Consider the following 72,089-nt stretch of genomic DNA (forward strand, 5'->3'; position numbering starts at 1 on the left):
CAGTGTCCCAGCTCTGATTCAATAATGCTCCCAACAAACCACTGAGTCAGTCTGTTACAACGAAGACAAACTAAGAATCCACACAAGACCTGTTGTCTTCCTTCTCTCACCCCAACCAATCACAGCAGATGGCCCCGCCCCTCCCTGAGCCTGTTGGAGGTTTCTTCCTGTTAAAAGGGAGTTTTTCCTTCCCACTGTCGTCAAAGTGCTGCTCATAGGGGGTCATATGATTGTTGGGTTTGTCTCTGTATTATTATAGGATATACTGTACAATATAAAGCACCTTGAGGCGACTGTTGTTGTGATTTGTTGCTGTATGAATAAAACTAAGTTGCAAGTTCTCCAAAGAACAAGTGCAAATTGTTAACAATAAAAACTATTGACAGTGTTATTTTAGAGCATCGATCCTTTACTATTGGCCAAGTGCTACACATCGTCACTTTTGTTAAATGTAGTCATATAAATAGTCCTCCAACATCCATACTGTTTCCACACAAACTGGATTTATACACCCACTCCCACAGTGACAATCTAAAGGCAAAATGTCACGTAGCTCCACCTATGAGGATGAAAACATGCTTAACAATATTGTGTACTCACACGCACCTCTACCCAGAGTCGAGTTTGAGAGACAAAACGTTAGCAGTCCCATACACACTAATGCATCCACTAATACCATTATAGATCCAGCCTTTGAATGAAGTGCTGTGTGCCTGTGACAGCCTGCACTGTGGGCCAGACGTCTGGTCCTCCGTGTTTCCAGTCTTCACATGACGTAACCTGTTTGACCACATGTGTCACCCTTCAGCACGCCATTTCCAGACCCTGAGTTTCAATACAGTGCCAACTCATCAGCCTATCAGAGCACTCCCCACGTTTCAGCACAAAGGAAGCAAACAATCAGGAGTTTCTTCTGTTTATTGTGACTCAAAGTCTGTTGGTGTTTCAGAACACTGGCAGACAATTTGGACAGAGGAGATCTTTCTGATGCACCGCTGATTTTTATATGGATGTTCACGAGTGTCTTCAACCTTTGAGGTGAAGTCTATAATCATCCACAGGACAGATGTTATACACTAAAAAGAGGAGAGCTCACTATATTGTGACCAAAACATCACTTTTAATGTTAAAACCCTGTTCATTCTTACAGCGGCCCCATCACTGCAGCCACAGCACCGTCTGTCAATATGTCACTCTGTCCTCACTCATGAACAACACCCACAGATACTTAAACGCCTCCAACTTGGGCGCCAGCTCGTCCTTGACCTGCAGTGGGTGCTCCACTGTTTTCAGCTTTGAACCACAGCCTCAGACTTGGAGGTGCTGATTCTCATTCCCAAAGTTTCCCACACAGCTGCAGAATTACTCAAAACAGCATCGATAACAACACCCACCAGGAATAGATCCGACAGTGATGGCAAAACGGACCAAGCTCAAAAAGTCTTGCTCCATCACCAAGCTCCTCGTACAGCTGAGTTTTTGCTTCAGCTACTGCAAGAGTTACACTCATCCTGTCGATAGCTGCCAGAAGATAACCGAGCCTAACAGGACGCTTCCAACCTGCTGCTCCCTGAACCTCCAATGTCTATCTTCTGGTTCAGGGTTTGACACCACATTAAAGTCCTCAAGTTGGACTTCGGAGTTGCTAGATGAGTTACCCACCTCAACCAGCAACTCTAAAAATTACTCTAAACAACTGTCAGTCACATGTGCACAAATGACTCTTGGCACTTGTTCCCAACATGACGGCACAGGGAAGCAACCGTCCTGTCCACCAGGGAAAACACCTAAATGCTGGCATCAAATCAGGGAGATACAAACGTACCCATTCCTTGTCTGCCACCTCTCACTCTTTACATGTAGTCAGTATTTTTCAACATCACGCACTAGTTTGGGATTCTCATGCTCCAAGAGCCAGTTTATAGCTGGGAATGAAGCACCAGGGTTAGGGATGGGTATCGAAACCCAGTTCTTGTTGAGAACCGGTTCCCACTGTTTCAATTCCTTTGAATCGTTTGCCATTTTTGCAAACGATTCCCTTATCGATTCCAGTCGCCTCGAATGACATCACCACGTTGCGGAGCGTCATTTACCTGGCAGGAAACACGGCGGCTCAAACGCTCAAAAGTTTGGTCATACTTTACGAGAACGGATGACAACAGGGAACTTGCAATACTTCCAAAGTAGATATTTCATTTAAGGGAGGAAACACTACGAATATGCAAAAACATTTGCTCACAAAACACGCGATAACCTCAAATGAATGTCGTGTTTTTAATTCCGCTCCGGACTCGTGAATCTCAACCCAGCAGCAGCGGTAACGTTTGCACGTCCTCTCCCGTTAATGCGGCAGGTAAATAATCAACTAACAGTGCATATTATGTTAGCGCGATCTGCCTTGTTACAAAACCTGCCATTACTGTGCATTTAGGTGACCATGATGAGAGAGACAGAGTCTGGCTGGCTCAGATGCTGGCAGTTCTCGCTGCAGTCTACCGGTAGCGTCTCCTTTCAGGCCAGGATGAACGTCACCGAGCAGTGACTAAGTTTGTGGTCAAAGCCTTGCACCCATTTGTCACAGCAGATGCCCCCGATTTTTGGTAAATGAACGTGTTTAATTGTAGGCAGGGACATTACTGGATATTCTTGTGTAATTGCTACAGAATAATTTATGTTATACTTTGTTATTGCTACAGAAGAATATTTATTTTATTATTTTACATTTACAATTTTTTTCCTGGGGACCCTGTGACACCCCATTGAAGAGCCGTAGGCTGTGGATCTCTTAAGATCTCACTGTTGGGTTTGTAAGGCCATGTTACTCCTAAATTTCTATCTTGTTCAAAGAGAAGATATAAAACAAAGTTCTAAGCTAATCGACCTTAGTGTTCTCCTTTTTAAAAAATAAAAATCGATAAAGAATCGAATCGTTAAACAGAATCAAAAATGGAATCGGAATCATGAAAATCTTATCAATACCCATCCCTAACCAGGGCCATGACTGACATGAAGCACCAGGGCCTTTGACTGCCACCCCACAGAGCACCGGACCCCTACAGCACCTCAAGTGGGTGATGGACCAATGCTGCTTCTTTGGACTAGCAGTAAGCTACAAGCTATATGTAGCTTGATAGATTATACAAGACAATATGTATGAACATCTCTAGATATTAGACATGAGAAACTTACCTGATAGAATAGGGACAGGTGAAGTGTCCATCGCTCTGGTCAGCCTGCATCTCCAACAATCGCCGAATGACCTTTATCAACCCTTGAGTGTGTCTGTTGGATATCAGAGTCAGAATAACTGAAAAAACTAACAGTCTGAGCGTTTTCATTGCTTCAAATGTTTTCAAATTTCCTGCTGAGGTCTATCTTTCATGTTGTGCCTTTGTGCAGCGGCTGTAACGCTGCATGGATGCCAGGTCACAGAGCCTCTATCAGACTCTGTGACAAACAGCTGAGTTGAGCTTTCTGATGCGTCCAATAACTGCGTGTTGCATACCTTGCAGAAGGCAGGAGGTTGAGGACACCATTGAGGATGTACTCCAGGTCTGCATGGCCCTGGTCCACCAATAACACCAAGGTGTCACAGCACGCTGAACACACCACAGCACAGTCACTGCAGCACTGCTGCCACAAAGCTTCCAGTGCTGGGCCCTGAACGACAACAGTGATGCAGTCAGTGTTTCAGAAGTTTAACACAACTATCTGTGCCATTTCCACACATGCACTGAAGCCCTGAATGAAAACGGACAGAGGTGCAGGTGAGAATGCAATCTGTCCCACTCAGTCCAGCCACTCGGGCTCAGCACTGGTTCAATCCCAACTCACAAGGTTTGATTCAATTTGGACTCAGACAGTCAGAAATATTCTAACTATGATCGTTTATCAGAGCAGATCCATATTTTATATCTGTGTATAAAAACAAAGCTGACACTGTGAGATCAGAGGTGTCAGCCTCACAGCAGATGTGTCAAAGTAACTGAGGATCAAACACAGGACCACATGAAGCAGATGTTCCTGGCCTTTATACTTCCTGTAACTAAAGAAATGATCATATGTGACTCTTACAGGAACTCACCTGAGCACAGGACCAGCTGATTTGCCCATTTGACCCTTTTTCCTTTACGACAGCTGCAACAAGACTTCTCACCGTCTACAACACAAGAAAATCACACTTCTGTACCATTATTCACAATAACAAAGAGAGGAAGAGAAACCAACACTACAGTTTGAATGAATGAATGAATGAATGAATGAGCCTACAGGGAGTCTGTGTGTGTTCAGTGAAACCTGCCTCCACTCTATATAAACCTATTATACACATGAGTGTGAGTGACTCAGAAACTCTTGTGGTTCCAACAAACATACAAAGTAACTCTGTGTCTGTGATCTTGTTACACTGTAAACTCACCTCATGTCTCTTTAAAATCCTCCAGCAGCTGCACACATGTATCAGTGCACCTTACAGTCATGTTACTCTATCAAATAGTTACGTTACTCTGTCTTATCAGGATACTTTTTTATGAGTATTGCTGAATTCCTGTTAATGGTAGAGATCTTCTGCCTGTGTGAGCTGCTAGTTTACCTCTATCATTAACAAATCACTGGTACCTGTGGAATCTCTGCAGACAAGGGAAGGATCATTTGTATCATTTGGATGGGAGGAGTCACAGAGCAGAGCCCGCCTCTTACCTGGGCTTGTATGACAGGGCTGGGGAACTCGAGCCGCGTCTTTAAACTCTCCATCATGTCACTGGATCATACCTGTGAACATCCAGAATCTCCATTAGAACAAGAGAAGGAGGTTTGATCAAAGTAAAGACAGCTCTCCTGTTCAACTACAGATGATCACATATCAGGGGAAATCAGACTTTAGCTCAGGGACGTGACACCGAACCCCTGACTGATCCAACACTTTATTCTTCCTCTCAAACAAACATCCCCAAATGTTTGTCCCAAACAAAGGAAACCAAGATTACCATTCAGCATCCCCCCACTGACTAAACAACACTTTAGGTTCATATCAAGTTTCTGGATGAAACTTTGTATGAACTTACATGACGTGAACATTGGTCCAAATACATTTTGCTAAACTATCTTAGTACTGTGGCAGTGTGTTGTCATGTATATCTATTAATAAGTGTTCAAACAGAGATGCTAACAGTGCCTGATTACGTTATCTTATATAACAAATATGTAGCTTTCAAAGAGAACACATGGTGATAGATGATGAAGTCTCCCAGCAGCCCTCCTATTGCAGTGTTACTGGGATACGGCTCAGAGACACCTGATCCAGTTCTAACAATAAACTTTAGAGAAAAACACAAAAACTAAATCGGGAGTCTCATGAATCCAAGCTGGGAGCTGGTCCACAGGAGATGGGCCACTGAGAGATGAAGGCACTGCCTCCTATTCTACCTAGCAACAACAAATAAGGCTGCAGTCTGAGGAGGGAGTGCTCTACCAGTATAACTTTGTACTACAAGCTTTTTAAGAGACGACAGAGGCTGATTATTTGAGACCTCGTCTGTCAGAAGAAGGATTTTAAATCTTGGATTTAACAGGGAGTCAGTGAAAAGGAGCTAATATGTGACAAATATGCTCTCTTTCTACTTCCTGTTGGTACTCGTGCTGCAGCGTTTCAGGTTAACTGGAGGCTTTGAGGCTTTTCATGGCACTTGTCTGATAACACTGACTCACAATCATGCAGCTAGAATCACTCTCAGCTTAGTTCACAGACCTACATGGTTGTTTGTGCACACTGAATGATATATTCTGCTCAAAGATGGCTCCTCACAGCTTCACTGGAGGCCACGATGATGCTGTTTCTAAGAGTTTTAGGGCTGAGCACAACAGCCTCTGTCTGGATTTAGAAGCAGGAAATTAGACCAAATCACAACAACAGTCACTTGAAGGCACAGACCACGAAGTACAGAGAAAATCCCACTAACCGGTCAACCTCAATGAGCAAGCCCTTGGCCACAGCGGGAAGGAAAATCTCCCTTTTAGCCGAACCAGACTGGAGGACGGGCAGACGTCTGACTGACTGGTGGAGAGGGAGGGACATGGTGGATACTCATCTCTCACAGACGGTGAGAGGACAAAGACAAAAGTGTCACCTCATATCAGGCGGCACCTCCAGGGCTGAAAACTGAAACCTGTGCAGAAGTGCCAAAAACTGCAATTCCCCTAACGGCCTCTGGAGCCTGCATCCAAAAGTGAGACAACCCCAACAGCCCCCTATATGAGCACTGTTACAGTTTACAGCTGTAGCTTTTTAGCAGGCCTCACCTCTGCCAATCCAAGTGACCCACCTGTGTCACACACACACTGTGAAGCTAAGCAGTGTGTCACAGTGAAAGCTCCTGCTGCTTCCATGGTTTTATATACACATGCTGTGTGGATCTGTGTCTGAAGGAGCAGAATACATTGGGACGCACACTCATTGTGTCCCAAGTGTCACTTTCAAACTATAAAATACAAAATCAGCAGCGTTTGCTCTGTTGGTCTCTAAAGAGGACATCAGGCTAAATACATCTACTGTTATTAAATTAGTGTGACACACCATGATGAGCTGCACTCAGACTGATACAGCCACATAGTATGTGACAGCTCAAATAATTAATCAAGAGTAATCCCCCAGATATATAACAAAGCTCAATCTGGAAATGGCAAAGCCGACCAGCCAAGACAGAGCAGCATGTTTATGAAGTGTCCCACAAGAAACTGGACACGTCAGAGAAACCAGGAGAAGAACTGTGGTGTTACATGATGAGTGGGTGAATACAGCTGTTAAGGGTCACTGAGTGAAGGATGCAACAGGAGTTAGACCTGCTCTGGTGTCTGTTTTGGAGATGGTGACAATGACTTCAAATTAAAACATAAAACCCAGCTGGATGAGTTGTAGTCCAAAATGTTCAGTTTGTCTTTGAGGGTTACTGGAATGGACGAGGAGGGCCAGCTCAGGGTGAACCTGAGACCAGGTGACAGACCTGGATCCTCGGGACCAGGTGAGACGTAGGCAGATGAGTTGCTATGGAGACACTAAGAGGAGAAACCGGAAGAAGGAGGATGCGCTACTATCTGTGGCGTTTCCATCAGAGCCGCTGCGCAGATCGACCCTGCAGGGCTTCCGTCGTGATGTTCATGGCAGGAACTCTGCATTGTTTCTTGAAACTACACCGTTAGCTGGGTGACATTAACGGCGAGATGTGTGAAAACTGCAGTTTTCCAAGTGACAATACTTTTATTAATGAAGTGAGTGAAAATAAGGTTGATTTGTCAAAGCGGTTTCCTGCGGTGCGCAGCTCGTCCTGGTGTTTCCTACATTTCCCACAAAGCTTCCGTACACACGAGGCCATCCACAAATATCTGGTGATTGTAATACGGAGAAAACTAAACTGTAAAGTCGTCCGGACACAACTTAGCACCGAACAGGACCTGCTAATAGCAGCTTAGCATCACCACAAGCTAATGCTAACGTTATACAGCTGACGGCAGGTTCACTGTGATAGATACGCGGCTGTAACTGTAACTGCAGCAGGCTAAGAAAGACTGAGCTCAGTTAAAGTTATACATGCTGTTCAAAAAACTTTACCTCCTCCATCCAGCAAACCCGCACGGAAATACGGCGAGCAGCGAGGGCCAAAAAGGACAGGAAACCGCCTGTCTGACGCGATTACGTCACAGACATGCACAGCACGCGCAGGCTGAGGTCGTGTTTTCAGCACATTTAATGGAGCACTGCAAATATTATTATTATTGTTGTTGTCGTTGTTTCTTGTTAATATTATTTTATAACAAAATGTTGACACACTGTGTGAAATGTAAATAAAATTGAATGGTTTGTAAATCTCATGAACCCATACTTTATTCATAACGCAACATAGAAAACAGATGAGCTCATTGTGAATTTGGTGGCAGCAACATCCCAAAAAGCTTGCAGCATGGCCATGTTTCCAACATCACCTCTGCTTTCAACAACCGTCCATAAACACCTGGGAACTGAGGAGACCAGGTGCTGGACTTTTGGGAGAGCATCATTTTTGTCTGATATAAGGGACAGAGCTGCTCAACAGTCCTGCAGCTTTTCATCTCGTGATGTCACAAATACCTGCACCACAGACAGGCTGGTTCAGGACTTGCGCTCTTCCACTACAAAGCCCTGCTGTAGTGTGCAGCTTAGCATCATCCTCCTTAAATATGTAAAAGACATCATCTCCATGGGAGCACATGTTGCTCTAAAACCTGTGTATATAATTCAGTCTAGATGGTTCTTTTCCAAATGTGCAAGGTGCCAATTCCAGAGGCACTGATGCCAACCATCAGAGATGCAGCCTTTTTAAACACTGATAACAAACTTCAGCTCAGTCATGTAAAGCGTCTCATTACAGACGATTTGCAGCCGGCGAGCCTTCAAAGTCTTGGGTCTGAGATGAGTCCGTAAGAAACCGTGTCGGCCGGTTTGGAAGCACGAAGCGAGGCTCCACACGCTCCACCAGACCGCCGACAGGTCTTGCACGCCACAGCCGCTCTATCATGTGACACATACTGCTCCTATGTGCTGAGGTCATGTGTTGGGTTACGCCATGTCGCAAGTTTTCTGAGGTGCTTTTGTGATATTTAGTAGATTGGGTTACATCTTTTTTTTTTTTAAATTTTTTTTATTTCTTATATCCGATCCAGTAATTTAGGTCAGTATCGGACCGATACCGATACGCAACATCGGATCGGTCCATCTCTAGTTCAGATGGCTTTTAATGAGCCTCATAAAATAAACACAGTTTAAAACATGTAGAAACTAAATCAAGCGTAGCCTGAACTTACAGTCACACTGAACACAAGTGTCCCTGCTCTCAGATACAAAACCTGCCTTTAAAAGTTCAGAGTAATGAAATCAGCAGCACTGATTCTATAATTTGTAGTCTCACACACTTGTGCAGAGCATTTTGTTGTTTTGGTTCACATCGGTTGATTTTCTGCTGTAAACAACTAATGAGAGCATTTTATAAAAGCTTTGAGTGTCCATCAGGATCCTGTAGAAACAGCTTCCATGTCAAACATTAATATTCTGAATTCTGTTTAGAAAGAAAAAGATTTTTAGAAAATCATCTAAAGAATTCAACATCTGTTTTGTTTTCTACTATTTATCTAAAAAGTCACTCGAGCACAGATTTCTTTAGTCACGTCTTTCTGTGTCTTCCATACAAACGTTAAACATGCAAACACTCAACACAGCAACACTGAAAGCATTTGAGTGTAAATTTCATTCAAATCAAACTTTATACACAATTACAATAATGGAAAAAAGTCTAAATATTAAAACACTACAACCGCCGAAGAAACAAATAAAACCGATCACAATCAACATCAAAATATGATCATAGAAAAATAGAAGAAGAAGATGACAGCTCCAGCACCGCCCACGACCCTGAAAAGGATATGTGGAAGCGAACGGATGGATGGAAAAATAGAAGAGACATATCTTACAATTCATATACGTTCATGTGATCTCTACGTTCAAAAAACCCAATAACCTTCAATCCTTCTTTTAAATAACGTTTAAATTTCTGCTGGCAGCAAAGAAATTAATCATAAATTACCCACAATAATCTGCAGCTTCATCAATGTGATGCTGAGTTTCTGACTGAAATTGAGTCTGAACATGTCTGACTCTGTTAACAATAAACACTGTATTTTAATTTTTAAGAATTATAGTGCATATTTTCTTTCTTTGTGGAAGCTGTTGCATTTCAAAGATGACTCAGGATAGAAAAAGCGTTTTTCCCCCACACATACTTAAAAAATATAAACAATAAAAAAACACTTTTTGCATGTATTTCTTTTTATATTTTTGGCTATAAATAAGAGATGCAGTGGATATAGATGGGAAGTTGAACAATAAGTATGTGGGCATGAAATGAAAATATGACTATGGATATAGCAGTTATGCGGTACTTCACAATTATGAAGCCATGAAATGTAAATGTCAAAGTCCCTCTGTCTTCTCCTGCTCTATATGATTCGTTAATGACACATGAAAATATGTTAAATTTAGAGCAACCAACTCTAGCACTGTAAGGAGTAAAACTGAGTCATTATTTTAACTAACAGATTGAAACTATGAGTTTCATATGCATGGTTAAGTGCTTTCTGAAGAAACACAGCTAAGTAAAATTTTGTCTGCTTCCCGACTACACTCTGTAGGGGAGGGAAGCTGCATTATGGGGGAGATCAACAGTCATTGCTTGCTCTGTATCACTTCATAATCTCAAGAGACCAATGCCTGCTACGCAAGTCCCACATTTAAGCAATTCATTCAAACCCTTTAATGTTTCCATGAAATCCCTGTAGAAAAGATTTCCTGTCCACATATCCAGTCTAAAACACATCCTACTAAACATGGATCACTTTTCGTTTCACTACCAATATGCAAGGTCAAAAAAGATGTTGAGTTAGAAATACACCCATTTTATATTTAGTGCTAAGAAAACGAGCTAATTGGGTAATTGGAAAGTCTCCCTCTGTAAAATAAGCTAATGCTAATTACATTACGATTTTTATGTTGTTTACTTTGAGCAGAGCTGAAAATACTAAAAAGATACACTCTTGCTAAAAGCATAAACAACCAAAGCAACCGAAAAATACAGAAATGTAATCAAAGTATAGCTTCAGCTTTGGCATCTTACAAAATTTCCTATAAAACAAAATGAGGTTTAATAAGAGGCTGATAAAGATCACATTAGGAAAATACATCATTTAGTTAAGTTGGAAACGTGCAGAGTCTAGTCTAGTCCTATGTATATCTAGAACCATACATATAGTATATGATTTGCAAAATGCTTTATTTATTCCAAGCCACAAACTATATCGGTGAAACAATATACCGAAATTGTTTCTGAATGAAAGAGCAGATGGAATGCATGACAGGAATATAATGTGGTAAATTAGTCTGTCGCTTGCTATGTTCCACATCTGTCAGATATTTTAATCCACTTTTGTTCTTTAGCAGAGTGGCTGTTCTGTTGCTGTAGCCGTGTGCAGCTGGTAAATTAATTTAAGGGAAACAAAAGTGCATGTATAAGTAATTTACATCTAAAAAACATAATTTTGAAGGGAAAAGTACCGTTTGTTCAAACAGTTGTTAGACTAAAGAAATTAAACTGCACTGTGTGTGTGCTGGTGAGTGTGTGTATCACTGGGAATTTGAACCCATGATAAACAGTAGTGTTAGCCCTGCATCAGACTGGCCAGGCTGTAGCCCGCCTCTCGCACTGAGATAGCTGGGATGGGCTCCAGACCCCCTGCAACAATGATAAGGATAAGCAGAAGAGGATGGACAGATAGATGAATAAATGTTAGCTGTAATTCCTTCTCAGGCTTTTTTACCCTTTTCCACAAATTATTTTAGCCTCTCAGTGTTTAATACATTGACTGGAAAGGCATTTGATACATTCCTATATCGACACAAAGACTATGAAAGTGATAAACTGCAGTGGATGGAGATTGCATGTAGGTGCACCCAACAAATAAATGCAGTAAATATATGCAAAATATCAAATAAAAGAACATTTTGATATTTTGGATATGAAGCAATTGATTATAAAACGAGGCTATAATACATGTAATATTCTACTGAGTCAATTTTTAAACCAGCTAGCAAACTGGATGCGAATGAATTGTGTTTGAACTTACACAACATATTTAAATGGATTTCGTCAACACAGTCCTGCGTCTCTAGATTCTAGATGGGCTGGAAAAATACACACAAATGGTGAAGCTAAGCAAAGTGATGATAAGGGTGAAACTGTGTACTAAACAGCTGGATAAACTAACATACTTGAAGCTGCTGCAGACTTCGCAGTTATATGAAAAAAATGGAAACAAATGATTGTGAGTTCACTGATATTGTCAATTCTGTGCAAAAAGCAATATATTCAAATGTGCTTTTTCCACTTTAATTGAGAAAACAATTATTTAAAAAGAAACATGGCTTAGAACACCTTCCAGTGGTAAAAATAACTAAATATATAAACTTGTGATTGCATTTTCTTTTCTTTTCCTTTCTTTTTGTTTTCCAGCTCTATAATTTGTTCCCTCCAGTGTACTGTACTTTTACTCACTAATGATGCATATCTTAGGCATGAAAAAATAATTATCATGCAGAGCTAAAGTCTATAGAAGGCTTCTGGTGTTTCTTAGTTTCGAGACCATTTTTTGGTTCTTCTTTTATAAGTGCTTTGAACCGGCAAGCCGCCTCTAGTATTCCAACATCACAGTGAGCGCAGTCAGTGTGATGTGGAGAAAAACAGAAAGGAGCAAAAGACTTTTTCTTTTTCCTCAAATCAAATTTTAAATCTGGTGACATTTTGTCAAAAGATAGTCGATGTAATGCGTTAACAGTCTTAACGGCACCCAGCTTGTCTGAAACTCATCAGCGAGAGTCAGTTGTGCATATCTCACCTCCAGAGTGGAGACTGTGCACAGCAAGAGAGAGGAAGCTGTCTCGCCATCATAAGCACATTTTGTCAGCAGGACATGTAAACTGTCATGGAGACGCAGTGTGCAGTATGGGCAAAAGAGAAGCCGGGTGTTCACTCTGCAATCTGTTCAGTGTCTGTCAGTTCATTTCACACAGATCAATGCCACACACGAACTTTCTCCTTCTGCCACAGAGTACATTTTGACTAGTGAAGAAAACTTTTTTTCTCCTCTGCACTGGATACACTTCATTTATTCCATTACAAGCCACATTTATTTACTTTGGAAGCACAGAAAAAGCAGCCTATCAGTTGTTTTTGTGCAGCTCCATCACGGCTGCCCTGACACCTCTTGTATTCTCGGAAAAAAATAAAAGGAAAAAAAAAATACTGTACATATTTCCAAAGACTGCTCTAGAAAGTTACAAAAGAAACTCCAAAATGGATTTACAATGTAACAGCCTACATTTTTTTTCATGTTTGCTTTGTCTTCATCTCACAAAGACCGTGAAGCTTTGGAACATGAATAATGGCTACAGAGATGTACAAATATTCCATATGAAAAACAAATCCTCCGTGAGCTGGGTCATTATGTACAGAGCGACATGAGTATGAGATGTAAGGTAAATGAGGATAAAATCTTTGTATATTCTACATATCTGTATATATATTGTATATATTGTATATATATATATATATATATATATATAACTATTCACTATTACATTGACAAAGGGCAGTATATTCTTCAGTGCTGTCTGAAGATTCATCTCAGCTCAAAACACTGCAAGTTGCCTGTTTCATCATTGTAATTTAGCTGTTTGCAAGCTTTTATACACAGATGGGAACATTTAACTGAATTGAATTTAACACTGCATATATGTACAGTGCTGTGTATTTGTCCTCTTCTTGATCTCTTAGTTTTTTGCATATTTGTTACACTTCAATGTAAAATAGTAATTGACCCCTAAACCTAATAGCTACTTGCGTCACCCTTTGTAGCAAGAACTATATACAAGCTTTTGCAATAACTGGCAATGAGTCTTTCACATCACCACTTTGCTTTGTAGAATTGCTTTAATTCAGGCTCATTGGAGAGCTGAATTAAACAGCCTGTCTAAGGTGATGCTAAAGCAGCTCAATCTGATTTAAGCACAGACCTTAACAGGTCACTGCAAAATATTCATTTGTTTTTTGGTTTTTTTTTTTAACCACGCAGGTGGATTTGCTGGAGTCTTTCGGCTCCTTGTCCATAACCCAAGTGTCCTTGAGCTTAAGGTCATGAACTGACAGATGGGCATTCTTTTTTTAGATTTTTCTAGTAGAGTTCATGGTTGCATCCATTTCAGCCATCAAGCCATCCATTTCAAGTTGTCCAGCTGCTGAAACAGCAAAGCAGCCCCAGACCATCATACTACTGCAACCATGTTTGACTGATGGTATGATCTTTCTAAGAAATGCTATGCTTGTTTTTGCCAGATGTAACAGGACTCAAACTCTTGCCTTGTCAGTCCATAGAATATTATCCTAAAAGTCTTGGGGATCATTGATATTGTTTTTGACAAATGTGAGATGAGCCTTTGTGTACTTTTAGGTCAGCAGTGGTCTTTGGAAATCTCCCATTGTTGCACTCCTGGAGTAATTTTAGTAGCCACTCCTGGGAATGTTCACCAATTTTCAGTTTTCTCCATTTTCTCAATGGCTCTCCATTGTGGTTCACTAGAATTTTAAAACCTTAGAAATGGTTTTGTAACCCTATCCGTAGATGTCAGTGACTTTGTTTTTCATCTGTTCTTGAGCTTCTTCAGAAGCCTGTATAACGTATTTCTGCATGTTCATTTTTTAGGGATTTCTTGATTTAGTGTGTCTGGCAATAATCAGGTCTGCGTGTGGCTAATAAAATAGAACCCAGCTTTCCAAAAAATGTGATTAATCACAGTTAATTCAGGTGGGTTTGGAAAGCATTTTCTCCCTAATAAATGAAATCTCCATTTAAAAAAAAACGCAAGTAAGAAATCAGGTATGAGCCAAATACACGACTTACAACACTGTCTGTTCCCATAGATTTTATAGGTAAATATGTACAGTTCGAATGAACAGAGATATATTCCCTTATTTTAGAGGAAATGAAGGTGGGGGCAATTGGAGACTCGAGCTCTATATTTAAAAAAAAATCACACTGCAGAGGATGAATATTTGGTTTCAAACCCGAAATAGCTCCTAAAATAAACCTGGGTACTTCAGCTGCACTGACATAATCACATTTCTTTTTCATAAGCTTTTGTTGCAGACTATACGGTCAAACTTTGTGGAGAAAAACACAAAAATAGATGGAATGATCAACAGAAGATCCACGGCAGATTTTCTTTAGTATATGATTTCATTGCAGTCAAGTTAACCAACAGGAAAAATGGTCCAAACTTTGCATATTCCTTTGAAACACTGCAAACTTTAATTTCACAGGAGGATAACTTTGATTTCCTGAATGTAAAGGAGACCCGGGCTGGGAGTGCAGCCAAGTCATCAGGTGTGACACTATAGCTCACTTCAGTGAGACCTCGGTTGAATATCAAAGTGCTAATGTATTGTGTGTATTATTAGCATAATGCCTAGTTCAGGGGATAACAAAGCACTGCGCACAGAGCGGGCTGAGGAAAATAAATGAGCACTGCCGTTTGCAATGTGCTTGAAAGGACTTGCAATGTGGCTGCAGGCTTTGGAATTTTTGCTTATTTTTTCACACTCATGCGCGCAAACACACGGCCTAACACATCTGTATCCACAGAAAGGTCAGCAGGAATACTTATATTTCTCACCTCTCTCTCAGCATAATAATTTTGGGCTGAGTTTGACACCTTTTGCTGAGGGTGAAGAGCTTGTTGATAATGCGTCGTGCTTTGCTCAGGAGCTGCTGGGTGCTGCGCTTGGAGAATGGTCGGCTCCGTTTTCCAGAAATATTGAATGGCTGATGCGTTCAGAGCATAGAATGTAGGAAGCCTTCGAACAAAGTTCTGGAACTCATCTGAAAGACAGAGGATAGGCAAGATAGTTTAGTCTGTTGTGGAAAAGAAGTGGATGGTTCCTGTCTAACTTTGCCTAACTGACTTGAATGCTTTCTCACTATATTTGGCTAATGAGAAAATCAGTTTGCAGAGTCCATGTAGACTGAAGAGCTGCGAGGCAAACTGGAAGTGATATTGTTTGAAGCATAGGCTAATAGAAAAAGGCAGAGCTAAATACGGTGATGGGGTAAGATTCATTAATTCATTACCAGCTGTCAGCTACATAGAAAAGGATCCTGGTGTTATTTGTCTCTCAGAAACGGTTCATAACTTCCCTTCAACTCATTCATGTCACCTAAAAGGTAAACCTGTTTCTCCATCACCTGTTCAGCTCTGATGATTCAGTAAGGACATCTCCTGGTTTCATCTGCATGTTTCCATCATGACCAGCAGCTTTTACAACTGTGGCTCCAGCAAACATCAGCTGATACTAGAAATTAATATTAAATAAATTCTAACAGCTGATCAAGCTTAAACGTGCTGCTGTTGTTTAGCGCGACATCCGCTGGTTTCCTCTTTCTGGCGCAAAGTGGGCGATAAACAAACAAGAGAGAAAAGCCGATCAGCTGATCATTGATCAGTTTCATGATTGAAGTAGGAACAGGAGAGAGAGGGGAGAGAATGAGAGAAGAAGAGGCAGCTGTGCAGCGTAAAGACGCGGAATAACTCCAGCTTTGTGTCTTTTTTTCATTATAGCTAAAGTCCGGGACAAACTGCGTCTCTTCTCAGCTCAATACCAAACGTGTAATATTTTCTCTGAATGAGGGACCATTCCATATTTTAAGGAGCCGTTGGCAACTCTACTAACTAACCTTATGAATAAAATAAAGTTCACTATCAGTAACATCAAAGAACCCACCCAGCTGTATAGAAACTCCATCATGCTAGCTAGCACCAGTAGAGTTATTGTAACTGACTGTAAAAAGTCAGCACAACGAAAATAAACTCCACCTAAACTTGGTTTATATCTGACCCAGATAGACTGCAGGTCATAACTTCTTACCTGAAGTTCAGTTCACCTGACGCTCGGACTGGCGGCTGCCTCGGGTCTCTCCTCCTGCCTCCCCTTCTCTCATCCACCTGCTGGCCTCTGTGGAAGCTCCGCCATAGCGACCACCAAACAACTGAGTTATTTTTATTTATTTTTTTATTTTTATTTTATTTATTTATTTTTATTATTTTTATTTTTACACATCAGCCAGCATCTGGCCAATCCACCACCTCTCATTGTTCATTACAAAGAAAATAAATAAGTCATCAGCCCACCGGGCAAATGCCCGGTATGCTCGATGGCCAGTCCAGCTATGTTAACCTGTTAATCTTTCGCCGAAAAACTGTTTTCTGCAGTGCCTCTTTCTTGCTTGGCTCTCCTACCTTTGCTAACATGACGCTCATAGCGCAGAAGCCGATGCTGCATTCACTTACACTCGGATATCTGAGCTTCACTGTGAAAACATAATCGTACATTTGATATTTCATTGAATTTTATTGTTTTAGCTTCGGGGTGGCACCTGGGGTGGCCAGTCTGGCTGGACACGCCACAGACAGCAGGAGCCTCTTTACACTCAGCTTCACACAGACGAGCTGAGGAAGGATCAAGCAAACTTCTTCTTCTGTCATTTTTAACAGCAGCTTGCATCCAAAGATGTTGAACTACTGCCATTTCCTGGCTTTTACTCTTACTTCTCTTCCAGATCCTCAGATCCTCTTGATGACATCAGTATTTCTCAAAAATGAAAAACCGCTCCTTTCACCTCATCATGACTTAACTGATTAACCACTTTTTCAAACGTAAGTTTCATTTCACCACCAGTTCCTACCCTCAACACTCTCCTTTGACTTCTATACTTCCTGCAACTAATAACCACATGTTCAACCGTCTCCATAGCATCACACCATCACATAACCCAGTCGGATGTTTCCCCATGTCAGGGACCAAGCAGTAAGGCATAAAGGACACAGGTGTTTAATTTAAAAAGGGGGTTTTATTGACCCAAAAATATGAAAATATATTTAACAAAGCCAAAAAACTTCAACAGGCAGACTAATCAAAGAGGTCAACTCAAGAAAGTAGTGATGGGTCCAGCAACACTGACGCACCGACGCTCACAGACTGAAACCTGTATCGGTGTGTTACGACCCGGCTCAAGGCCGCAACATAAAAGAAGATGAATACCAGATTGTGGGTGAGAAAAGGCTATCTTAAAATGGACAACCAGGTCGGCTAAAAAATGGCTGGTGCCACTAAGGCAAACACAACAAAAGAGATGGACAAAATGGTAAACGGAGAACTAAACTATACTGGGAAAAACTAAACTACTGACCCTGAACAGAAACACAAACCTGAACACGACTAACAGCCAGCAGAAAACAGATGACGGTTGGGCAGCAGGGAAACACACGGATGAGACATAGTGGATACACAGACAGACCGGCCCAAACTACAAAGACAGAGGACGCGACTTAAATACACACAGGGAAACACAGGGAGATTACACACAGGTGGGGAACACAGCTGGGAATAATCAACAAGACGAGACAGAGGTAAAACTGAACACACTCACATGAGACGCAGACCTTCACAATAAAACAGGAAACGGGAACAAATCCTTAAACATGAAATAAAACAAAACACTGACAACATTAAATCGTAACATTTCCCCCCACCCAAAAATCAAACATTTAACCCCAAATGAAAATGTTTGATTCATGACCTAGAGAGCCATGAACGCTGTAGTCCTGGAGGACCAGTGCACAAGGCACTGGCCGCTATTCTGCAGGCAGACGGAATGCTGAAGCGGTCCTCCGGACCCTCCAGCAGAGACGGACGAAGGCTGGACGGGCCCCTCGGTCCCTCGGACCGCTTCAGCGAAGACGAATGATGGCTGGACAGGCCCCTTGGACCCACCAGCGGAGACGGAAGGCTGAAGCGGTCCCTCGGACCCTCCAGCGAAGACGGACGAAGGCTGAACAGGCCCCTCGGACCCTCCAGCGAAGACGAATGTTGGCTGGACAGGCCCCTTGGACCCCTCCAGCGGAAACGGAAGGCTGAAGCGGTCCCTCCAGCGGAGACGAATGTTGGCTGGACAGGCCCCTCGGACCCTCCAGCGAAGACGAATGTTGGCTGGACAGGCCCCTTGGACCCCTCCAGCGGAGACGAAGACGAATGTTGGCTGGACAGGCCCCTTGGACCCTCCAGCGGAGACGAAGACGAATGTTGGCTGGACAGGCCCCCTTGGACCCCTCCAGCGGAGACGAATGAATGAATCCCGGACGAGCCCCCATTTCTGTTACGACCCGGCTCAAGGCCGCAACATAAAAGAAGATGAATACCAGATTGTGGGTGAGAAAAGGCTTTATCTTAAAATGGACAACCAGGTCGGCTAAAAAATGGCTGGTGCCACTAAGGCAAACACAACAAAAGAGATGGACAAAATGGTAAACAGAGAACTAAACTATACTGGGAAAAACTAAACTACTGACCCTGAACAGAAACACAAACCTGAACACGACTAACAGCCAGCAGAAAACAGATGACGGTTGGGCAGCAGGGAAACACACGGATGAGACATAGTGGATACACAGACAGACCAGCCCAAACTACAAAGACAGAGGACGCGACTTAAATACACACAGGGAAACACAGGGAGATTACACACAGGTGGGGAACACAGCTGGGAATAATCAACAAGACGAGACAGAGGTAAAACTGAACACACTCACATGAGACGCAGACCTTCACAATAAAACAGGAAACGGGAACAAATCCTTAAACATGAAATAAAACAAAACACTGACAACATTAAATCGTAACAGGTGCGTGCGTCGCTTTAAGAAAAAGTCACGTGATCGATACAGCTGCTGCGCCCAAAAACCCCGCAGAATTACTATCGCAAAGAAAAAAAACCATATTTCTCTACAACAAAACGAGCCCGAAAGAAAAGGAAAAGTTTGTGCTGTGTGGGATCATTTCGATCTTTTAACTGCAAATAGTTTGTCTGTCTTTGTTTCAGTGTGATCTATCAGAATAGGAAAAACAGCAATGTGACTTGCAGTGTAAAATATTTATTTCACTTTATGCAGGTTAAATCTGTTCTGCTGAGCGTTCTCAGACAAACAAAAGCACCTCCTCAGTGTTTCGGCATTACAGAGCCAAACATGAAAATGAGGAGACAAACACACTGAGAATGAACACAGGTAGGCCTATATTGACGCCGAACAGCTTTATCATCATTTTTTTTTTATTAATAATTGTTTTATTATTTTGAAATCAAGCATCTAGGAAGACTGTTCTGGACCAGGCAGTCTTGATTTTTATTATAAAGGACTGCCAACCCCTTAGTATTGTGGAGAGTGTTGGAGAGGATCCTTTAACGTACTGACGGAATAGGAAGACATCTTATCTGAATCTTATCGGTATGCTCGATGGCCAGTCCAGCTATGGTCGTGCCATCAGTTAACCCTTCACGTGCCAGCTGTGACACGCGTGCCCAGGGTTGCCGACCCCTGCTCTAAAGCATCTGATTTGGATTCCTGAGATCAAATATATTTTCCTTTGGCTTTGTTTTCTTCCCATTTGTGGCTTTAATGTAGTGTTACATCCTGTTTGTTTGCTTCCATCTGTACACATGTCCAGATTCACTGTTATGTTTCTATTCTTACATTGCTGTGTGATCACTGTTCCCTCTGCTGACTGATGTGACCTTTTGTATCTCACACTGATACTTGTCATATTTGTATCTGCGCCTAAAAGATAAAAAGTTTTCCATGTTAAAACATAGCTCCACCTCCTGCAGTTCTCCCTCTGAACCACTAGATGTCTCTGTTATCTAAATGAAGACGTGCAGCACAGCAACCACAGCAGCGCTCAGATCACACGTGTCCTGTTATTATGTATAAAAGCATGAAACAGGTGAGACAGGTGGGATCAATATTAATGTTGTGGAAATATATGAAAAAGCAACAGAAGAGTGAAAACATTTGGTGTTTCTAGAAAGATCTTTCAGCTCATAGCTGCTCACAGACTGTATTTACAAGTGACAAACTGCAACTCTACAGTACATCTACAGTATATATCAAATCTATTCTGTATTCAAATCTATTAAGTGATGTTTGAAAGTCTTTCCAGGTGAGTTTGATCCAGGAGGGTCTGAAGCCAGAGTCAGACAGAGACTGTGCAGAGACTGTAGAAGGACAGAGCAGCAGCAGAGCAGTCCAGATACACTGATGATCCTCTGTCAGATCCAGAGGGACACACAGGGATGATGCTGGACTCTACATTGTGTCTGACAGTGGAGCTGTTCTCAGAGCAGTTTACTCTGCAGCACTGACAGTCATCTGCACTTCATTCCTCTGTCAGTCACTGCTGGATGAAGCTCTCCTCTCCACCTCCCAGTAACATGGCCCAGTCAGAGCGTCTCTACACACAAGCTGCTGCTGCTTCAACCTCTCTGGATCATCAGGACACAGCTGCTCCTCTCTCAGCACACACACCGTCCTGTTTACCATCATCACCTCCACCTGCAGAGAGAAGAAGGAAGAGCAGAGGAGATAAACGAGTGTTTCCAGAGACTCTTCATCAGCTGTCAGTCAGTGATGCAGCACATCCAGTATAAAGAGCAGCAGGGACTTCAGTGCTGGGACTGTACTAGGACTCATTGTTGCTTCACTTTCTCTAATCTTTGGATTTTTATTGAAGTTGATGAAGATGTTTTTCCCTCCTAGTTTGAGTTTGGACTTTCATTCATTAGAAGAACCTTGGTGTGTCCACTCTGAGCTCTGTAGGAACCCCAACAACAAGCCCAACAATCCAGATGGACGGTTCCAGCTGTTAACTGGAGGAATTCCATCCAAACATCTGCTCTCACTAAAGTCTTCCTCACCTACAGACTGTGTTCTTCACTGCTTTAAACTTGGAAATGAATGCAGTCATTGGTCTGCCTGCTGCTTTGTTCAGAGAGCTGATTGGCTGTTGACAGTGTTTGATCAGAGCGTGTCAGCAGTTACTATGGTGACCATAAAGGCAGAAACAGGAAGTGTTTGTGTCCAATCCTGAAGCCTGTCACCATTCTCCTCTCACAGCTTCACTGAGAAGCTGCAGCTTTACAGGAAACACTGGATCTTTGTTTCATACTGACTGTGTTTAGTACAATACTGCTGACAGCACCACCCACTCACTCCATCACTCTACTTACACCAGAGTCTCCAGTCTGTAGTCTGGACTCTGCTGAAGATCAGACAGCTGTTTCACATCTGGATCCTGCAGCTTGTTTCCCCACAGCTCCAGCTGTCTCAGATGGGAGGGGTTGGACTTCAGTGCTGCTGCCAGATAATCACAGCTGATCTCTGACAAACCACAGCTCATCAATCTGTATAAAGAATGAAAGATGTAAGTTTATTAGACAAAGTGTGAGCTTGAAATCATTCAGTGTTTCATCATCTGTTCAGAGCTGAAGAAGGTTCAGAATGTAGAAGTTTAGAAAATGGAAACTCCAAACAGCTGAAGCCAACAGGAAGCAGCTTCAAACAAACACAACAAGAGAAAAAACTTCTTTCACCTTTCCCTAAACAGGAAAGTAAATTAAAATTTCTTTTTTGTATATAGTTAAGTTTGATATTACAATACTTTGAATCTTTTTTTTTGTTTATTTTTAATGCTACGCACGTGTTTATCCTTTGTGTCGTTGAATGTTAGAGGTCTCAGGGATAATGTTAAAAGGAAAGCAATGTTTATGTTTATCAAAGGGCTAAAAGCGAATTACGCCTTACTACAAGAAACTCATTCAAGTGACGCTGATGCCACCTTCTGGTCAAATCAATGGGGTGAAAAAATCCTCTTCAGCCATGGATCTTACCACTCTGCTGGAGTAGCTCTTTGTTTCTACCGATGTCCAGGGAAGGTCGTGACTTTTCAGGCTGATGTTTCAGGGCACTGGCTTGCAGTTGTATTGAATATTGATGGTTCATCTGTGATTCTAGTAAATGTTTATGGGTACTCCTCTCCTACTCTAAAGAAGGTCATGCTGGAAAAAATAACAGATGTTCTTTCCGAGTATAAACTTCTATACCACACAGACCATGTATTACTAGGTGGTGACTTTAATCTTGTTCCAAACGAATGGCAGGATAGAAACCCTCCTAGATATGGTATTAATCAGTGGAATCCAACTTTATCAAATTTCATTAATTCAAACAATTTAAGTGACATATGGAGAGAGAAAAACCCTGGAGTCACTCAATTCTCTTGGATTAAACCAAATGGTAATAATATGTTGTTACGGGTTCGGATTTGAGGATGAGAGTAAAACAATGATAGTCCAGAAGAGGTCGTTCAAACAATTGATTTTAATGAATGCACGCAGCGTGGAGAGGTGTAAACTGCAAAACAGTTGTACATCTCTGCCCAAAATACACTCTAGATTGCTTTTATAACATCAGGGTATTGTAACGCCCCTTCTTGCGTTTACAAGCATATAATTTGCATGTACAGAACATTCATGTATTTTAAGAATTAAATGCAGACACAGAAGTTCCTCCTTGTGGCATACTCTTAAGAATATGGTGATGATCTAAGGCCTTTGAGGTCACCATGGACTGGACATCCTTCCGTCACCTGTAACTAGGCAAACTCAAATACCACAAGAAGCTGAATACATTCAGGCCTTTGCTCAGCTACTATTTTGCTGTACCATTATACTCAGCCTATGAGTTATGATACATATATATTTAACTCACTCATTTTAAAGTAGTTACAACTGCACCTGTAATAAACATGTTAATATTTGATTATGATAACCCCTATAATATAAATTATAACATAATGCCAGCAGCTTCAATAAACACTTTGATGAAATGATAATTAATGCAATGATAATTCCACAATTCCCTCTTTTGACATTCCAATCAGGAATGTCACCACACTTCGTGTTACATCACTCCCTGCTCGGCTCTATGGGTTCTAAGTTCATCCTATAGATGCCCTCAACCCAGCCAGGGTTCACAACCCATTACCTTTACCAACAGTCCTCTTACACAAGGAATGATACAACAACCAGCGATGACCAACATTCCCAAAAATACAGCCAATGAACATATCACTGACATAGCCACACCTTTCCATTGTCCAAACACAGATGTCATCCAGGACGCCAGCGGATTTTCGATACCTGAGTGCTCATGCATTGTTTTAAACAAAATCTTCAGACCCACCAGAGCTCAGGTTACTGAGCCATCTTGGGCAGTATTAATATCGATAAAAGTGCCGCACATGTCTCCGAACATGGCGCATACGCCTCCCCTCTCACGTCAAGGGTCATTTGATTTTACACTCCCATCAGCAAACTCGGACCCAATTGTTCTTCCAACCCCATCATGGCGTCCCTGGTGAGGTTAGAGAGTCTCAGCAGGTTGTAGTGAACCTAATGCGGTCAAAATTTTGATTAGGCGTTACCCAAAGAAATATACTCTCAAATCCTGCAGCTATCAGATTTACCAGCTTGTACTCGTCTGGAACTCCCCTAGGCACTCCTATGGAGTCTACCCAGGTCGGTGAGTTTAGGCGAGGCTCATAAACATGTGTACCCTAGGTCCCTCTTTTGGCCAAAATCTGTCTCTTATGTCTGGCAGCTAATGTTCGCGAGTTATGTTATGGAATAGTCTTTACCTGGTTTCTAATCAGCATGAGTGAAGCTCCCAGTCGCTCTGTAGACAAACGTGGCCTGGCTAAAGCACAGGCAACATATTCAGATACATGTTGTTCTCTAGCATTTTGAGCCACCCAATCAAGCCAGAGGTTACTGTCCTTGAAACCAGTGACACGCTTGATTAAATCCTTAAGCTCCAGTCTAGAGTAATCTGTGGTCAGAAATACTCTCCCTTTTGGTTCCTGTTGCTTTTGAGCTACTGCTCTCAAAGTTAGCATCTGATCAGTCAGAATGGTGATAGAACTTTCTGCGAGCGGCTTAGACTTTGGATCAACTAAATTTACCTAAGCATATCATGGGGTGATTGCAGACCTGTACATCATACGCTCTCCAACTACTATTAACTCCTGTACACTTAATGACGTTACACAAATCAAACGTGAATGAGCTGGTAGACCCTTTAACATAATTCACCTCTATGCCATTATTACTGCTGAGACACTCATCACCTTTACCTGACCCCTCGCGCTTTTGTCTTTCTACCGATCCCGTTTTAGCAACTACAGTCTCAGGAAGTGCTGGACTGGACTGGCCTCCGTGTTCAGACAAGGGGTCTGGAGTACCCTGCAAAATATAAACAGTCAATGTATGTGGAGAGTGTTTTCACAGTTTAAACATAGGTTACTCACATTTCTAACCTGATTATTTCCCAATAAAAGTGAAATCAAACATTGCATTTGATTTCACTTATGTATTATCATGTCCTGGGCTCTATCCATTATATTAACTTTATTCAATCTCAATACTCTTTATGTGTGTGAGCAACGCTTTTAGTTTTATTAAACACAGAGTAAAATACACACCATCCCCATGTCAGCCTGACTCTCCGCTAAAAAACACACTTCAAAGTTTCTATCAGAATTTACGCCTCTTTTGGTTTCAAGCATATACATAACATGCAAAAGTTACTGTTAATGCCCGTTAGACAAGTTTCCATTATCTACAACATTTTGTTTCCCCCGGTTCACCTTCACACATTTCCTGTTCACTTATTGCATATTTATCTTTAAGACCTTTTACCTCAGTAGTTGCTAAGCAGAAACAAAGCAACCTGTGGTCCACCTTTACCCTGTAAAATAAACCCCTGTCATGTTTGTGTCTGTAAGCATGTTTTGCATTCATTCCTGCAAGTTAGAAGCTGTAAAGTTGAAAGCTACATCAAGTCCAGGCCTCTGGCCTGGCCTATATATAAATCATGTGTGTTTGTAAGCGTGCATGCAATTCACCTGCTATGTTCTCATCTTCCCTCAACATGTATCACCTGGACACTCTCACCAGTGAAGCTTAAAACCCTTTTGGACGGCACATTAACTCTAAACAAGCACAGATATGCATTGTGTATAAAATGAACTCAACCTGTAAATAGAGACATCACTGTTATGTCAAACATAAAATAATACTGTACAACACGTTATTAATACAGTCATCCTAAGGCAGATTATATGATAGCATTAAAAGAATCTCCAAATCCCAAATCCCAACAAGTCCTGCTTTTAAATCTTCCCTGACTTTCCCTTCAAGTTCTGCTTTCTTAGTACAATAATTAGGTCCTCCTAATCCCATTAAATCTGCCATATTGATTCCTTCATGTGTAAGTGTCAGATTTCGAGCATCTAAAACTTTACTCAGTCTCTGTTGTGCTAATGACGTCATAGTGAACGCCTGCAAGTTCACATAAGCCACCACACTATGTGTAGTCAGAACTTTTAGTGAGTGTTCTCTCCCTACATGTACTGTTTCCTATATTATTTTGGCAACCCCTGCTGCATGCTGTGCACATTTAGGGTGCCTTGCTTCTGTTGGACTCAACCTCATGCTATCCTACATAAGTACCTGTCTTAAGAGAGACCTCTGCACAGCTCAGACGCCAGTTGCAAGAGCTCTCTAACATTAGAATCATCAACTGTGACTTATATAGTGTTATTTCGGTACTTTATACTTCACACAGTTTTGAACGTTGTTTATATGGGGAGTTCCTCTTTTTTGTGTCTATATTTATTAATATGCCTTGTGCACTAAAGCTTCCTGTTTTTCAGTCTGGCTGAGCACTTGTTTGTGAGTAAAAACTGGCCTCTACAAGCCTTCATAGCAGATACACATTACAAATGCTTCATATATACAGAGAAAAACCCAATAATCCACATTTCACTATTTTGTTCTTCGGTTCAGATTTGGATTCTGTATTGTTCTTTATTTATTATTATTTGTATTCAGATTGTTTATGGCTAGTCTTGGTTTCTTATTGTCTATTTGGGAGCTGACATAGTCTCTGTAAATAAACTTCTTTTGGTGGAGTAGCATCAGGAGAGAAGCTCCAGAGAGGCATCTTCCATGTTAAACACTAAAATATAACATAAGAGATCTTCTCAACGTGTTGTATATTTTTAATATTTCCTTATTATTTTGTCATAAAATAAATCAACCAAATAACTTAAGCTGTGTGACAGCACCTTGCGTTTACGCCGGGCTGTGAGCTGCCCTGAAGCTACACCCCCTTTTACCCCATTTAATTTCTCAATCTTAGTTTAAACTATTCCTGACCTTCTCCCTCTCTCGTCTGATCATCTCAAGTACGTCCTGTACCAAATTTGCTTCCTCTTTTCAAGTCCCACATTTAATTACAAGCTCTAAACTCAGAGCTGAAGTTCCCCTTTTCTAAGTCTGTATGTTCTACAAGAGAGCAAATCGGTAAACAAGTTTATCACAAAGGTTGTTAGGTAAAGGTCACATAGACATTTGCTTAGTAACCCTAAAACAGCACATTTCATATAGCTAATCGCATATATTAACACCCCCCTTTTTTTTAACACATCTCATGTGTTACAAACTCAAAATCCTTCACTCAGGTTTGGGAATTAAAGCAAAAGTTTACTCCTATCGCATTATGTATAAATGCTCCAGAACTTCAAACCTGTGTGTTAACCAGAACATCACCTGTTATACTCACCTTCTCCACTTATGATCCAACCTGTGTTATAAAACAAAAGTTAAAACAGAACAATTATCAGTCATGTGTTCAACCTGAGTCCAGTCTTTTATCAGGGTCCAGTCGGTCCAACCTATGGTCTGCCTGGTCCGTCCATTCACCTTTCCATTCCCACACATTCACTCACACGCATTAACATCTGGTAGTGGTAAACGTCCGCACAAATAATCACATTTTCCACTCTCTGCAAACTCAGTTTATTTATATAATCATTTATTTTCTTTTTAGTTGTTTCTAGGAAAATAGTTCTTTCTGCTTTTAGACTGGATTGGCTCACTGCAATCCTTTTAGACAGGGACCCACAATCTGTCCCATTGTAATTCGGAAAAGGTCACCTTACTTTTTGTTCTCCTGAGACTATTGTCGGCGCCGTTATGCATTGTTTTCTTTTTCAGGCCTGCTTAGAACAAAAATGAGAAAAAAAAAGAGAGCTGAGTATTAGCTCATCAAAGTACCAAACAAAATCACCTGACAGGTTTTTTCTTTATAAGTGCACTGTTACAAAACCCCTCAAACATGTCCATGATTATTAAAACTCCCTCTTTAAAATAAAACAACAACCTCAAAAATCTTCAACAATCTTAAATTTCACCCATAGAACACACCCAAAACGTAAAAAAACTACACCGTTTCGTACACAATATCCCCCTTTAAACATTTTGCCAAACTCACCTTCAACCTTAACATATAAGCACGTTCTCACAATATGTCAACACTAATTTATAAACCTCTTAATCAAATTTGCACCTCCTAACAATCTACCCCTCCTTTAAGGCCTCAATCACACACACAGCAACCTCCTCTGTCATCAGTCACATAAGCTCCTTAACTAATTCTCATATTCAATCACATCTCAACAACTTAACTTGGCAAACGAAATACATGATTACACTTCATCACATTATTTAATTATTGTCAATTTCTTCCTATACTAATCCCTTGTTTTGATCAATCAGTGCAAGAGCACTCCTAAGTCACCCTTTTAAACTAGTTTAATCAGTTTATTCAACATTCACACCATTCTATCACTCATACAAGTAGCAAGCCGATCTTCATTGCGTATGTTTGTGTGTGCTATTTTGCATATATGGCTTCACAGTCTCACAGACACTTTCCCATTCTCCAGTTAAAGAGTCAGTTTTCTCCGTCCCCGAATCACTAACCCAAATTTTACTTCCCCACCTTAAATCACAGCCCTCCTGGTCTTCCACCACCAGTTAGGGCTTGCTGTCAGGTTCCTGGACACTGTAAACAATTCAACCAGAAACTTGCCTTAACATATCCATTCATGTTAACCTGTAATTTCTTCAGACTCCTGGATCTGGAGAATTGGTCTGGGTCTGCTTTACTCCTGAAAATAACAAACTAAAACATTTTCATTATTATGACGGACGCCTAAACGACCCATTTCTCATTTTCTATTCAAAAATACCAATTATGTCATGTATGTAAGCGTGTTCTTCCTTGCGTTATTTGGTCATGTAAATGCAGTGTAAGCTGTTTTCTTCATTGCATGCCAGGTGATCATCTTAATTAAGTGTAAGCAGTTTCTTCATTGCATGAGTGTAAGCTGCTTCTTCATTGCATCCTTATGTATTCATTGCATTTACATGTTGTAATATTTAAAGAAATTAGGTCACTGCTGAACTGTATATAACCACCATCCTTAACATTCTATCATTTCATCAAAGTGTTTATTGAAGCTGCTGGCATTATGTTATAATTTATATTATAGGGGTTATCATAATCAAATATTAACATGTTTATTACAGGTGCAGTTATAACTACTTTAAAATGAGTGAGTTAAATATATATGTATCATAACTCATATGCTGAGTATATTGGTACAGCAAAATAGTAGCTGAGCAAAGGCCTGAATGTATTCAGCTTCTTGTGGGATTTGAGTTTGCCTAGTTACAGGTGACGGAAGGATGTCCAGTCCAGGGTGACCTCAAAGGCCTTAGATCATCACCATATTCTTAAGAGTATGCCACAAGGAGGAACTTCTGTGTTTGCATTTAATTCTTTAAATACATGAATGTTCTGTACATGCAAATTATGTGCTTGTAAACGCAAGAAGGGGCGTTACAATACCCTGATGTTATAAAAGCAATCTAGAGTGTATTTTGGGTAGAGATGTACAACTGTTTTGCAGTTTGCACCTCTCCACGCGGCGTGCATTCATTAAAATCAATTGTTTGAACGACCTCTTCTGGACTATCATTGTTTTACTCTCATCCTCAAATCCGAACCCGTAACATTTGGTGCATTGGCCCGGGGTTGAGGGGGAAAGTTGGAGAATGAGACTGAGAGGGTCCAAGGTGCTCAAACAGGCAGACACGAGTCAGTGGTCGAAGTGAGTGGACATAAGCCGGCTTATTTAAAGGTAAGGCACTACCTGTTGAATTATTTCCAAACAGTGCTGAATTGGATCTGAAAACAAATTGAAAGTCTACTCACTGAAAATTACTGGTAAAGGTCTGTTTTTAATTTTGGTGAAGTTTTCATGAAGTTTACCGGTTGAAGTAATGATAAGGAAGTATAAGTGACAGTACTGAGTAATGAGAATAAAGGAATGAAAAGAGAATTAAAGCAGTTGGACTGCTAAGTGAACTCTTAGAATGATAGGGAATTTGGTCATTGTGTGGGTTCAAGTCCCATTGGTTATGCAACCCTTAAGAACTTTCTCGGAGGTGACGCTCCCTGCTGGATAGAGAAATTTATCCTTCACCTAGCGATGACTAGGGATAGTTTCGGGCAACATCCGAGGAGAACTGGGGAATCTCCAAAACTGTTGAGGGTTGTCCTTAATCTTAATCCTGTTTGGGTTTAGATTGTTGTTTCAAATTACTCTAAATTATCTTAGGACGGGAGCGGGGCTCCTAGGACTGCATCAAGTTCAGGGGTGGGAACCCCCTCCCTTTTCCAGACGTGGGAAAGGGTCCTCCGGCGTGAGGGTATCCCAGGTGGCCACTGCCAATGACTTGGGACCATTGGTTTAAAAATAGCCCCTGGTAGTTTACCAGGTTGTCGTCCGGGACGGCATTGTGCAGTTTTTGGTCAGTAGAAACCCGGTTTCGGGCGTGAAACCTTAACTTAAAACTTTGAGAAAGCCTTGGCTGTGAGATGCCACAAATAGAGCTTCAGGGAAAGTTTGGGTTGGTTAACGCTTTTAAATTCAGGTAGGACACTAGCAATCGGGCCACCGTCGGGGACGGGATAATGGCTAAATTGGTAGCAAAAAACTCAGGGAGTTTTCCGCAGGGCGGTTATTATTAAATTTGTCGAAATTTGGTAGGTGTTTTAAAGGCCTAAAAATCTGTGCAGTTGTAAATATAAAGACGTCTGTAATATAAAATATGAGATCTATGAGTAAGATCAGTCTCTGGGTCAGTAATGCACAGCCGGATGTGCACTGATGGTGTGTGTAAATGCAAATGAGCAGTGGGGACGCGCAGAGAGGGTGGTTTCAGTTTCGACAGTATTGAGCGTTTTGCCAATTTTCCTGTATATAAGAGGTTGGTTTTGCTTATTATGAGAGTATGAATACAGTCTGAATATATTAGTGTGGATGTATAGTAAATGACTGAATTTTGATAGATGTATATTTCGTGAGCCATAAATGTTGGTGGGCTTTATTTTTCAGTTATGTGTGTGTGGGGAGAAGCGGTGAGGACGATGAGAGGTTTCAGTTTTCTTTTTCTTTTTCTTTTGACCTGCTCTTTCTGAACATGGAAGGCATGTCCAAAATACTCGTATGAAAGCGTATCTCGAGTGATTTTAACCGTGTGAATGCTGTCAGTGTTTGATTTGAGTGACTCTGCATGATTTGTCTGAGTGAGTGGAAAGTGGATGTTTGAGAGAGAAAAGGCAGTGTGTGTGAGACGGGTCATGGCGTCTGAAAGAGGTTAGAATATTTAAAAGTGTGTATGAAATATATTTCTTTTTTGATGTAAAGTAGGATGTTTTACGTCTCTGTGTTATAATTTCTATGTTTGTATATAGGCTCTGTCTGCCACAGGCACTGCAGCAGGCTGGTTATTTTGAGAGTGTGTCTGTGTCTATGTAAATGAGATGCCTGTGACTTATTTAGAGTGATATTTCCTGTTTACTAATGAGTGGCTAATGACTGACTGCAGAGCCTGGGTGAAGGACGACGTATATTGGTGTTTTAAGGGAAGAATTGCTTTTATTTGTAGTTTGTTGGCATTACGGTTGTTAAATACGATGACTACTTTATGATACATGTCTGTCTCATTTTGCATGTGTGCGATTGGCTTTCAAATGTAGTTTTGTAATGTAACCTGTACACTCCATGGAGGAAACAGACCATGGAGTTTTGGAAGAAGATAGCAGAGATATGACTGGCTTTACGTTTAGTCTTGTGTTGACTCCAATAACGGATGGTCAGACAGGGCTGGTTGAAACAGAGGTGCGTGTTTGCTGTGAAATAGGGGCCACTGACCATGACTCAAAACACAAAGGCTGTGAGATTAAAAATTACTGTGAGTAACGGTTTGACTTTTGACTAGGGAAATAATATGCTTGCTTTTGGGACTATGAAGATATTTGACTTTGAGTGATGTTATGAGAGGTTGACTTTATTTTTCTGTTTAAAAACACATAAGTATATGCACTTAGTACACCCACTCAAGAAATGATTGTGTGACTGATGCTACAAAACTGACCTAAAGAATGGTGATGTGTGTGAGTGAAAGAGCGCTATTTCAATGTGTGTGAGTGAAATGAAGGCATATGGTTTTTAGATAGAATTACTGATTATTTGTAGACTGAAATTAAAAGGAAGTCTCTGCAGAAGCTGTAGAAACAGGAAACCGTGTGTGTGTGTCTGGGACAGGAAATGCATGCCCATAAAAGGGAAGCTCACGGTGACAAGTGTGCACCCAGAGTAGAGAGAGAGATTTAACTCTGGGCAGATGAAGCAAAAGGGAGGTTTTAAGATAAAATGAATATGATACTAATTATATGCTTTAGTGTGCCAATACAGGTGGACTCTCTCAACTTTGCAACCTTGAGTTCAGCAGCAGAAGAGTAGATTAAAAGAATTGGGAGAAAATAAGCCAGTCTTTGGCTCGAAATTGTGCAGCTTGAGCTCTCACTTTGTCCTTGACCCCGAGAAGAAACGCAAAGGACAGCCAATTTCCTGATGAAGACCGATAGAACATCGTGGACGTGAAGAAGTAACGGAAGCTAAAAGACAGTGCAGGCGAAAGCAGTAACACTGACAACGACTGATGAGTCCAGCAGCATGGGAGACAGCACGTGATGCAACATGCATGCTGGTGAAGAACAGCGTGATAAGTCTGCTTGAAGGCACTGACTGTCATATTTGCCAAGCTTGGAGCAATCTTGGAAGAAAAGACTGAAAAGATGAATGGAGAAGAAAACAGAGCAAATGAAAATAAGACTGAAGGAAGAGGAAATACTGAAAGATCAAAACAGAGAAGAAACACACTGTGTTTGCTGGAGCCCTGAAGCCCGAACAGGACACTGTGAATGGAAAAGGACCAGTGAGAGATGAAGCTGGACGAGTTTGACTGCGAGAAGATAGGAGATGATTGGATTGAAATGGAACCCTGAACTTGTGATAGTTTAGGGATGTCCACCACGTCACAACAAAGAGGTAAACAATACAAAAGGTAAAGATAATCAAAATAACTGACAACTATATTAATGAATAGAAAACACACATATACAAATTGTTACATGTGAGATTATTTTTGAAACGAATCAGAAGTGAGATAGTTTGAATCTAGAGCTCAGTGAAAAGATGCATAAATTAAATATGAATACATGAAAATGCAATGAATACATAAGGATGCAATGAAGAAGCAGCTTACACTCATGCAATGAAGAAACTGCTTACACTTAATTAAGATGATCACCTGGCATGCAATTAAGAAACAGCTTACACTTAGTGTATATTGACATGAATACAGGAGAATGTAATGAAGAACGCAATGAAGGCATGCAATGAAGAAAACAGCTTACACTGCATTTACATGACCACATAACGCAAGGAAGAACACGCTTACATACATGACATAATTGGTATTTTTGAATAGAAAATGAGAAATGGGTCGTTTAGGCGTCCGTGATAATAATGAAAATGTTTTAGTTTGTTATTTTCAGGAGTAAAGCAGACCCAGACCAATTCTCCAGATCCAGGAGTCTGAAGAAATTACAGGTTAACATGAATGGATATGTTAAGGCAAGTTTCTCGTTGAATTGTTTACAGTGTCCAGAAACCTGACAGCAAGCCCTGACTGGTGGTGGAAGACCAGCAGGGCTGTGATTTAAGGTGGGGAAGTAAAATTTGGGTTAGTGATTCGGGGACGGAGAAAACTGACTCTTTAACTGGAGAATGGGAAAGTGTCTGTGAGACTGTGAAGCCATATATGCAAAATAGCACACACAAACATACGCAATGAAGATCGACTTGCTAATTGTATGAGTGATAGAATGGTGTGAATGTTGGATAAAGTAGTTTAAAAGGGTGACTTAGGAGTGCTCTTGCACTGATTGATCAAAACAAGGGATTAGTATAGGAAGAAATTGACAATAATTAAATAATGTGATGAAGTGTAATCATGTATTTCGTTTGCCAAGTTAAGTTGTTGAGATGTGACTCAGTATGCAAATTAGTTAGGGAGCTTATGTGACTGAGGATAGAGGAGAAGTAGACTGTTACGAGCTGAAAATTTGGTTAAGAGGTTTATAAATTAGTGTTGACATATTGTGAGAACGTGCTTATATGTTAGGTTGAATGTGAGTTTGGTAAAGTACTTAAAGGGGGATATTGTGTACGAAACGGTGTAGCTTTTTACATTTTGGGTGTGTTCTATGGGTGAAATATAAGAGTGTTGAAGATTTTGAGGTTGTTGTTTTATTTTTAAAGAGGGAGTTTTAATAATCATGGACATGTTTAAGGGGTTTTGTAACAGTGCACTTATAAAGAAAAAACCTGTCAGGTGATTTTGTTTGGTACTTTGATGAGCTAATACTCAGCTCTCTTTTTTTCTCATTTTTGTTCTAAGCAGGCCTGCAAAAGAAAACAATGGATAACGGCGCCGACAATAGTCTCAGGAAAACAAAAAATAAGGTGACCTTTTTCTGATTACAATGGGCGAAGGAAAGAGGCCACGTGTGGGGATCTGATCAGATTGTGAGTCCCTGTCTAAAAGGATTGCAGCGAGCCAATCCAGTCCAAAAGTATAAAGAAATATTTTCCTAGAAACGACTAAAAAGAAAATAAATGATTATATAAATTAACTGAGTTTACTGAAAGTGGAAATCTGATTATTTGTGCGGACGTTTACCACTACCAGATGTTAATGCGTGTGAGTGAATGTGTGGGAATGGAAAGGTGAATGGACGGACCACGCAGACCATAGGTTGGACCGACTGGACCCTGATAAAAGACTGGACTCAGGTTGAACACATGACTGATAATTGTTCTGTTTTAACTTTTGTTTTATAACACAGGTTGGATCATAAGTGGAGAAGGTGAGTATAACAGGTGATGTTCTGGTTAACACACAGGTTTGAAGTTCTGGAGCATTTATACATAATGCGATAGGAGTAAACTTTTGCTTTAATTCCCAAACCTGAGTGAAGGATTTTGAGTTTGTAACACATGAGATGTGTCACAAAAAGGGGGGTGTTAATATATGCGATTAGCTACATGAAATGTGCTGTTTTAGGGGTAATAAGCAAATGTCTATGTGACCTTTACCTAACAACCTTTGTGATAAACTTGTTTACCGATTTGCTCTCTTGTAGAACATACAGACTTAGAAAAGGGGAACTTCAGCTCTGAGTTTAGAGCTTGTAATTAAATGTGGGACTTGAAAAGAGGAAGCAAATTTGGTACAGGACGTACTTGAGATGATCAGACGAGAGAAGGAGAAGGTCAGGAATAGTTTAAACTAAGATTGAGAAATTAAATGGGGTAAAAGGGGGTGTAGCTTCAGGGCAGCTCACAGCCTGGCGTAAACGCAAGGTGCTGTCACACAGCTTAAGTTATTTGGTTGATTTATTTTATGACAAAATAATAAGGAAATATTAAAAATATACAACACGTTGAGAAGATCTCTTATGTTATATTTTAGTGTTTAACATGGAAGATGCCTCTCTGGAGCTTCTCTCCTGATGCTACTCCACCAAAAGAAGTTTATTTACAGAGACTATGTCAGCTCCCAAATAGACAACAACAAACCAAGACTAGCAAAAAACAATATGAATATAAATAATAACAAATAAAGAACAATACAGAATCCAAATCTGAACCGAAGAACAAAATAGTGAAATGTAGATTATTGGGTTTTTCTCTGTATATATGAAGCATTTGTAATGTGTGTCTGCTATGAAGGCTTGTAGAGGCCAGTTTTTACTCACAAACAAGTGCTCAGCCAGACTGAAAAACAGGAAGCTTTAGTGCACAAGGCATATTAATAAATATAGACACAAAAAGAGGAACTCCCCATATAAACAACGTTCAAAAATGTGTGAAGTATAAAGTACCGAAATAACACTATATAAGTCACAGTTGATGATTCTAATGTTAGAGAGCTCTTGCAACTGGCGTATGAGCTGTGCAGAGGTCTCTCTTAAAACAGGTATTTATGTAGGATAGCATGAGGTTGAGTCCAACAGAAGCAAGGCACCCTAAATGTGCACAGCATGCAGCAGGGGTTGCCAAAATAATATAGGAAACAGTACATGTAGGGAGAGAACACTCACTAAAAGTTCTGACTACACATAGTGTGGTGGCTTAGGTGAACTTGCAGGCGTTCACTATGACGTCATTAGCACAACAGCGACTGAGTAAAGTTTTAGATGCTCGAAATCTGACACTTACACATGAAGGAATCAATATGGCAGATTCAATGGGAACAGGAGGACCTAATTATTGTACTAAGAAAGCAGAACTTGAAGGGAAAGTCAGGGAAGATTTAAAAGCAGGACCTGTTGGGATTTGGGATTTGGAGATTCTTTTAATGCTATCATATAATCTGCCTTAGGATGACTGTATTGTATGTTCTCTATTGTGGCTCCTAAGCTTTGGAATAACCTTCCTCTTCACATTAGGCAATCGACATCAGTGCTGGTTTTTAAATCCAGATTGAAAACGCATTTTTATTCACTGGCTTTTGACTCAGTGGTTGACTGACTTGTATTTACTTATATTTTATTGTTTTTGCTATGTTTATTATGTTTATTATTTTTATCGTATTTATTATTCTTATGGTATCTATTATGTTTCTATTGTTCAGCACTTTGGTCAGCCTTGTGTGTTTTTAAAGTGCTATATAAATAAACGATGATGATGATGATGATGATGATGATTAATAACGTGTTGTACAGTATTATTTTATGTTTGACATAACAGTGATGTCTCTATTTACAGGTTGAGTTCATTTTATACACAAGGCATAACTGTGCTTGTTTAGAGTTGATGTTCCGTCCAAAAGGGTTTTAAGCTTCACTGGTGAGAGTGTCCAGGTGATACATGTTGAGGGAAGATGAGAACATAGCAGGTTAATTGCATGCACGCTTACAAACACACATGATTTATATATAGGCCAGGCCAAAGGCCTGGACTTGATGCAGCTTTCAACTTTACAGCTTCTAACTTGCAGGAATGAATGCAAAACATGCTTACAGACACAAACATGACAGGGGTTTATTTTACAGGGTAAAGGTGGACCACAGGTTGCTTTGTTTCTGCTTAGCAACTACTGAGGTAAAAGGTCTTAAAGATAAAATATGCAATAAGGGAACAGGAAGCGTGTGAGGGTGAGCCGGGTGAAACAAAATGTTGTAGATAATGGAAACTTGTTTAACGGGCATTAACAGTAACTTTTGCATGTTATGTATATGCTTGAGGCCAAAAGAGGCGTAAATCCAGATAGAAAACTTTGAAGTGTGCTTTTTAGCGGAGAGTCAGGCTGACATGGGGATGGTGTGTATCTTACTGGGGTTGTGTTTAATAAAACTACAAGCGTTGCTCACACACATAAAGGGTATTGAGATTGAATAAAGTTAATATAATGGATAGAGCCCAGAACATGATAATATATAAGTGAAATCAAATGCAATGTGTGATTTCACTTTTATTGGGAAAATAATTAGCCAAGAAATGTGTATTGAACTCCCCACATATATTGACACTGCGCAACTATGAGTGGGCCATGGAATCAAGAAACTGTTATATATCTGTTTTAAACTAGCCAACATAGACTCACCACAAAATGATGTGGGATGTTGCCCTGCAGTGGGGGCAGAAAATCATTTGCAAACCAGGGATGTTATGTTGATTATCATATCCTTACTTATGTACACACACACACACAGAAGGGGAAATTTCAAAACAAAACAAAAAACAACTTGGCTTATCCTGTCAAGCACAGGAGCAAAATAAAAATCTCTTTGGGCTCTATTAAAAATTTCTTTAGTAAAAGTGTAAAAGGCCAAACCCAAGAGGTTGGGCAAACAGGAAAGTCCCTCCAGTATCAGGAGTTAATAGTCAGGAAACATTTTACACACTAATGCCTTCTTTCTTAAAAACTACTGACTCATAAATGCCGATAGACATACAAGTCCACATACATCCAAATGTACATTTAGACATTAAACGTCGAGACGCATGTACACACACATTGGCACACAGGCACAGAGTCTAACTGAAGAGCTTAACAAAGCAGACGTGGCATTAGGGTTTGTGATTTTGCCTGATATGATATTGTGAACCAACTTTGAATAATGACAGGAACCTTAGATGAACACAGTAGGTTAGTAAGGGGTAGCAGAGAGAGGGTCAAAGCGAAGGTAGTGGACCTGGGAATGGTGTAGTGACGTCTTTGGAAGACGTCAAAAGAGGGAATTGTAATATTTAAAGAAATTAGGTCACTGCTGAACTGTATATAACCACCATCCTTAACATTCTATCATTTCATCAAAGTGTTTATTGAAGCTGCTGGCATTATGTTATAATTTATATTATAGGGGTTATCATAATCAAATATTAACATGTTTATTACAGGTGCAGTTATAACTATTTTAAAATGATTGAGTTAAATATATATGTATCATAACTCATATGCTGAGTATATTGGTACAGCAAAATAGTAGCTGAGCAAAGGCCTGAATGTATTCAGCTTCTTGTGGGATTTGAGTTTGCCTAGTTACAGGTGACGGAAGGATGTCCAGTCCAGGGTGACCTCAAAGGCCTTAGATCATCACCATATTCTTAAGAGTATGCCACAAGGAGGAACTTCTGTGTTTGCATTTAATTCTTAAAATACATGAATGTTCTGTACATGCAAATTATGTGCTTGTAAACGCAAGAAGGGGCGTTACAATACCCTGATGTTATAAAAGCAATCTAGAGTGTATTTTGGGTAGAGATGTACAACTGTTTTGCAGTTTACACCTCTCCACGCAGCGTGCATTCATTAAAATCAATTGTTTGAACGACCTCTTCTGGACCATCATTGTTTTACTCTCATCCTCAATTTCGAACCCGTAACAATGTATTCCTATTTAATTAGTGCATCTTTTCACTGAGCTCTACATTCAAACTATCTCACTTCTGATTCGTTTCAAAAATCATCTCACATGTAACAATTTGTATATGTGTGTTTTCTATTCATTAATATAAATGTCAGTTATTTTGATTATCTTTACCTTTTGTATTGTTTACCTCTTTGTTGTGACGTGGTGGACATCCCTAAACTATCACGAGTTCAGGGTTCAATTTCAATCCAATCATCTCCTATCTTCTCGCAGTCAAACTCGTCCAGCTTCATCTCTCACTGGTCCTTTTCCATTCACAGTGTCCTGTTTGGGCTTCAGGGCTCCAGCAAACACAGTGTGTTTCTTCTCTGTTTTGATCTTTCAGTATTTCCTCTTCCTTCAGTCTTATTTTCATTTGCTCTGTTTTCTTCTCCATTCATCTTTTCAGTTTTTTTCTTCCAAGATTGCTCCAAGCTTGGCAAATATGACAGTCAGTGCCTTCAAGCAGACTTATCACGCTGTTCTTCACCAGCATGCATGTTGCATCTTGTGCTATCTCCCATGCTGCTGGACTCATCAGTCGTTGTCAGTGTTACTGCTTTCGCCTGCACTGTCTTTTAGCTTCCGTTACTTCTTCACGTCCACGATGTTCTATCGGTCTTCATCAGGAAATTGACTGTCCTTTGCGTGTCTTCTCGGGGTCAAGGACAAAGTGAGAGCTCAAGCTGCACAATTTCGAGCCAAAGACTGGCTTATTTTCTCCCAATTCTTTTAATCTACTTTTCTTCTGCTGAACTCAAGGTTGCAAAGTTGAGAGAGTCCACCTGTATTGGCACACTAAAGCACATAATTAGTATCATATTCATTTTATCTTAAAACCTCCCTTTTGCTTCATCTGCCCAGAGTTAAATCTCTCTCTCTACTCTGGGTGCACACTTGTCACCGTGAGCTTCCCTTTTATGGGCATGCATTTCCTGTCCCAGACACACACACACACGGTTTCCTGTTTCTACAGCTTCTGCAGAGACTTCCTTTTAATAATCAGTCTACAAATACTCAGTAATTCTACTAAATCTTTATCTAAGAACAATATGCCTTCATTTCACTCACACACATTTAAATAGCGCTCTTTCACTCACACACATCACCATTCTTTAGGTCAGTTTTGTAGCATCAGTCACACAATCATTTCTTGAGTGGGTGTACTAAGTGCATATACTTATGTGTTTTTAAACAGAAAAATAAACTCAACTTCTCATAACATCACTCAAAGTCAAATATCTTCATAGACCCAAGTAAACATATTATTTCCCTAGTCAAAAGTCAAACCGTTACTCACAGTAATTTTAATCTCACAGCCTTTGTGTTTTGAGTCATGGTCAGTGGCCCCTATTTCACCGCAAACACGCACCTCTGTTTCAACCAGCCCTGTCTGACCATCCGTTATTGGAGTCAACACAAGACTAAACGTAAAGCCAGTCATATCTCTGCTATCTTCTTCCAAAACTCCATGGTCTGTTTCCTCCATGGAGTGTACAGGTTACATTACAAAACTACATTTGAAAGCCAATCGCACACATGCAAAATGAGACAGACATGTATCATAAAGTAATCATCGTATTTAACAACCGTAATGCCAACAAAGTAGAAATAAAAGCAATTCTTCCCTTAAAACACCAATATAAGTCGTCCTTCACCCAGGCTCTGCAGTCAGTCATTAGCCACTCATTAGTAAACAGGAAATGTCACTCTAAATAAGTCACAGGCATCTCATTTACATAGACACAGACACACTCTCAAAATAACCAGCCTGCTGCAGTGCCTGTGACAGACAGAGCCTATATACAAACATAGAAATTATAACACAGAGACGTCTGATAAATTAAATAATATTTACAAGGCCTTAAATTGCACAACCTACATAATTTAGACAAAATTTGAATTAACCCTCCAAGGGAAAAACTCTAAGTTTTTGATCATCAATGACAGTCTCAGTTCCAAACTGTATCTGCTCTAATGCCTAAGTTTCCTAAGTAAAATTTAAAAGCGTCCAACGCCCAAGCTCCAAGCTTTATCGCCCAAAAAAGTGCATAAACCGTTCCAAACGGTAAAGTGGTCCAACCACTAGCTATTTAGGAGCGTCGTTTTTCTCCACACTTGCCAAGTGAACTATCCCTCCCAGAGGTAGATGTCGATCGTCACCGACAAATAGGAAGCGTCACCTTCCGACAATGCACTTCCTAGAACATCCCACAGTTCCGTTCTACAGAAATTTAGTTGTATTTTAAAGACATCCTATGAAACCACCAAACCGACTTTATTGATGTCCAAGCCCAGCTTTATATTCAATTATAACTGTATGACCATATACAGATTTCAAATGACCTATATCCTAAATTCAGTAGTCCAACTACTTTAAATTCTCTTTCCTTAGCAGTCCAACTGCATTTCCTTTAATCAGTACTGTCACTTAACCTTACATTATCATTACTTCAACTTCAATTCTCATGAGATTTTCACCAAAATCAAAAAACAGACCTTTACCAGTAATTTTCAGTGAGTAGACTTTCAATTTTGTCAGAACCAATCCAGCACTGTTTGGAAATAATTCAACAGGTAGTGCCTTACCTTTAAATAAGCCGGCTTATGTCCACTCACTTCGACCACTGACTCGTGTCTGCCTGTTTGAGCACCTTGGACCCTCTCGGTCTCATTCTCCAACTTTCTCCCTCAACCTCGGCCAATGCACCAAATGTTACGGGTTCGGATTTGAGGATGAGAGTAAAACAATGATAGTCCAGAAGAGGTCGTTCAAACAATTGATTTTAATGAATGCACGCTGCGTGGAGAGGTGTAAACTGCAAAACAGTTGTACATCTCTACCCAAAATACACTCTAGATTGCTTTTATAACATCAGGGTATTGTAACGCCCCTTCTTGCGTTTACAAGCACATAATTTGCATGTACAGAACATTCATGTATTTTAAGAATTAAATGCAAACACAGAGGTTCCTCCTTATGGCATACTCTTAAGAATATGGTGATGATCTAAGGCCTTTGAGGTCACCATGGACTGGACATCCTTCCGTCACCTGTAACTAGGCAAACTCAAATCCCACAAGAAGCTGAATACATTCAGGCCTTTGCTCAGCTACTATTTTACTGTAACAATATACTCAGCCTATGAGTTATGATACATATATATTTAACTCACTCATTTTAAAGTAGTTACAACTGCACCTGTAATAAACATGTTAATATTTTATTATGATAACCCCTATAATATAAATTATAACATAATGCCAGCAGCTTCAATAAACACTTTGATGAAATGATAATTAATGCAATGATAATTCCACAATGTCCAGAATAGATCTCTGGTTGGGCTCGTCTATATTGTATAGATATGTTTCACATGTGGCTATCTCAGCAGCCCCGCTGACAGATCACAGTACTATTACTCTTAAACTTAACCCTGAAAATAAAACACAATTTAAAAAAGATTACTGGAAATTTAATGCAGATCTGTTAACTGATGATGGGTATGTTAAGATGATTAAAGCTCTCATCCATAAAATTTACAATGATGGAACAATTGGTACTTACACAAACAGATGGGAATTTTTTAAGTTTAAAGTTAGAGAATTCTCAATTACGTTTAGTAAAAGGGGAAGTAAACAACAAAAAGAGTATGAAAGCAAATTACTTTAAAATATAAATAACTATTGTAATAGACAGTTTATGTCAGAGGCGGAGAAGAAATCTCTTTTGTCTTTACAGGCTCAATTAGATGATCTATACAAGAAAAAGGCTCATGGAGCATACATTAGGGCTCGTGCAAAATGGATAGAAGAAGGTGAAAAAAGTACTTCATATTTCTACAATCTGGAGAAATGGAGGCAAGAGAAGAAATCTATTAATACCTTAATTGTAAATGGGGAAGAATGCACAAATCATAAGACTATAGCAGAAGAAATACATATGTTCTATTCAAATTTATACTCATCTAAATATTTAACTACTGATTCAATTGCCTTTTTTGATCAGATTGAACCTTATATTCCAAAAATCGATTCTGTATTCAGAGAAATTTGTGATTCTGATATATTAATGGATGACTTAGATCAAGCCTTAAACAAACTGAAAATGAACAAAGCTCCTGGTCAGGACGGCTTGACTGCCATCTTCTATAAATTCTTCTGGAAAGAAGTAAAAGAATTTTTCTTCAAAACTATTAGGAAAATCATTAGCAATGAATCATTAACAACGACAATGAAACAGGGTCTTATCTCCCTTATTCCTAAACCTGGTAAAGATAAAAGATTAATCGATAATCTACGTCCAATTACTCTATTGAACACAGATTATAAAATTTTTGCTCATGTTATTGCAAATAGATTAAAGGACGGTTTAGATCAGATTATTAGTGAAACACAATCTGGGTTCCTTAAGAATCGTTCTATCCACAATAATATTAGATTAGTTTTGGATTTATTGGACTATAATCACTTAATTGAAGATGATGGTGTGATTCTTTTTTTAGACTTTTATAAAGCATTTGATACGGTCGAGCATCCTTTTATTTTTAAAGCTTTACAGTATTTTGGTTTTGGTAAAAAATTCATAGATTTAATCTCTTTGTTATACTCTGATATCAATAGTTCTATTTCTTTACCTTTTGGAACATCTAAACGTTTTAACATTAGTCGAGGAATCCGTCAGGGGTGTCCAGCTTCTCCGCTACTTTTCATTATTGTAACAGAACTTCTGGCTATTTTCATAAAACACAATCCAAATATTCAAACACTGAACTTGATGGGAGCCCCACTGATTATAAGTCAGCTTGCAGATGATACTACACTGTTTTTAAAGAACATGTTACAGGTTCCTCTCGCACTAAATGAAATTTCACTATTTTCAAAGGCTTCTGGTTTGTACCTGAATATTAGAAAATGTGAAATATTAACTATTCATGATGGTAAACCCAGCATCTCTCTTAACATAGCTGTAAAAACTGAAATTAAATATTTGGGTATTATAATCTCAAAGAATATAAATAATAGAGAAAACTTAAATCTTGAGCATATTACCCAAAAATCTAAAAAGATCTTAATCAGCTGGTTACAAAGAGACCTTTCTATCTTTGGACGTGTTCTACTTACCAAAACAGAAGGTATCTCGCGACTGATTTATCCATCTCAATGTTTATATCTTTCCAATAGACTAATTAAGAATATAAATCAAATTAACTTTAATTACATTTGGAGAAATAAGCAACATTATATTAGGAAGAATGATGTAGTGAAGTCTTTAGAAGAAGGCGGATTGAATGTGATTGATTTTGAAGCATTGGATGGTTCCATCAAACTTAAATGGTTGCAGTCTTTCATAAATAACTCAAATAATATTTGGTTTTACTTCCCTAAAGTAATCTTTTTACTTCCCTAAAGTAATCTTTGAGATTACTCAAAGCTTGGTGGCATTGAATTTCTCTTAAAGTGTGATTTTGAAATCTCCAAATTACCAATTAAATTATCTAATTTTCATAAACAGGTTCTCCAGTACTGGAAAATGATTTCCAAGCACAATTTTTCTCCACATACAAATTCGATCTGGAACAACCGATGTATATTGATAAAAAGAAAATCCTTCTTTTATAAGGATTGGATGGATCACGGAATTTGGACCGTTCTACACCTTTTAGACAATGACGGCAATGTATTATCGTATAATAAATTTATTGATAATTATGGCTTAGTATGTACTCAAAGTAAATTCATTAAAGTTGTCAAAGCCATTCCCCCTGCAATGATTCAGATGACTAAAGCCAGTTTAACCTATTCTTCCTTTATAATCCGTGAACCATCCTTATTTATCGATGACCGGCAATTTAAAGGAAAGACTTGCAATAACAAATTTTTAAGGACAATTCTAACCAAGCAACTTTTTCCTTCTGAATTAACAAGAAAATATTTGTTTAAAGATTATAATTTTAGGTTTTTGACCAAGTATCTTTCCTTTCCAATTCCGCCAAAAGCTAAAGAAATTCACTTTAAAGTGTTAAATGCCATATACCCGTCCAAGGATTATCTTCACAAGAAATTCAATATAGATACGAACACATGCACATTTTGCAACACTGATATTGAGACTACAGAGCACCTTTTCTACTCATGTGAAAGCACCAGATTTTTTGGGGATGGTTTCCAGTACTGGTTAACCTCTAAAAATATTGACTGCCCTTCTCTAACCTTTCAAGTAATTAGAGTTGGCCTACAAACAGAAAATAAGAAAATAGAATTTGGGATTAACAACCTATTTATAGTCGCAAAATTCTTCATTCATAAATGTCGCTTCTTGAAAATTACTCCGATCTTTGCTGCTTTTAAAAATGAAGTCTCCTTATTGAAGGCTTCATTAGGCAAATGTAATGTTAATAAAGCTCACACCTTACTTGATTTTTTGATGCTGCTTCTAAGCTAATGTAGATAGACTGTATGTGCGTAGACTGTACGCTTTTTTTTTTTTTTTCTTTCTTCTCGCTGTATGAGAGTCCAGTTATTCCTCAATATTTATGGATGATGTTCTTTCAGTGTTGCACTTTGTAGACGCTCCCTGAGCCTCACAGCCAGCTGCACATGGACCAGCTGACATTACCCAGCATTAGAGGCGGCTGTAAAAAAATGGATTTTCCTATTTAAATGGTTTTAATTTGAATAAAGCGATGTTGATTCATTCAATCCTGAATGGATGTTTAATATAAATGTATTTTGCCAGAATCTCAGGTTAAAGCTCCCAAAAGCATTTCAACAACAAGCAAACAGATAAAACAGTAAATGAGAGCAGCTAAACACACAAAGATGGAAACACAGAGCGTGGATCGTTCACTCGACGGCACGTACACGGACACGCCGTCGGGGCTGAAAGTGGACAGCTCACAGATCCTGAAGCTGCAGGTTTCATCTGTCTCCAACCAAAACTGAGTGAACCAGCAGCAAAAGAAGATCCAAACTACGCTTTACGTTTGATGAACATGGTCATGAATTCTCTCTGACTTTGACCTTTACTTCCTGCACAGCTCTCTCTCTCTCAGTGTACTTCAAGAACAGTTTACCTTCAAAAATCTGTTTTCTGCATTATTCACTGCTTATTACGCACCAGTCTGCTGTTGTGTTCACTGCTGTCGGCCTCCGAAAACAAAGCCTCATTTCTGCTGTTCAATACTGAAGAAATTGAAAGCTTTTAAAATGATGACAGATTACAAACTCTCAGCTGTGTCTGTAATCAAACCTCTGTAACTTTGCTTCACTTCAGCAGCATCAGCTCATGTTCACATGTTGATTCATGGTTTGCTTCAGTTTTTGATGGACTGCAGAAGATTTTGAAGGTTATCTGCTATAAAAAGCCAGAAGAGGAAAATCTGCTTCATGTGTTTCTGTTTGATCCTCAGTGACTTTGACACAAAGGCCTCTGCTGTGATGATCACACCTCTGATCAAGTCTCACAGTGTTTGTTTTTATACATATGGATATGTGCTGATAAATGATCAGAATTAGAATATTTCCCACTGTCTGCTGTGTGCCGTGACCTTTGACCTGCTAAAGACAGTCAGCTGTGGATTATTCATTGTTGTGTCTGATACTTAGAACTGTGAGGAAGAACACTACACAGTTAATCAGGGTCCCCTCTCTCTGAATCAGGAAAGGTGGGCAGGCCGCGTGTGGGCCGCGGGCCATACGTTGAGTCTCACTGTTTGAAATGTGAACATTGTTCTGCTGCAGTCAATGGACTAAACCAGAGAAGAAGAAAACAGACTTTACCATGAAGATCCTCAGTGTGGATCAGTATAATATCAGCCTGATGTCTGCAGTTTAGTGTCAGCACAACTTTCACATCATATTCATCTCAGCACAACTAAAACATGCTGACTGACCTCAGAGTTTCAAGTCCACATCCTGGACTCTCCAGGAAACCACACAGATGCTTCACTCCTGGATCCTGCAGGTTGTAGTTCCAGCTCAGGTCCAGCTCTCTCAGATGGGAGGGGTTGGACTTCAGTGCTGCTGCCAGATAATCACAGCTGATCTCTGACAAACCACAGTCGATCAATCTGTATAAAGAATGAAAGATGTAAGTTTATTAGACAAAGTGTGAGCTTGAAATCATTCAGTGTTTCATCATCTGTTCAGAGCTGAAGAAGGTTCAGAATGTAGAAGTTTAGAAAATGGAAACTCCAAACAGCTGAAGCCAACAGGAAGCAGCTTCAAACAAACACAACAAGAGAAAAAACTCTGAATGTTTCACATTAAAGTCGTACATTTCTCATAAAAACAGGACAAAGACTTGAAAAAGTCGTGTTTTTCCTTCCAGGAACCACAAGGCTTCACTTTTAAAGGTGAAGTGTGAAAGAAACGGACATATTTGAAGTCCAACACCTTTTTCCAGTCACATGATTAAAGCAGACAAACTACAAGCTCATTTTCATTCCAACAAGTCATCTTCTGACCTGGACTAACAACACTGGTCTCTATGTGCAGCTGGCTGTGAGACCAGTGCTCAGGGAGCGTCTACAAAGTGCAACACTGAAAGAACATCACACACTCATTTGCTTCCATCACACAAACATCTACTGTCATTATTGTCACCAAACTTTGTGGATCCTTTATTGCAAATTCAAATGGGATCAAATGGTCAGACAAAAGAGGGTTATGAGGAAATATGATGAAATGTTGTGTATTAGCAGCAAGTTATTGAATCATTTTCCTCAGAAACCAAACAAAATGATTGACAAACATGTTTTTACAAACTCAGTGTTGGACTTGGATCAGCAGGATAAGCTGATGTTTAAAGGCATTTGAGTCTCGCTGTATGAGAGTCCAGTTATTCCTCAATATTTATGGATGATGTTCTTTCAGTGTTGCACTTTGTAGACGCTCCCTGAGCCTCACAGCCAGCTGCACATGGACCAGCTGACATTACCCAGCATTAGAGGCGGCTGTAAAAAAAATGGATTTTCCTATTTAAATGGTTTTAATTTGAATAAAGCGATGTTGATTCATTCAATCCTGAATGGATTTTTAATATAAATGTATTTTGCCAGAATCTCAGGTTAAAGCTCCCAAAAGTATTTCAACAACAAGCAAACAGATAAAACAGTAAATGAGAGCAGCTAAACACACAAAGATGGAAACACAGAGCGTGGATCGTTCACTCGACGGCACGTACACGGACACGCCGTCGGGGCTGAAAGTGGACAGCTCACAGATCCTGAAGCTGCAGGTTTCATCTGTCTCCAACCAAAACTGAGTGAACCAGCAGCAAAAGAAGATCCAAACTACGCTTTACGTTTGATGAACATGGTCATGAATTCTCTCTGACTTTGACCTTTACTTCCTGCACAGCTCTCTCTCTCTCAGTGTACTTCAAGAACAGTTTACCTTCAAAAATCTGTTTTCTGCATTATTCACTGCTTATTACGCACCAGTCTGCTGTTGTGTTCACTGCTGTCGGCCTCCGAAAACAAAGCCTCATTTCTGCTGTTCAATACTGAAGAAATTGAAACCTTTTAAAATGCTGACAGATTACAAACTCTCAGCTGTGTCTGTAATCAAACCTCTGTAACTTTGCTTCACTTCAGCAGCATCAGCTCATGTTCACATGTTGATTCATGGTTTGCTTCAGTTTTTGATGGACTGCAGAATATTTTGAAGGTTATCTGCTATAAAAAGCCAGAAGAGGAAAATCTGCTTCATGTGTTCAGAATGTAGAAGTTTAGAAAATGGAAACTGCAAACAGCTGAAGCCAACAGGAAGCAGCTTCAAACAAACACAACAAGAGAAAAAACTCTGAATGTTTCACATTAAAGTCGTACATTTCTCATAAAAACAGGACAAAGACTTGAAAAAGTCGTGTTTTTCCTTCCAGGAACCACAAGGCTTCACTTTTAAAGGTGAAGTGTGAAAGAAACGGACATATTTGAAGTCCAACACCTTTTTCCAGTCACATGATTAAAGCAGACAAACTACAAGCTCATTTTCATTCCAACAAGTCATCTACTGACCTGGACTAACAACACTGGTCTCTATGTGCAGCTGGCTGTGAGACCAGTGCCCAGGGAGCGTCTACAAAGTGCAACACTGAAAGAACATCACACACTCATTTGCTTCCATCATCCAACCTGAAGAGGAAACAGAGACGGCTCCCCTTCAAAGTAAAAGCTGCTCCTTTTGGACACAGTATCAAAGAAAGTCTACAGTATAACACAGAAAAGACAGAAACAAGTTTTGGTTGTTTTTAAATTGTGCAGAAATGAAACTACACTAAGCTCAATTATGTGACAGACATTTCATCCCATGTCAGTTTGGCCTCATCCTGGGCCGGATTATCCAGCACACACTCTGACCACAGGCCCAGGGGCCACGCACAGCTGGGCTCCATCCAAGAGACAGGAAACAAACCAACACAATAATAAAAAGCACCATGTGATCTTCTTACATCTTCAAGACAAACATAGTAAAAACATATTTGTTTCCTGATAAAATGATGTGACAGGTAGAACAGAGTAAAGTGGTGGTGTTACAGCCTTTCTCCCCTCTGCTGCCGAGGCTGTTAGTCTCTCCCAAACTCAGCTACAGGACTTCAAATGAATGAAAGCAGCAGAAGTGGCTTTACAAATGAAAGAGGACGAGGAGAAGAAGAGGAGAGGGAGGCCACCCTGACCATCACTCCAGCTGAAAACATCACACTTCCATTAAAGTTGGTGAGAAAATGTTGAGCAGGATGAGCTGCTGGCTAATCTGGAGGCTGTAGCAGCAGCTCACAGTCACAGTGGATTTCCACTCATGAAAAAGCTCTGGCTGCTTCATTTCTCATCTCATATCAGGGCCTTTAGTGAAGCTGTACTGTGATGCTTCCATATTCCAGTGAGGCCTCCAGAATGATTTCAGCTGTTCTGTACACACACTGTGTGCCCTGTATGGCTCAAAGTCTCTGCAGCCTGTTTTTATCTGCTATCATCAGATCTTCATCATCCTCATCCCTCACACACTCTACAGCCTCATCAGCACTGACTTCATCTTCACTGACTGATGGAGCACAACATGAACCTGTGGAGGCTGAAACACTGTCCTGTCAAACATCTCCCCGTCACCACTCCACTTCTGTCAGCCTTTAAATGAACCCTGCTCAAGTCTGTCACTTCTGTTTGGAGCCAAAAGAGGTCAAAGGTTATGCCACTACATTCTTGTCTAGAAGATATTAAAGTGTATTTGGTGACACACAAAAAAGGGTAAAGTTTAAGTATAGTTTGGGTCCACACATGTCCAAACCCTGGTGTGTGGGCCTACTTAGTACTGAGAAAAGCCCACTAAAAGAACGCCCACCAGACCAAAGCAATGGTTTTGACTTGATCAGCATTAACCCCGCCCCCTGACTTTGATGGGTGAAGCTGACAAATAAAATGTATGTATGAACACCGATGCAGGGCCAGGAGTAGCAATGTGAATTAAATAAATACATCATTAAATAATTCATTATCAATACATTTTTAATTAATTACTGAAATAAATATTTCATTAGTGATGTATTTATTTAATTCAACCATAAAATTATTGCTAGTTTACTCAAAATAAATTGAAGACATCAATATTAATGGTTAAATTATGATAATGAACACATGCAACTATAACTGATGACATAAGAATTTGGATTTTTTAAGCTAAAGTGAAGGTGCTGACTCACTTGGCATGTTACTCTCAAATCCTCCCTAATAACAATAACATAATTACACTTTAGCCACAAGAGGGCAGCAGCATTAATACAAGTCACGTGTATATAAAGGTACAGTGATTATATTACAATGATTTTGACAAAAACAAACAGAAGTTCATGGCAGTGTTTTTTTCCATAACATACCAACCAAATTAAATAATAAAAACTTTATAACTTACAGAGCTTTTTTACAGACTTTGACCACTGGCAGCAGCCTCAGAAGAGCCTCCTCTGAACCAAAGTATTTCTTCAGGTCAAACACATCCAGATCTTCTTCTGATGACAATAAGATGAAGACCAGAGCTGACCACTGAGCAGGAGACAGTTTATCTGTGGAGAGACGTCCTGATCTCAGGGACTGTTGGATCTCCTCCACTAGAGAACGATCATTCAGTTCATTCAGACAGTGAAACAGATTGATGCTTTTCTCTGCAGACAGATTCTCACTGAGCTTCTTCTTGATGTACTGGACTGTTTCCTGATTGGTCTGTGAGCTACTTCCTGTCTGTGTCAGCAGACCTCGTAGGAGACTCTGACTGGTCTGCAGTGAAAGACCCAGGAGGAAGCGGAGGAACAAGTCCAGGTGTCCATTTGGACTCTGTAAGGCCTTGTTCACAGCACTCTGGTGGAGAGATTGAAGTTTTAGTTTGTTAAATAGCTTAGACCATGTAGAGGTTGTTTGTTGTTGTGCCATCAGATTGAGTCCAGAGTTGATGAAGGTCAGATGGACATGAAGAGCAGCCAGAAACTCCTGAACACTCAGATGAACAAAGCAGAACACCTTATCCTGGTACAGTCCTCTCTCCTCTTTAAAGATCTGTGTGAACACTCCTGAGTACACTGAGGCTGCTCTGATATCGATGCCACACTCTGTCAGGTCTGGTTCATAGAAGATCAGGTTTCCTTTCTGCAGCTGATCAAAAGCCAGTTTTCCCAGAGACTCCATCATCTTCCTGCTCTCTGGACTCCAGTGTGGATCTGTCTCAGCTCCTCCATCATATTTGATCCTCTTGACTTTGGCCTGAACCACCAGGAAGTGGATGTACATCTCAGTCAGGGTCTTGGGCAGCTGTCCTCCCTCTCTGGTTTCCAGCACATCCTCCAGAACTGTAGCAGTGATCCAGCAGAAGACTGGGATGTGGCACATGATGTGGAGGCTTCGAGCTTTCTTGATGTGGGAGATGATCCTGCTGGCCTGCTCCTCATCTCTGAATCTCTTCCTGAAGTACTCCTCCTTCTGTGGGTCAGTGAACCCTCTGACCTCTGTCACCATGTCGACACACCAAGGAGGGATCTGATTGGCTGCTGCAGGTCGTGTGGTTATCCAAAGGCGAGCAGAAGGGAGCAGGTTCCCTCTGATGAGGTTTATCAGCAGCACATCCAATGAGGTGGACTTTCTGGTTTCAGTCAGGATTGTAGTTTTGTGGAAGTCCAGAGGAAGTCGACACTCATCCAGACCATCAAAGATGAACACAACCTGGAAGTCTTCAACCCTACAGATTCCTGATTGGTTAGTTTGATTAAAGAAGTGATGAACAAGTCCCACCAAGCTGAACTTTTCCTCTTTCAGCACATTCAGCTCTCTGAAAGTGAATGGAAATATGAACTGGATGTCCTGGTTGGCTTTGTCTTCAGCCCAGTCCAGGCTGTATTTCTGTGTTAAGACTGTTTTCCCAATGCCAGCCACTCCCTTTGTCAGCACTGTTCTGATTGGTTGGTCTCTTCCAGGTGAGGATTTAAAGATGTCTTCTTGTCTGATGGTTGTTTCTGGTCTGTCTGGTTTCCTGGATGCTGTTTCAATCTGTCTGACCTCATGTTCATCATTGACCTCTGCAGTCCCTCCCTCTGTGATGTAGAGCTCTGTGTAGATCTGATTCAGAAGGGTTGGGCTTCCTGCTTTAGCGATGCCCTCAAACACACACTGGAACTTCTTCTTCAGTTGGGCTTTAAGTTCACGTTTACAGAGTGGAGCAAATATTTCTGAAGGTAAGAAATTCAGAAGAATTAATTATTATATAATAAATATCACAGCCTTTCAGTACCCTGAAAGGATGAATGTCTATTGGTCCATTTCTTGAGCTATTAGGAAAGATCAATATTCAGTCTTTAGAGAAATTCTCTTACTGCTCTGCAGATGGTCAGCCATCTCATGCTGCTTAAGTCTCCTCAAGAAGTGGAGTGTTATCTTCAGAAATGCTTCTCTGCAGCTCTTTCTTTCATCTTCATCCTCACCTTCAAACATCTCCTCATCCTCCATCTGGCTCTTTAAAGTTTCTGGGTGATCTGGACTCAGAAGCTTCTGGATCTTCTTCAGCTCGTTCTTCACAAACATGGTGATGTTGTCCTCCAGCCGCTGGAAAAGAAGACTATATGAATTACCCAGTGGTAAATGGACTGGTTCTTATACAGCTCTCTGTGATACTCTGTGCACACAAAGCATTTTATACAACATGCCTCATTCAACCAAGCACATTGTTCTGTGCTTAAATACTTTCTTTCACACTCTGATGGATGCATCAGAGGGCAGCTTGGGTTTAGTACGTTACCCAGTACATTTGCCAGCCAGGGTTTGATTCACAAAGCTTCTGACTAGTAGCTGACCTGCTCACCTCCTGAGCTACAGTCACCCCAATCTGACTGAAATCATGGAGCCCAAACTCTGATTTATGTTGGACACACTGACAATCCTCTGGTCCACAAAGTGCAGCATAGAGGTGACTGAAAAGAACAAATGTAAACGTAGTACTACAAACCGTAACCACAGAGTCCAGGTGTGTTTGATGTTGCTGTGCAGACTGACCAGTGGAAACCTCGGCTCTCTCCTGCTCCACTCTGTGGAGGAGTAATGAATAATTAGCTCATGTTATGTCTGTCCACACACAGACACAAGCTAAACAACCACACCGGCCAGCACTTCCGAGCCTTTTCCTGTCGAACGCCAGATCCATCACCCACAAATTAGACGAATTGGAGCTACAGATAGCAACCACGAGCTTTACACGTAACTGCAGCATTATTCTTATTACGGAGTCGTGGCTTCACCCGCTGATTCCCGACGCTGCAGTCGAGTTAGCAGGCCGCACGCTACACCGGCACGACAGAAACAGCAACTCAGGTAAAAGCAGAGGAGGGGGGCTATGTGTTTACGTGCATAACGAGTGGTGTTGTAACAGCAGGATCATTCACACACACTGTTCTCCTGATTTGGAGGTTCTGGCAGTCTCGTGCAGACCTTTTTACATCCCGAGGGAGTTTACTGTAGTTATTGTTGTAGTGAAGTAGATTTTGGGTTAGGATGTTACATGATGTCCCCAAAACGCACCACTGACATCCACACCTTTCAGCCGACAATTACCTGGCTATAAGAAACAGCTGCGCTTCACTACTGAGGGAAGGCATTTGGCAGTCTTGGCAATCTAAGGTGGCTGCGAGCACTAGGCAGTTGAGCGCCACATATCTCTTAAGGAAAGCTACTCAGTTGCCCTTAGAGAGTGGTAAGTGCGACCTTTGTGATTATTATACTGTGGCATAGTAGGGTGGACTCTGACTACTGTTTCCCTCTCTTGTTGCAGGTGTGCATTATACTGCTGCTGTCTTGTCAGATGCCGTTTTGTTTGTTATGCACTACTTTTATAATGTATAGTGATTTGGGATGTGTTGGTTTTATGTTGATCTTTTATTGATTGTTTAACGTTTTATCTTTTCTTTTATTGTTTTAGTGGAGGTGCGGCCGCTTGTTCAGAGGCTAGGCACATGAGGTGGAATCCCCTCCCCGATGCATGCGAGTGTACACACCGGGCATAGGCAGATTGCACCCTTTAGAGTTTAGTGTGAGTGAGGTTTGCTGTGAAATCACACGGGTGAGTAATTGGTGGCACCCTTGGGCACTCCTCCCTGTAGGTTGCCTCCTCAAGTGGCCGTTCTCCACCATTTTGTTTAGTTGCTTCTTTTTAATATATTGTGCTTGTTTTAGGGTAGCATTGTGGCAGGGAGTATGTTGTTTTAATTATCGTTTGGTAATAAAGGGTTTTAATTTATTTTACTCTCTTACCCCTGCTACCCTAGGTGCCTTTTTAATCTTTTAGTTATGTTTTAGTAGTTTCTCTTAATAAACTTTGCATTATAAACTCCCTTTGTCTCACCTCTGCCTTTAAATAACGAGTCTGTGGGCTTTGGTAGCCAATACAATCTTCTCATTGGCTAGAGAAATCTTTCCTGGGGTTGTAGCGCTCTCCCCCAGGTGGCGTTGTCACTACTTTAGTAACCGTTCCCGGTTATCTCATTTTCGCGACACCACATTGTGATAGCTGTTTACATACCGCCGGATGCTAACGTTGGCACGGCTCTCAGCCTCTTGTTTAACACCATAAACAAACAACAGCTTGCCCACCCCGATGGGGTTTTTATTGTCGCCGGTGACTTTAACAAAGCGTGCCTAAAGACTGTGCTTCCTAAATTTGTCCAGTTTGTGGACTTTGCTACGAGAGGTGAAAACACTTTGGACCGTGTCTAATCAAACATCAGGCATGCTTTCAGAGCGACACCCCTCCCCCACCTGGCTGGATCTGACCACCTCTGCATGTCCCTCACCCCCACCTACACCCCCCTGCTGAGAAAAACAAAGACCCAGACAAAGACAATAAAAACCTGGCCTGAAGGAGCCCTCTCTCAACTGCAGGACTGCTTCTCATCTACTGTATGGGATTTATTCTCCAGCCACAACCTCCAGGAGTACACGGACACTGTACTCTCGTACATCAGGAACTGTGTTGATAATGTCACCGTCAACAAAAGGGTCAGGGTGTTTCCAAATCAAAAACCCTGGATGAATAGCGAAGTGCAATCCCTCCTAAAAAGCCGCAACACTGCCTTCAAGTCAGGGGACAGGGCTGCGTACAGGGCGGCCAGGGCAGACCTGAGTAGAGGCATCAGGAAAGCTAAGGCTGCCTATAGGAGGAGGATTGAAGATCACTTTGCTGACAACGACCCCAGAAAAATGTGGCAGGGGATCAATCACATTACCAACTACAGAAGCAATAACCAGGCGACAGCTAGGACTGATGCCTCGCTGGCTGAGGATCTAAATCGTTTCTTCGCCCGCTTTGAGACGACCAGACCCTCAGCTGTCACACCACTTCCACCCGCCCCCAGCACCGGCACACTAACGCTTAGGGAGCATCAAGTGAGGTGTGCTCTAAGGTCAGTGAATCCCAGGAAGGCGGCAGGTCCTGATGGAATACATGGAAAGGTTCTCAGAGCATGTGCTGACGAACTGACCGGAGTCTTCACTAAAATCTTCAACCTTTCCTTGTCATTAAACACCGTCCCGCCCTGCCTCAAAACCTCCACCATCATCCCCATCGCCAAGAAGACAGCTGTGGACAGCCCAAATGACTACAGGCCTGTTGCACTTACGCCTGTAGTGATGAAGTGCTTTGAGAGACTGGTCTGTCAGCACATCAGGGCCAGTCTGCCTCCCACTTTGGACCCCCACCAATTTGCCTACAGGACTAATCGATCCACCGAGGACGCTATCACCATAGCGCTCCACACTGCACTGAGTCACCTGGAGCACCGAGGAAGCTATGTGAGAATGCTCTTTCTGGACTTCAGCTCAGCATTCAATCATATCATCCCGGAGATCCTGGTCCAGAAACTGTCTCGCCTGGGACTCTCCACCCCCATCTGCCTCTGGATTAAGGACTTCCTAACAAATAGACCACAGTCTGTCAGACTCGGCCCCCACCTGTCCAGCACCATCACACTCAGCACCGGGTCTCCACAAGGATGTGTTCTGAGTCCCCTCCTGTTTACACTCTACACATCCGACTGCTCCCCTACCCATCTCTCAAACACCATCATAAAGTTTGCAGATGACACCACAGTGGTTGGACTCATCTCAAGGGGGGATGAGTCGGACTACAGAGATGAGGTCAACAGACTGACTGAGTGGTGTTCAGTTAATAACCTCCAACTGAACACCACAAAAACTAAAGAACTCATCTTGGACTTCAGAAAGGGCAGAGCAGACCCGGCCCCACTGTACATTCACGGGAGCTGTGTGGAGAGGGTGCACTCCATGAGGTTTCTGGGCGTGCAGATCTCTGATGATCTCTCCTGGACTGCAAATACCACGGCGGTGGTAAAAAAGGCCCAGCAGCATCTCCACTTTCTGAGAGTGCTCAGGAGGAACAACCTGGAGGAGAGGCTGCTGGTGACATTCTACAGAGCCACCATAGAGAGCATCCTAACGTACAGCATAACAACATGGTATGCAGGGTGCTCAGCTGCAGACAGGAAAGTACTGCAGAGGGTCATCAACACAGCCCAGAAGATCACTGGCTGCTCTCTGCCCAGCCTGGAGGTCATTGCAAACTCTCGGTACCTCAGCAGAGCTGGCAATATCATCAAGGACCATTCTCACCCCAGCAATCAACTGTTTGAACTATTACCATCAGGCCGACGGTACAGGTCACATAAAACCAGGACAAACAGATTCAGGGATAGCTTCTTTCCCAGAGCTATCACCATAGTAAACAAGCACAAAAACAATTGAAACTGCTTAACTATACCATACTGTCACCGTCAATTATTATGCTGCTATTCTTACTGTCATTATATTAATGCTGCTATCCTGTATATATTGTACTTACTATTGTTTGTTTTATTGCACCTTTTATATTTTACATTTATATTTATTATTGTATTTTTGCACCAAGGGAGTGGCACTCCAATTTCGTTGTACCCTGTACAATGACAATAAAGGCTATTCTATTCTATTCTATTCTATTCTATTCTATTCTAAAGGTCCATGAAGTGATGTTTGGATGGGTTCAGTCAATCAGATGACTGTCATGGTGAAGCTTTGCTAGTCCTGGTGATCCCACTGAGAATTAACAACTCAGTTTCCAGATGTCTGTAGTTTTCTGCTCAGTTTCTTTAGTCCCAACAGCTCTTACCATCTCCTGCATGAAGCTTTGCCTCCATGCTCAGATGCCCTGGAACAAGCTGCTCTCTTTATATCAGTGACTGGTTTAAAGGGACAACTTGCAGTGCTCGCCAAACTTTGTGTCAGCAAAAGTAGTTCTAATGTTTATTACACTTTTTACATTTTTACAAACACAAATCAATGAACGCTAAAACATAAACCTTTCAGATATTTTGTTTTACAATGTTACAAAACTGAGTTCACAACTACACAGTCTGATTTACAAAATATTTACGACCACAGTTTGAGCCGATGTCTGTCCCGAGTCTGTGGACTCAGTGGTTTTGTTTTGATTGTTATTGTCTTTTGTTACAATTTCATCCTGATTAAGATTTTCTAGTTCTGAGGTTTTGGTTTCTGTGTTCCCTCTGTACTGTGTTAGTATTGTGTCTCTGTGTTCACTTCCTGTTTTATTTTGACAGTGCCATGTCCTACGTTAGTGTGTCTACTTTTGCTTCCCCTTGTCTGGTTATGTCCAATTAATCCTGCTGTGTTTCCCTTTTCTCATTCCCTGATGGCTCTTTTGTGTATATGAGCCCTTTGTTTTCTCCTGCTTGTTGCTGGTTCGTCTGTGTTATCTCCCCGTGAAGCAGACTGGTCCCAGTATGAGGAGATGCACTGTCTGCAGAACCAGTGTCCACAGCTGGTAGAGACTGGATCCTTCAGGACGTCCTGACACAAAGCACAGCAGGACAGCTGCTCCTCCTCACAAACACCACTCCTCTTCCTCTCTCTGTGGACACATTTCTTTATCACTAAAAACATTTACTGTCAGTGAAAAACATCCAGATGTGACCAAACTGCAGTTCCTCACAGTTCCTTTGATTTCATCAACACTAATGAGCTGCTCTTCCTGTCTGCCTGTCTTATTAAACACTGAGTGATGAATACAAACTCAACACTTCCTGCAGACTTCCTGACTTCACAATAAAAGCTTTCCATCAGAGAGAGACAGTTATGACTTTCACTGTTTTACAGCCGCTGTGTGCAGATTATCTGGGTCAGTTCACTCTGAAGCAGCTTAGAAGTGTCCGTGTAGAGCCGTGGTCTGACTCACAGAGACTTCTGATTTTCTCTGTTTAAATAAACATGATGAAGATGAGCAGGTTTCTCTTCTAGTATAAACTCTGTGTCTCTCTGGCTGGCTCATGATGGCTTTTCAGGTTTTATGTTTTGCTCTCTCCTGCTAGCGTTTTGCCTGCCTGGGTGGAGCTTGTAATGGCCTCTCGCTCTTGGTCCACACAGTTATGATGATTACACCACCTGTTGCTGATTCACCTGGGCTTACCGGTAACCATTTAACGCTGCGGCATGGAGCAGTTCGTCACTGGGACATTGACCCTCCTGTGTTCATGATCTCAGCTCCTTGCTAAGAAGTCTCTCTCTAAATTCACCAGTTGGGTTAACTTTGTGTATACTTTGAGTATATATTTCCCCGGACCTGGTTACAGACGCTTACCTGTGACTCCCGTGTGTGGCTGTGTGAGTGGAGAGCAGGACAAGAGTGACTGAAGAGGAGTGAGTGTGGACTCCCTTCCCTCTTTTCCCTGGAGCCCTGGACCCCCTCCCCAACTCACTGTACATATATAGAGCACTGTGGTTCACCCTTTGGTAAATAAACTGTCACCTTTTTGTTTGTCAGAACTCAGTCTGTGCTTGAGTTCCTCTGTTAGCCATGACATTTTGTTGGTTCTCTCTCTTCAGGTCCCTGTAAGTGTTTGATCTAAAACATTATATTTATTCTGCTTTGATTGTTTTGTGTGCTGAGGGACATTGTTGCATGATCCACTTTTTCTTATCACTCAAATATCCTGATACTTTCAGAAAGTTGGAGAGCTCTCCTGGCTTAGTCTTTGCTCTGTACTGCAGTACTTGCATTGGTTTCACTGGACAAGTCTGCATGTGAATCTACAACTGATCTGACATTGTGGCACAAACACAGTAAACAAACACTACGAGCACCTTGTTTCATGTGCAGTGGCTTTCTTCTCATTCTGTTACTGAACACTGTATGAAAAGCCTCTCACTGCCAGCATCCTTCCAGCCCCACGACAACAGGACCAACTCACATCTTCACAACACCAAGAATTTTTCCCCTTTTCTTTGGAGAAACTGAGAAGCCAATAGGATTGTAGCTCAAACTTGCCCACAGTCCTGCTTCATCACTGCTCACTCCTACCTGTGTTGGTGCTCAGTGGACAGTCATAGCCTGCTGCTAGCATGAATGCTAAACGTACTGCTGTGGATGATCAGCAGAACAAGATGTTGTCAGTTTGACTGTTTGCTGTGTTTAAAGTGTTTTTCTCAGTTCATCTGTATTCAAAGTGCATTCAGAGCTTTAGCTGACAGCTCTTTGTGCTAACAAACTAAACTCTCTTAGTTTAAGCCAACAGACTTTACCAAACACAAAGCTGCTGCTGCCTCCATGGGTTAGCTTGTGTGACTGGTGTTTACACCAATGAAATCTAAATCACACTAACGTGTCCTCCAAGGTGTTTGGTGGGAGCACTGAGTGAAACATAAGAGCTCTGGTAAAATAACAAACAGGGCTGTGAGAGCAACTGAAGTGATAAAAATACTGTTTAAAGATAAAAAACACTTTGATGTTCTCTCGTCACCTAACAAAGTCCAAACCCTGTGAACTATTTTAGCTTTAATAATTGTGGATTCAGGTATCCTGAACCCATCTTTGGACATTTGTAATTAAATATTTTAAAACTCCATCAAAGACTCCTGATGTGGCTGTTTGGAGAAGGAAAAGAGGGACAAAGTGGAGCGTCGAGCTGAGGCTTCATTCACTGCAAACCTACAGTTATGTTTCCTTATTTCTGCTGTTTGCATGTTCACAGCTGGAATAAAGCTGCCTCTTTGACTTCACCCTGTTGTGTTTGGGTCCAATCCTGCCTGTCACACAGCACTACAGGACAAAGTCTAATATTTTTATCTTTTTAATGAATCTTAGGTCATATTTATCCAGGAAAACACAAACATGTAAAGGAGTCATCACAGGTCTCTGACCTCGTTGGTCCAGGTTCAGCACTGAAGTCTGGAGGGTAATTTTTGGACCAGTCACTCCTCACAGATGGACAGCTGGATCCTGCAGACTGTGACCTCTGACCTCTGCAGACACAAACATGTTTTATTCAATGATCAATTCTCTGATAAAGTGATTGAAGCAGCTGTGATCACACAGACTGCAGATAATGCAGCTGTTTCCTGTCAGTAACATCCTCTTAGATTAGAGTTCAGCTTTTTACAGGAAAACAAATGTCCCTGAATGCAACAGTGAGACACAGTCTGCCTGTGTGGCTGTGATAGCTGCCGTTAGGAGCGCTCATGTGTTTGCAGTTAGACGAGGAGATGTTACCATCATGGACATGTTAACAAATCCTGCAGCATCACGTGGCACAAACACTTTGTGTTCCTGTCATCTGCAAGCAACAGGAAGTTCATTAATAAAGGCGGGATGGAGACGTGACTGTGACGGTTCTCCTTCATCCAGCTGTTACACACATCTGGGCTCACACGACGAGCCTTTGTCTAATACAGCAGCTGCTCTCTGAACACTTTTCTGAAGAGGAGCTGCACAAACCTTTGTTTGCTTTCTAGAGCAGCGTATCAAAGTCAAACTACCCACTGCTAGCAGCTGTTTCTATCATAGTTTAGGATCCAGATGTGTGAGGTCTAAATTTACACCTCTGATTAAAATACATAGTTAAAAACAGCCAATTGAGTCCAAATGTGTCTTAAAACCAGATAAACTGACAGTTACAGCTGAGTCTGTGTGTCCTTGGAGACACTGCTCTCCTACAGAGATGCATTTTAGAAACCAGGAAACATCAAAATCATTTAAATCAGAGTTCTTGTTACTAACAGCTCACCTCTCTGCAGCAGACACAGGCTGGGATTTAAAATCAATGCTTCGATGATTGGACTGGTCACTCTTTAAGGACACAAGGGTGGGTGGAGGTCCAGGTTTGAGTCTTTGATGGATCCTAAAAAGGTTCAAATCTTCAGCAAAAGCCTGATCACATATAAACTGATATTATTGACATTAACTTACTTTTTCTCAGCTGACTGTCTTTGCTCAAATTTTTTAATGACATCTTTGACTCGGTTACTTTCATAGGACACAGAGCTGGGTGGAGGTCCAGGTGGGTTCCTGTGAATAATGATGGAGCAGTGATGTGAGTGCTGAGCTGTGACATGGAGAAGAGTCATGGACAGTTAGAGATGGTCATCTCACCTCTGAGCTTTGGTCTGGCTCTCATGTTCCCCACACAGAGTGCTTTTAGAGGGAGGGACTCCCTCCTCTCTGTCCTCACACTGATCCATGCTGATCACATCAGCTCACACACACTTTCTACCTGCAGAGGAAACACAAATCATTCATGTGCACATCAACTGAGAGCTGCAGAGGTCGTGTCTGATGTGTTGGACTAACATCCATCTGAGACGCAGCTTTCATCAGTTCACAACAAAAAGTGTCACAGAGCCGAGTTCAGCCTCCAAATCCTCCATTACTGTAGTCCTACAAAGGTCAAACATGGCTGCAGAGAGCAGCTTTATGTCAGTAACAATGTCCAGGATCGAGCTGCCTGCTTACAGAGTTCATACTCTAACTGCTAGCTGCGCTGCTAGCTAAGCTAACTCAGTAACAGTGACAGTGACAGCAGTTACTGTGGAACAGCGGCCGAGCTCAGGACACATTCAGTGTGTTTAGTCTGAGTCCTGGACTCTGATTCAATGGATTCAATCCAGCTCAGAGTTTCATGTGTTCATCAGAATAAAATACATGTACTAATATAACAGAAGTAATCCTCTGAATGCAGGACTGTAATGGAGGATAAATCAGGTTTTTACAGCCTGAAAGAAACATTCAGTTCATATATTTGTAGACAGTGAAGCAGTTTTTAATACTGCAGCTGTTTCCTTCACCTGTGTGTGTGTGAGCCACACCTTCATGTGCTGCTTTAGAAATATGTGGTCTGACTGCTCAGACTGAGTCTAGGAGGAAAGTTCACATGCTGGAGAAAGTTTTGTTCCTAACTTTGTCAGAGTTCGGCTTCAAAGACAAAGAAGACGGAGCTCACAGTCTGTAGATGGTCCTCAGTGTGTGTGTGAAGCCAAGAAAGCACACAGGAGTGTGTTTATGTCAGCAAATCAGTGTGTGTGAAGAGTCTGAGGGAGTGTGTGAATGAGACTAAACACTGAAACCAACAACGTCTGGATTTCTTTAAGTTTAACTTAAAGAAATCCAGACGCTTTTCTTTTTGTCTCCATAATGCTGCAATGTTTTCTGCCCCAGAAACACACTGAGCAGAAGCTCTGATGGTGACACAGAAAAGTCAAAGTGGAGATACTTCTGTGCACCTTTGATTAGACTCATTATAAAAAGGAAAAGTTTGAACACAGTCATGTTTCCAGTTCACTGACTTACATTTATTCCATGGACACTCACTCTAACCTGAACCACAGCTACAACCCAACATTGTTGAGGCCTCATCTCCTCCTTTCCTGACTGTAGAGCTTAAATATGCAACAACCAACAAATAAAAGAATTTGGTTCATTTCAAAGAAATTCACACGGTGACCAAGTAAAGTAACCGTAGTAAAGGAGACAACATCCCGTTGATGGTGGGATTATTTGAAAGATTTGCTTTAGTCACGTCACCAAATGCAGTTGAACCACCCGTGGATCCATGTTTGACCATCTACCACTCTGAGCTCTGCTTTTTAATCATTTTATTATTATCATCATTCATTCATTCATTCTTTGGAGGGGGGCTATTTCCTAATGCCGCCCTAATAAGGTGATGTTCAAGGGGAAATATAACAGAAACTCTTTCAGTGTTATTCATGAATAAATTAACAGATAAACTGTGAAGAAGAAGAAAACTGAGATTTAAAGGAGAGAGTGAGAAACTTGATCATCCATCCTCATAATCCATGTTTATCAGTATCTGCTGTGACCATCCTGCAGTAATAACTACAAGTCTACATTTCTGTGACTGTTGATCAATCACAGCAGGAATCTGAGCTCATCTCTGCACACAGAGCAGCTTCAGCTCTGGGATAAACTGCTCGCTTCACGTCCTTCTCAGCTCACAGACACTCATCCTCATATTTGCCTTTAACATTTGATGGTATCTGGAATAGTTGGCAGTAATAAGGATGATTTTCTGTAAAATAATATTGATATGACCCATGAATTATTTGTAGATGACCGTTAGATTAGTTTGATGAGGGGGGGTGTCACGTGACGTCAATGGCGGAGTAGCTGTGTTTCTCACCCGCAGCTTGGCATTTTTTAGGCATTTATATATGTCTTATTTGGTTAAAGTCTCTGTTTATTTTGACTTTTAAACTTCGTACGATGCCAAGCACCCAGAAGAAGCTCAACCTCGGGTCAAAACCGGGCAAATCCGGAGAAAATCACCCTCTGCTCAGCGATCATGCTGCCGCGGTAATGGCGGAGGCCCAGTCGTCCCACTTCTCGGCCAAATGGACGTCAACAAATTGGTGGAGAGGATATCGGCGGAGGCGCTGAAGGCTGTGGAGGCCTCCTTTGAGAAGAAGATTGACCCGGTTCTGAAAAGACTGGAAACATGCGCAGCTAACATCTCTGCATTGGATGTTAAAATGAAGGAGGCAGAGGCGCGCATATCAACGCAGGAAGATATTACAGCGGGATATGGCGCCAAGATTTCCGAAGTGGAGCTTAAGCTGGAGGTAGTGATGGTAAATTTGATTCTTTTTACTGAATCGAGTTTTAATGAGTCACTCACCAAAGTGAATCGGGTTTTTTGAGTCATTTGAGTCACTGAGTCAGTTGACCAGAGTGCAAAAAATGTACATTTTCACTCAAACTTAATTTGTTTCTCTTTTAATGTATATCCTACTGCTAAGATGAGTGATTCTTAAAGAAAACAACTATTTTATATAGCAAAAAAGAGCAAAAGAATTTCTAAAGGGAACATTTCTTTTGTTTATTTTTATTTTATTAGTATTTTCCTTACATGTGTCAAATATATATTTTCTCATCTAAATGTCCACTGAGCTGTGAGCCAGGGGGCGGTAGTGCGCCTTAACATTGGTTGCCAACGAAGAAGAAGAAGAAGTAGCTGCGAGCCAGGAGGGAGGGGGTGAGTGAGTGGTCGTGTCCAAATTCATGGGCTGCATCCTCCTGAGGCCGCCTTTGTAGACCGATTACGTCACAGCGACGCGCCGAAGGCTGTCCAAATTCGTAGACTCCTCCGAATGCAGCTGACAAATGCGTCCTCCTTTTCCCTGAATTTGAAAGATGGGTCGGGTGTGTCCTTCGTGGCCCACCATATCCCAGAATTCATAGCGCGGCCCAGCCAAACTCCAGTTTCCGGCAATGGCGGCCGCTACTAAGTTTTAAAATTACTTTTATTAATCTTTCTGGGTCACAAAATAAACTTTTAACATACTTTCATGCAAGAATGTGGGTGTGTAAACTTCAAATATCTACTCGGTTTATCAAGATATCACATATTTGCAAAAGTGCTTCGACGTTTTCGGAGACGTCTGTTACCCACCAGCTCGATAGCTAGCCGAGAGCTCGAGGGTCACTGAAGCCGCCGAGAACGGCACAACTCCCGGCACATCATTTTCAGATCACCGCGGACTTTCACTACTCAGGTTAAACGTAATATATAAGTCACTTAGACAACCTAAAAATGTTATTGTTTGGCTTTTTTCAGTGTTTTATTTGTTCGGTTTGGCTGAGATTAAAGATATTAGATTAGATTAGATAAAATAAAACTTTATTAATCCCCCGGGTGGGTTCCTCCTTGGTTTTCACACAGCTGAATAAACGTCAAACAGAAAACTGATTAAACAGAAGTGTGAGACGGTCGAGAATTTACGCCAGTGTCCTGTTATATTTTAAATAGCAAGGAGCAGACGGCCGAGTTTATTAAACTCCACCGAGACAGCGGTGACGTTAATCAGAAGGCTAGACCGTCCCATTTCACAGACGTTTACTTCCGGCCTACCCGACCTTCTGAGGACCCGGCCCACGTAGACCGCGAAGGCCGGGTCCTCAGGAGGATGCAGCCCATGAATTTGGACACGACCAGTGATTCGTTCGGTCTTTGATTCAGCACAGGAGGGAGGGGGTGAGCGAGTCATGAGTGATTCGCGCGCTCTATGATTCAGCACAGGAGGGAGGGGGTTAGTGAGTCATGAGTGATTTGCTTCCCCTACGATTCAGCGGCAGCGCAGGAATGGAGGGGGTGAGTAGCTCAAATGTGCTGTTAGCATGTTAGCAGAGCGTTGCTACTGTGAACCGAGGAGCTATTGTCTTGATGTGAGCTTCTACTCAGGGTTTTTTCTTCCAGTTCAGAGCAGAAATGTTTTTGTTAAGATACTGGATGTTGTGTTTTTCTTCACAATTTGAATTATAAGCTAGATATATTTCTACTAGTGAAATTAGTTTGCTAACAGCAACAGGGATGAGTCAGTGAGTCAGTTGCGCTTGTGAATCATGATTCACGAGTCAGTAAAGTGATTCTCGAGTATTGAACGATTCGTTCATGATTCGCGCATCACTAGCTGGAGGCCGCTTTGGATAAGATTGATGACTTGGAGAACAGGAGCCGACGGTGTAACATACGTGTTATTGGGCTACCCGAAGGCAGTGAAGGTACCAACCCTGTGTCTTTTTTCAAAACGTGGTTACCGGAGTTGGTGGCTGTGAGTTTCATGGGTGGCGCTGTTAAAATTGATCGCTGCCACCGGGTGCTTGCACGCCTCCCTTCCAATGCCCAGCGGCCCTGCGCAGTCATCATAAAGCTCCACAACTTCCAGGATAAAGCACGGATCATGCAAGCGGCCAGGAGGAAGCAGTCCTTACTTCATAACGGCATTCCTATTATGATATTCGAGGACTTCTCCGCCGCTGTTCTGAAGAAACGCCAGGGGTTCTACCACATCAAACAACGCCTCAGGGAGATGGGTATCCCCTTCGCCATGATGTACCCGGCTGTCCTTAGGATCAAGATCGATGGCCAGGAGAAATCTTTCAGAACCCCAGAAGCAGTCTCAGCTTACCTGGATAACGTGCCTCAGGGGGCGGGACCGCGCTCATCCTCAGTGGCTCCAGCGGACTGTTGGTCTGTGCTCCTGTCCCATACGTGAGGCACTCGCCAATCCCTCGTCTCCTCCTTTCTTTTTACTTTTTTTTCTGTTTATTTTCTTTTTTTTTTTCTTTCCGGGTCTGCGCGGGGATAATAACCTTATACATATAGACTATTTTATTTAGCCATTTATAATCCAAATCCTTGTTTTAGCTGCGGGCGGGCAGCTAGTTCACTTTACTGATTAAGAAAAGACTCGTACTCTGGTCCGGCATCTTTCTATGTCCAAGTTGGAAAGTTTGCTTGCGCCCCCTGCTGGGCGTTGGAGACCTTTGTCTGACCTCCATACTCACTGGTTTCTTGACGGTTCTGTTTCTTGTAAATAGTTTTTTGTTAATTGTTAGCAAAGCAGGACGTTCGTTTTTCTATGTGTATTTTACTTGCCACTGGTGTTGTAGAGCAGTGTTTGGGAGCCCTACATATCAGCTGTGCTTTGGTCAGCTGAGCGTGGTTCCATGCTTATTTCAAATATTGTATGATAAGTGATAATTCAGTGTTAAATGTTTGTTCCTGGAATGTAGGAGGTATACATAACCCTATTAAACGGAAAGAAATATTGAGTTTTCTTAAGAGGGAGAATGTCCATGTTGCCTTGTTGCAAGAAACTCACCTGTCTCCTCAGGAGCATCTAAAACTGAAACGCGATTGGGTCGGTCAAGTTTTTAGTTCCTCCTTTACGAGTAAGAGCCGCGGTGCAGCCATTTTAATACATAAACACCTACCGCTGACAGTCTACCAAACAATTTGTGATAATTCTGGTAGATATGTTTCCTTAAGACAGCAGCGCTGTGCCACTCATCGCTGGATTGTTGAGCTATCAGCGTCAGTCACTCTACCGTTTGTGAGTTAAACTCTGTAAAGTTATTTCCGTCTGTTCGCCGTTAACTCTAGTTTCTGTGTACAGATCTACCCTGGACCTTTCCCTGCCTGCCTGTTATCGTGTGGACGAGTGAGTGGATTTGTGTTGCCCCGTTGTGGAGAGAGAAGAGAGAGCCATTGGAGTGTGTCTGATTCCCGTCCTTCCCCTCGCATGCCCCGGAGCCCCGGACCCCCCTCCCCTCCCTCCAGCACGTTGTAAATAGTATCACCTGGTGTCGTTTGTACTAATAAACTGTCAACTCTGCTAGGATTCCCGGTCTGCACCTGATTAACTAAAACATGACACACTGGCTTGTGGCCCCTTGTGCCAGCATTAGTGCTTTCCTCCTTTCTGCTGCTCACAATTCACCGATCACACTTTGACTATTACCATTAAAACAAGAGTCAGAAAATTTAGCAACAGAGCTACGATACTTTAAATGTTAAAGTTTCATGATTCACGTGTGGATGTTGCATAAGAAAAGCATGATGTATAAAGTATAAGTGTTTCTGACCCGTTGTTCATGTTCCTTCATTTTTCCCTGAAATCTATCAAATACTGTCCAACAGACTGATGGCACAGCAGTGCAGAGGCTGCAGGACCTGCGTCTGAAGCCTCTGGTTTAAAATAGTTCAAATAAATAATCCAGCTATAGTTGTCAGTATTTCCACTGCTGCACAGGAAATAACTTTATTATAAAATAAATCATAAGCAAAAAACTTTATTTTTCAAACACAAGCTTTACACAACTTGTACATTCACACAAGCACTTTTTCCATGTTTCTAAGTGCTTCCTGTCTAACATTCACACTCTAATGGATGCATCGGAGAGCAACATGGGGTTAGTATCTTGCCCAAGGACATCATGCAGACTGGCATTAAACCACCAACCTTCTGGTTAGCAGGTGACCTGCTCGACCACCTGAGTTACAGCCACCTCATCAAAGTGACCAATCACATTAGAATCCTGTCCTGCTTTGGGCTCCGCCTCCAAACCATCCAAAGCGGGTTTATTTGCACCATGTATGCAGGTAAACTCAAACATCCATTCAGCTGCTTCAGAAGGAAAATGTCAGCTTGTGGTTTCAGTCACAGGAAACTCACAGGTTAGAGTCCAGCCAGAGGGCTGCTGTTGTTTATCTGTAAAGTCTTTAAATTTACAGAAATAAATAATTATGTGGACACATCTGGATCATCAGCAAACATGAAACCAGGCGACCACCAGGACCAAGCTGACTGCTGACACAGAGTTCATACTCTAACTGCTAGCTGCTCTGCTAGCTAAGTCAACTGATGTTAAAGGTCAAAGTAAAGAAATGACGTGATGCTGCTGGGAGTGACACCACAGACTAGCAGCATTTAGTTACTCAGCATATAATGCAGTTAATCTGAAATCTCTTTCTCTCTGACACAAAGTGACAGCAGACTGAGTCAAAGACAGAAACCTTATTTAAACAGCAAATATTCACCGGCTTCACTTCCTGATCCAGGATTCAAAGAGGATGTTTCACTTACTCAGCTTCTTCCCATGAACGTCTTCACTCTGCAGCTCTGCTGTCTGGACCAGGTCTGTGTAGAAACACAGACAATCTTCTGCTTCAACAGTCCTCTGTGTCTGCAGGCTGAAGTCACATTAAACACTTCACACCAGCAAAGAGTCTGAAGCTCACAGGTCAAAGGTCAGCTGCTGCACCTTGTGTGATATTGTTTGATCAATAATTAACCTGCAGCAGGTTTCTGCTCCAACTCCAACACACTGAACAACCCTGAGAACAAATCAGATGATGTGGGTGTGTCTGCAAGCTTCAATAGTATTAAACACCTCACACCAGCAATGAGTCTGAAGCTCGCAGGTTAAAGGTCAAAGGTCAGCTGCCACACTGTATATAACATTTCAACATGTATACAACCTGACTGTGGGTGTGTGTGCAGCCATAAACAGTTTAAACATTAAACACTGAACCATAAAAGAAGCTTAAGCTGCAGCTCACAGGTCAAAGGTCAGCTGCTGCAGCCAGTTATGACTTTACATAAATCATTATGTTTTCCCTCTCAGCACTTGGGCTGTTTTGACTCAGCTACACTATGGGAAATGGCCAATGGTTCCACAGCTGTTCTTGTTCACAGCTGCATCCAGTTAGAGAGGAAACTGTATAGTTTCCAGTTTTTTAATTTTTTTAAGGAGGTCTGGTTTCTTCGCCAGTTTTCAAGGAGGGTTGAGGATGGTTTCTCCACCGAAAGGAGGTTTTTCCTCCGCCGTTGAGGGCGTTGAGTGTTTGGTTTCCCCACCAATATGTAAGGAGGATAGAGCTACAGATTAAAAATGCCCAAGGCGAAGCGGTCAAAGTCTGGCTGTATTTCACAGCAAAAGATGCAAACTCAGCAGCCTGCAACAAGTGCTTTAAGGTGATACTGTGCAAAGGAGGTAACACCTCAAATCTGATGAAACAGGGTGGCTGTAGCAAGGAGGTAGAGCTGGTCACCTACTGCTCGGAAGGTTGGTGGTTCGATCCCAGGCTCCTCCAGTCTGTGTGTCAAGTATCTTGGGCAAGATACTGACCCCAACTTGCTCTCTGATGCATCCATCGGAGTATGAATGTGTGTGAATGTACTTAGAAAGCACTGAGTATAGATAAAGTACTTGTGAGATTGGGTGAATGTGGCATGTTGAGTACTCTGGGAGAGTAGAAAAGCGCTCTATAAGAATCAGTCCATTTACCATGAAACACCCGGCGATGCACAGCGTTTCTTTGAAAGCCGAGAAATGCACCGTATTTGACAGCTTGCTGCAAGACCTCACACCGAGCACATCTACTGTGGGTGTGGTGCCTGTTATCAGACCTGGAGTTGTTCGTGTGTAATTTACGTTGAGTAGGCTAACCGTGTTATTACATTAATGTGAGGTGAACTAGCAAACACCGTCGTAGTTGCATGCGGCTGTCTTCTTGTTTGATAGAGTGAAACCATATATGTCCTATAGCTGCAGAAAAGGCTAACATTGTTATCTTTTTACAAAACAAAAAAACCCAGCTAAACATGAGAGGTTTTAGGACAAAGTTTGTGTTTTCCTTTTTAAAGATGGCGCCGGTGTGTATGGCAGGCCGTCCTCGTTTGCGCCTTGGCGTAGTATTCCTCATTGTTTTGTTTTTGGTTTTATGCTCACTAGCTGGCTGTGTACTAATAACCTATGACAGACATACGCTTTTGAATCTCCGATTCTCTTACTCCCACCGTCCGGATCCATGTTGGACCCTGGGTGACGCGACCCCTCTATGGCCAGACTCCCTCACCAGTATGTCCTGCCTACCTCTCTCCAACTTGCACAGGAAACGTTACAGGAAACGGGGTAAAAGGAGTGGTTTTTGCATCCGTTTTAAGGCTTACCTTAAAGCCATTTGCAAGCCGAGATATTCTACGCTTCATCCACTCCTTTAGAGGCCGCCCTGATGCTAAACTCCTGAGTCATCGGTGGATCTGCCCCGCTGGTTTTCAAACCTACCCAGCCCTTCCAGTGGCTTGCCTCCCTGTTCGGTCCTGGATAACGTCCTCCGGTCGTGGCGTCCATCACAAAAACCTCAGCGTCCTGCGACGTGCCACCGCTGGTGACCTAGCTCCTCGGACACGGATGGCTTTATTCAATGTCAGGTCGCTGACGAAAAAGGCTTTTCTTTTAAATGACTTTTTCCTCGCCGCGGGACTGGACGTTTTACTCCTGACGGAGACGTGGACTTCTCCCGGTGAGTTTATCCCCTTCTCTGAGCTTCTCCCTCCAGACTGTGTCTTTTTTAGCTCGCCGAGGCTCACTGGCAGAGGTGGTGGCTTAGCTTCGGTTTTTAAAAACAAACATAAAGTTCGGCTGCTACCCTCCCCTACCTACCCTAGCTTTGAAGCACAGTTATTGGAGATGACTGGCTCTTTGACTACTCTGTGTGTTGTGGTCTATCGTCCGCCTAAATACAACAAGACTTTCATCTCTGAATTCGCTGACTTTTTAGGATCTGTTCTTTTTAAATATGGCTGTGTTCTTATTACTGGCGATTTTAATATACATGTCTGCTGTATGAACGACCCATTGGCTAAAGACTTTCTTGCATTAACTGACTCTTTTAACCTCACTCAGTGGGTTAATGAACCAACCCATGTTAAAGGCCATACCCTTGACCTGGTCTTTTCATATGGCTTGGACATTTGCATCAAGGATATTAACAATGCTGGGTTCTCTGACCACTCCCCGGTCATCTTTGATGTTGACTTAGGTAATACTGAATTGCACCTTGAGGCCCTCCTTCGCCCTATGCGTACAGTTAATGCTGAAACTGTGGCAAATTTTTCTGCTTCTTTTTTGAATTTTGCATCCACTACGTTTGATTGTTTTACCTCTCATATGGTTGAGGACTTTGCTAACACCTTGTTAACCATATCCTCCTCTATCCTTGACACTGTTGCACCTATTAAAATGAAGCGCCCTAGAACTTATTCTCAATGTTGGTTAAACGACTCTACACGCGCCTTACGACGTGTGTGTCGGCGTGATG

The 72,089-nt window shown here is 41.4% G+C and overlaps 1 protein-coding gene and 2 long non-coding RNA genes across 5 annotated transcripts in view; all 3 read right to left on the bottom strand.

The window, feature by feature from the left end:
- Positions 1–7,741, bottom strand: part of LOC102081142 (focadhesin) — a 13,914-nt gene extending 6,173 nt beyond the window's left edge. For 2 of the 3 annotated variants that reach the window (XM_019347838.2, XM_019347830.2), the window contains exons 1-5: positions 7,604–7,741; positions 4,699–4,770; positions 4,085–4,159; positions 3,506–3,660; positions 3,190–3,282 (exon numbers count right to left, since the gene is read on the bottom strand). In XM_019347838.2, the coding sequence (XP_019203383.1) occupies positions 3,190–3,282; positions 3,506–3,660; positions 4,085–4,159; positions 4,699–4,755 (380 nt within the window). In that variant the 5' untranslated portion in view covers positions 4,756–4,770; positions 7,604–7,741. The other variant, XM_025904460.1, reaches the window with a different exon arrangement.
- Positions 7,742–21,052: 13,311 nt separating this feature from the next.
- On the bottom strand, positions 21,053–46,760 carry LOC109195639 (uncharacterized). Its single transcript, XR_002057192.2, has 3 exons — positions 46,708–46,760; positions 21,742–21,915; positions 21,053–21,067 (listed from the first exon to the last, which is right to left on the bottom strand). It is a non-coding gene; the product is annotated as an uncharacterized LOC109195639 (long non-coding RNA).
- An 11,356-nt stretch (positions 46,761–58,116) lies between these two features.
- Positions 58,117–59,819, bottom strand: LOC112844856 (uncharacterized). Its single transcript, XR_003217604.1, has 2 exons — positions 58,991–59,819; positions 58,117–58,264 (listed from the first exon to the last, which is right to left on the bottom strand). It is a non-coding gene; the product is annotated as an uncharacterized LOC112844856 (long non-coding RNA).
- Positions 59,820–72,089: the final 12,270 nt, after the last annotated feature.

Source organism: Oreochromis niloticus, unplaced genomic scaffold, assembly GCF_001858045.2.
Source record: "Oreochromis niloticus isolate F11D_XX unplaced genomic scaffold, O_niloticus_UMD_NMBU tig00001726_pilon, whole genome shotgun sequence".
NCBI classification, from domain to species: Eukaryota; Metazoa; Chordata; class Actinopteri; order Cichliformes; family Cichlidae; genus Oreochromis; species Oreochromis niloticus.